Source organism: Cupressus sempervirens, chromosome 10 (assembly GCF_028749045.1).
Source record: "Cupressus sempervirens isolate cs-2001-9-10 chromosome 10, ASM2874904v1, whole genome shotgun sequence".
Taxonomy (NCBI): Eukaryota; Viridiplantae; Streptophyta; class Pinopsida; order Cupressales; family Cupressaceae; genus Cupressus; species Cupressus sempervirens.
The window spans coordinates 26,017,085-26,089,173 of record NC_143127.1 but is presented as its reverse complement, the minus strand read 5'-3'; the positions used below and the strand labels follow the sequence as shown (position 1 = coordinate 26,089,173).

The window sequence follows — 72,089 nt, the reverse complement described above, 5'->3', positions numbered from 1 at the left end:
AGATTTTTCTTCATTGAAGTAGTCAAAGGTACCACACATCTTCATGGGAGATGATAATAAAATGGAAGTTGAAGGAAAATGGCATGTGGAAATGGACAATGGGGAATTCAAATATGTTCTCTTCATTCCAAACCTTAGCTCTAATCTCCTCTCAGTTTACCAAATCACTCACCTTGGAGATGGTCACAAAGTTGAGTTCCTTCCAGATTCAGTGATGGTGTGCAGTCTTAGAGATGATTCATTGGTTATAGTGGGGAAATTCAATCATGACAAGAGGCTTTATTCATTCTCCCACTTTGTGCCTAAGTCTCCTTCTCAAGCCTTGTTGACTCACTCACATTCACAAATCAAACTATGGCATGAGCAGTTTGGTCATCTTGACTTTTGTCATCTTCAGTAACTTTTCTCAAAACACATGGTCAAAGGTCTACCTAACATCAACTTTTTTAAGGGAGAGTGTTCATCATGTTCAGTGGATATGCATCTCAAGGAGAAGTATGATAAAAGGAAGTCTTCACAATCACCAGTTGTTCTCTAGTTGGTTCACATGGTTTTAGCAGGACCTTTTTCAATGACTTCAATCAGCCAAGGCCGCTACATCTTTACATTTGTTGATGAATTTTCATGATTCACATAGGTCTACTTCCTTCATCATAAGAGTGAAGTGGTTCATAAGCTCCAAACCTTCAAGACTCATGTTGAACACAAATCAAGGAAAGAAATCAAGGTTCTACGGGTGGACAATGAGAATAGATATGTGGATAGAAAACTTAGAGGCTTTTGCAAACATGAGGGAATTGATCTTTAGAATCCACCAGCATTTAGTCTACACAAGACAGATGTTGCAGCTATGAGGATTAGGACTCTCAAATCCATGGCAAGTTGCATGATCAAAGACAAGTCTCTTGATCCAACACTTGAAGTTGAAGCCATTAGTAGAGCTACTCACATACTTAACAGGTCTCCTCATAATGCCTTAGATGGTAAGACTCCTTTTGAGGTATGGTGTGGCAGAAAACTAGTTGTGAGTTGCTTCTGAGTCTTTGGTTGTCCAGCATGGGTAAACCTATCTTCCAGGGGTTACAAGGCACCGTCACCTAGGCCTTGTACTTTCATAGGATATGAAGACAATGTTAAAGGTTATATACTGATGGATCCAAAGACTCATGAGATTTTTGTGGATAAGGATGTTCACTTTGAGGAAATTTCACCCATCTTATCCTCCAATCCTCTCCATACTTCATACACAGTGGAAACTAATAGTGACACCAGTGATAGTGCTTCAACAGATTCAATCATGTGGGGTTCTATCGACAGTTGTAGTGAGAGGTCACATCATCAGTCTAGTCCACATACTTATATTGCCAAGGTAAAAGGTCTAGCACAATAGGGTACATGTTGTCTTCCAACTCTAGCTTCAGTTGATGACTACATGGCAAACATTACAATTTTTTTCATGGAGCCACAAACCACAAACTTGGGAGAGAGCCTTGAGGACTTATATCTTTGATGAAGATGAAGATGATCCTTCTACACTTATTGAAAGGGCTCACTCTGACCCTCATGTCCATTCTCTACATAATCAATCTTCACAGGTTGGCATGATTGCGGATCCTTATGAACGACAGCTGTTGGAGATCTCTTTATCAATTGAGGAGACAAATGGTTCATTGGAACAGGTTCAACAGACATCCTTGCTAGATCTGCATTCATTCTTTTTAGCATAGTTGGAAGGGGCGACCATCAATATCAGCACAAGGATACTTGAGCAGGTTTCAGGACTAGCATACATCTTCAAGATTGTACCTTTGCCTTTGTTTCTTCCAAAAGGGAGGAACGTCATTCTACACTCTTGGACCAGCTTCTTCCTTGAAGCAGCTTTCACTGACATGCATTCTTCATTTTTTTTTTTTTTTTTTTGGGGGGGGGACTACCTTGTCTCTCTTCCTCTTCTTTCTTATGGGGGGGACTTTTCTTGTTCTTCTCCATCTTCACTATTGTATATATTGGATGTATGTTGTAATCGGTTGGTTTTGATTACTCCATTCATCCATGCATCCCTTTTCATCTCTCTTTTTGGGGGAGGGTTTTTCCCATGAGGTTTTTCCTCTTTTTCCACTTTATGAGAGATTGTATTTTCATTATGTACATGGGTACCTAACATGGCTTAGTAGCCGGGACCCATCTTGCATTTCATCCTAGTTTTCGAACGATTAAGCATTCCCCTAAGTTGCACTTAAGGGGGGGTGTTGGTGTAAATACATATTTACTATTTACACTTACTTAAGTTTACTTAGGTTAATGCATTATTTTATTATTTTATTTTGTGAGACACTTAGAAGTTTGTGCACCTTTTTGAGTTGTCATGTTGACAACACAGAAATACACAACTCTATTTCAGTACATGGTGTCTTCAACACTATAGTTTGCATCATTTGCTAAGTTGTCATGTTGACAACATATTTATCTGCACTCCCTTTTTAGCACATGTTGTATACAACATAGATTTGTGTGTTACACCTTTGTAGGCTTATCCTCTCATCATTGCACTTACTTCTGTGCTTAATGGAGGATAACCCATATCTAGTGGACTTGTGCGTGGTTGTATGACTTATCATGTAGCTTATTTTGAGGCATTCTAGATGTATCTCAGAGGCCTTTATATACAGGCACTCCTAGTGTACTCTTAACGCATGTTGTATGAATATATTGTCATTTTGATCATACTCTCTCTTTCTAGTCTACAATTGTGCTTGTGTTTGAGTTCTTAGTTCCTAGGTGAATTTTTCCCTAAGGAAAATTATTAGAGCAAGAATCTGGAAAGTAAGTTTACTGGTAAATTGAGATAGTATTTAAATTTTTGGTAGATATGCATTTAATGTGCAGTGTGATTTGAAATGATTTAAGAATTGCAAGAAAGATTGTGTGTACCATTTGTTCATGCAAAGTGTCTTGGGAAAATTGAAGAGTAATTTGACAGTGAATTGAAGTGCGAAGAGAAGTCTGTGAAGCACAAAGTTGTAGAATCCATAAACGTGATTTTTAAGGTATTTTCTAGGGCTAAAGCAGAGTATTTTTAGTGAATATAGTAGAATTGCAATGGCCAATCAAACCGTCTATGATGTGAGTGACATAACATGATATGTATTCAAGAAGCATTCGTTTGTATCACTTTTGGATGACCCATTAGGTGCATTTTTGTAAGTTCTAAAGAATTTTCTTCATGTTGAGGTTATCAAAAGTTATATCCACTATAAGATTGAGAGAATAAGAGATGAAGATATTCACAAAAATTTGGGAACCATGTGTAACAATGACCTATCCTTGAAATCTGAGTATGCGCACCTAAGAGAGTTGAATCTAGTGAAGTATATATTTTATACAGAATTCAATAATCACAATTGGACCCAAATAATTTTGAGTAGGTTACACAATGATTTGTTATGGCTAGGTGATACACAGATAATTATTGACAATGACCTAATTCATAAGATCACAAGATTGAGTAATGAGGGATGTAACCCTGTCGATGAGAAGACTGTAAGAAAGATGGTTGAAACAAGCCTAAATACTAGGTTTGGTGGAAGAAACATGAAGGAAGACTCCATTCAAGATAAAGGAGTAAAGCTTTTAAGAAGATATTAGGGTACAATTTCAACCATGGATCAAGGGTTAAATCCATACTAGCTATATTTTTACATTCGACTTATGTGATGGTAGTTCAAGGGAGAAGAGTTAATCCATGTGAGATTATCAAACTACAATTGTTGGACAATATTGTCAAAGTGAAGAAAATAAAGAGCGTAGTGTTTAGATGTGAGTCCCTACTGACTAATTTGTTTTTCTATGCTACAAGGAAGTTTCTTGGAGTAACAAATTGGGATAGAAATGAGTGTGCAATGAAGATGGTGACTCAATGCTACAAATCAAAGTTGGAGAATGTCAAAGATGATGACATTAACATAATGATGAAAAGTTTCCAGTTAGAGATGAAATAGAGGTATAGGATACCTCCCTCTATGGTAGAGAAATATAAGGATGAGATATGCTTCATGGTGGAGACAAATAAGACCTATATGGAAGTTGTGGTACCAAGGGTTAAGTTCATTGAACCCATGGGATATGAGATGAGTGTTGAGCTCATAGAAGGGTATGCGCAGATTATACACCAATCTAAGAAGGGCACGGAGTGCCCTAGATGGGTAACATTTGAGGAGAAAATGAGAATGGTTCACTCTGAACTACACAGCAAGGAAAGAAATAAGAAAGTGGAAAGGGTGATAGATTCCATTCCAAGGAATCTAGCATGACCAGAGAGGAATTTAATGAGGTCAAAAGCATTGTGATAGAAATGAGAGCAAGCAGACAGTCTAAAGTGTTAGTAGCAACTCCAATTGTTGTAGTAGGACATTCAGAAGGTGTGACAATAGCACAACCTTGTGCTTAGGCCCCTATTGCACCATATGCAATAGTTGCATAAGTGAAACTTGCGAGAACAAGAAATAATCAGCCAAGGAAGTAGTAGGAGGTGGAAGCACCTGCAGAGCAAAGGAAATATGAGAGATTGGTAAAGGTGAAGTAAGAACATGCACCTTCACCAAAGAAAAGGATCAAGCAAACCACTAGTGAACAAGGCAAGAGAATGAAAGTGATGCAAGTTAGTGAATGTGACAGTTCTAAGGATGAAGCTAGAGATAGACCAGTAATGCATGATGCGCAAGAAGGCAAAAATGTAGCTAGAAAGAAGGCATCTAAACCAAAGGTAGAGAACCTAAACATGCAAATCATCAATGATGACAATTTTTTACAGTTAAATAAGTATTATAATTTGTATAGTAATATGGATAGAAGGCAGTTAGAAAATGCCATTGTAAGGAACATGATTTTGAGGAATAAGAAGTTTGAGAACATTCAGAATAAGATACCTAAAGACCTATATAATAGGCTAACAAACAGGAAGAAGAGAGTATTCAAAGAAGATATAAATTTAAGGATCACTATGATAAATAAACTCTATGAAGTTGACTCTGAGGAGAACTCAAATAGAATTTTGAAGGGTATTGAGCCCTTGCTAAGGAGAAAAAGAAGAGCAATTCTTCTGATGGGAGGGAATTATGAGGATGTCAAGGAGACAAAAGAGGCAATTGTCAAATTCATGACTGTAGTGCCTAAGATGAGTGCATAATCAAAGCTTGATAGCCCAATGTATGTGGAAGCACACACACCATCCAGTGATGACAAAGAAGCAGAAGAGCAATAGCGGGCACTCTCACCACCACATATTGTTATGGGTATTCAATCCATGAAAGTGGATAGTACATACATAATTGTAGATACAAAAGAGAATCCTTTTGCAAGATATGGAACAAATATTGTTGGCAATATCAACAATATAAAAGCTTACACTAGCTATGATGAAGATGAAGAAGAAAAGAAGAAAGAGAAATAGAGGTTAGAAGAGAAGAAGAGGAAGAGAAGAAAGCTAAGGAAGAGAAAAAGAAGGCAGAACTAAAAGTAGTTACACCTATTCGTACAGTAACTCCAATCATGGCAGCAGCAGTAGTAGTATCAGTGTCATCAAATGATAATGATGATTAGAAAAATTTAATGAGGTCTTTGAGCAAGTTGTTTGAAAAGAATAAATCTATAAAATCTTTGGAGAAGGCAGTGACAAAAATTTTAGCCAATCCAAACTTGCAGGTAAAGACCAAGGAATTGGTGAAGATCTTTGATGAAGATTCCAAAACTCTTGTAGAAGTTGCTTCAACACAAGCACTAGAAAATCATGATGCATCATTGTTTGATACAGCATGCACCAATATGAGAAATGACTTGAAAGCACTTGATGGAAGCATAAAGGAGCTAAGAAAACACATTGATGAAGAGAAGAGATTTTATGGATAGTGTGTGTTGTCATACAAATACTTGAATTACTTTGAGAGTCAAATTAAGGGTAAGATGAGTGAACTTGAATCACTCATTACGAAGTTACTCCTCCCAAAGACCAGCATTGAAGATTGCAGAACAGAAGTAGAGAAGATCCACAGTGTGATCAGAGGCTTGGAATCTAATAAGGACAAGGCAGCAAAGAGATTCTCTAGTCTTAGAGAAATTTTTTCAACTATCATACAAGTACTTTGCAGAGGCAACTGAAGGAATGTCTTGCAGCTAAGACTTTTTATGACAAGTTTGCATATACTAACTTGAGCGCAACTGAAGTGTCATCCTATGCACTATGTGCATTAATCATTATTTTTAATTCAGTAAAGAAAAATTGGAAGAAGGAAGTAGATGGGCTAAAACTTGTTTATGCATAATTTTTTTCCAGGTTGACAAGATGATCAGTAGTAGATCACCCAACTTTGAGAATACAATTTTTCACACCTTTTCCATTGATGTCAAAGGGGGAGTAATATGTAGAAGGAAAATGGTATGTATTGTATATCTAAGGGGGAATACACTTATTTACTTATGTATCAATGTAAAGGAGATATAAGGAATATAATGATCGATCAAAATATGAATAAAATTGTTATGTTTTGAAGGCAATTTTGTATAGTTACTTTTATTTGTTCTTTATTATGTATGACACCATTTTGGGACTTACTGAATTTTCCCAAATGTTGCCATCAATGCCAAAGGGGGACATTGTTGGAAATATGGACAGATAGATGTATTTAGTGTTGTCATTTACGTCAACATATATTCAGCATTTTATTTATGCATTTAGAGATAGAAAATTGTCTAAGTGTTAAACATTTTGCAGTAGCATAGAGAGAAGATGTAATGTGTGTGGATGACTCATTGAGAGTTAGTTCATGTGTAGTTGAGAAAAGTTCTATGATAGTGTCATGATGATGTATACCAGTGCGCAAGTGTGTATGAATAGTATGATGCGAGATATGATTGAAATACTAGTATGGGTATTTAACAAAGTAGAACAAAGCATAGTAGAGAATTGGATTGTACGACTTGAGGAATTATTTGGGTAAAAAAATAATTACTATGTCATAATGAGTCGATTATGTCGATATTATTCCATAAGTTATTTCATATTATGCCAAGCGTGTGAAAGCATAAAGGTTGACTAGGCAGTGAATTTTGAATATCTAATGTATGATCAGAGCAAGTGTGAAATACAGAAGACATAAAGTATTGTATGTATATCTATTCCTGTGAAGAACTAAATTGTACAATTGCATGTTAGGGCAGTGGGCTCTTCTTGCATACATTGTATTTGATCCACAAAATCCTAACAAGGTTGAAGCAACTCCTAATAGGCTTTAGGCTTCTAACAAGGCCTAATCCTCTAACAAGGACTTGAGACACTATATGTACTTCATAGACTCCTAACAAAGTCAATATCCTTAATAAGGTCTTATTTTTTAGTGAATCATCTTGGGGGTATCATCCCCACCATGGTTTTCCCTTGGCCAAGGTTTCCCTAGTTAACAAATAATGGTGTTATGAGTTCTCTATGTGCATGGTTATATTTACTATTCAGCATTGTTAGTTTACTTTCATATACAAGTTATAAAGTAATTAACAATATTCAGTTGTAGAAAAAAATTTGTAGAATATTGATTCACCCACCCCCCCGCCCCTTCAGTATTATCTATTTCTAACACCTGATGACATGGATTCTTCAGTTAAAAGGATTGTAGTCTTGTTTAGATACAGTGCTGCCAGTTTTATAGAGGCCTTTTAAGGTCATGCAATACAAGAACAAAATGGATGGGGCAATGGGGTTGATTTCTTTATAGGTATCCAACAATCTATAGTTTCATCTTGATGGGCACAATACCCCTCTAGCTATGGGGACTAATCTTGACAGCTTGTTTGCTATAGTGAATGAGTATAGTGCACTTAGATTGAGGCAAATCTTAGCTTTGTTGTACCAGATTCATTTCCTTCCATTGAGGACTTCTTGATGAAGTTCAAACAACAGAGATTTTTATTGCAGGGTTGTGGGAAAACCAAGACTAACACTAAGTGTTACTTGATTCTTTCTAAGCTTCATGGACACTTTCAAATTTTTGCTTCTACCTTCCATTCAGCCATGGATGCTTTAGGTACTAGATTTACCATGCCATTCTTTGAGTTTTTTTGTGATTGTTTGACTCGAGAGCATGCTAAGCTCTCTCAGTTGGATTCTCTGATAGGCTTATAGAGTTATGCATCAGTAGCTCAAACATCTTCTGGAAAGAAGGAGAAGAAATATAAGTCACATCCTATAGTTTCATATTGATTCTAACCCTCACATCACATCAAGACCACATCCTCCTAAGGTGGATAAACCAAATCTAAATAGATCAGAATGTGCTTATTGTAATAAGCTCAATCATGATGATTCACATTGCTATGAGAAGAAGTTAGATAGCTATACCAAACAGGTTTCATATTTGACAACTATCCTTCAAAAGAGTAACATTGATATTCCTTCTACTTCTCACAAATCTTCTTCATCATCATCATTTCAATTAGATGGTAAAGACATAGGAAAGGGTCATGCACTATGTGCAACTACTACACATTCTTCTAGATGGTTACTGGATTCAAGAGCTTCACACCATATAGAATCTTCTCAAGATTTGTTCTCTTCTTTTGAGGCTTCTCCTACTCCACACATTTTGATGGGGAACAACATTGTTACGACTATATGGGGAAAATATTCTATTGACATTGATGATGGTACATTTCATGATGTACTATGTGGTCCATCTTTGTCCTCTAACCTTCTTTCTATTTATCAGATTACACACAATGGGACAAGGAAGACAGTTGAGTTTGCACAAGATTCAGTGCACATTAGAAATAGTGAGATGGGTAAAATTGTTGCTACAGGGATTGTTGATCATTATTCTAGCTTATATTCTTTCTCTCATTTTGTTCTACCATCTCCACTATCAAAAACTCACTCTCCTTCTTCACGAGATACTACTGAGGTGAAGTCAGGTCACTTGAACTTAAGTGTTGTTCTTGAGACCAGTATTGTGACTTCTATACCTACACCTCCTATTCAAATTCCATGTATTGCACAGGATTACTCTTTAGCATTACCTACCATTGCAGCTCTAGTCATCAAGCCACATAGTGTAGTTGTTGAGGATATATCAGAGGACACACATCTCTCAAATGACAAATTCATAACACATGTTATTTCACTTCCATTGGAGATTCCATTTCAAGATTCTCATGCATTCTCCTTTGAGCATCAGCTAGGACTTCTAGCTTCACCTTACATTTACGGGGTCCATCCTCCTTGTCCAATAAATTTATTTGTTTTAGATTGGAGCCACATTGATCTGTTCATCAACGCAAAAGTTCTACCATTCTGGGGGGTTATGGAATCTCAAGCCTCTATCATGGGGGGTTTCATGTACTTATGGGTTTGAGAGAGTCTCTTGAGACATATCATTTGTACTTTTTCTTTCTATCTATTTTTTGAGTAGGGTTTTTCCCACGTGTTTTTCCCTATTTCTCTATTTCATAAAAATTTAGTTGTGATTGGGTACCTCATTAGGCCTTGTTGTCAAGACCCAAGTTTGGTTTTTCATGCATTATTTCCAACTATATTGTTACTCATCTTAAGGGGGGATGTTAGAATAAAAAGTTAATTTCATTTCATTTATTAAATTACCTTTACTCCCTTCTTTAGATTTCACTTTATGCACATGCATTTCTATTTAATAATTAAAATTTTAATTATTAAATGGCATTTGCCTCTTAGTGTTTTCCTTTTTAGGTTTAACAATCTCCTTCTATAAGGATTGATCAATTGTAAAAAGAAAAAAAATTTCAATCTAACAAATATAATTTTCCATATTTCAAAGAAAAACCCTTGGCTCCTTTTTGTCTTCTCTTCTCTGTGATAGGGTCTTGCATGCAAGTGTTCTTTGGGTTTTGTGGATTTGTATTGCTCAAATCCTTCAAAAGTTATTGATAGATTTGAATGCTATTCAGTTATAATATATTTACTTATATTATTATATTTATTATTTGACTTATATAGTACAATTTATATTCATTGTCTATATCTCATTATAATTACAATTATATTTTTAATATTTAATCTTATTATTATTATTTATTTTTATAATATTAATTTTCCTAATATTTATTGTTAAAAATTTACTAAAAATGAGAGCATGAAAAGTCCACCCCTATCCTCAAGAAATTAATGTAAGTCTAATAGATTCATAGCTTGGATTCATTCTCTTTCTTGCATATGTGCTCAATAGTTTGCAAAAGTCCACAAGATAATATATGATGACTTTGTTGAAAACAATTGGTTAATTGTGTATTGTCTTTGATGTTACACAAAGTGTCATATCATTGTCAGTCAATGTATGTCGAGCTCGCTCGGGCAATGAAGACAGTTTCTTGTGCCTATCGAGCATTCCAGAATTTGCCAAGTTTAGAAGATGGTATCTACCAAGTTCACTCGGGCGACAAAGTGAAGTTCGCAGAAGTTGAGTGTTAACTGAGCTCACTCATTTAATGAAGAAAAATTTGGATGGAACCAGTGTTAACCGAGCTCACTCAGTTACCAAAGGAACTTTGTGAATATGTAGTGTTAACCGAGTTCACTAGGTTAACATGGGAAAATCTTTTCTTAGTTAGTGTCTACTGAGCAAGGTCGGTTAAAAAATGATTTTCTTGTTTTGGCATATTGAGTTCAATTGGTTTATTAGTTGGTTTTAGCCAACTGAGGAGATGAATATTAAGTATTCTAACTTGTGTTCAAGCTGACTTGACAATTTGTATGATATAAATATAAGGTCAAGTTGAGGATTGAATGTGTGCAAGTAATAGAATATTTGAAGATGCTTAGAGGAAGTGAATCAGAAGGATAAGCAGAATATCCTTGTTAAGCTGCAAAGATACATTCAATCAGAACGGATCAAGTATACAAGCTAGAATTGAGATTTGTAATCAAAAGGTCAATTGCATTAGAAATCAGGTTATTTCATTGTTGCACTCTAACTATTGTAGCAGTGATCTAAATCTCTTAACAGAGTTGGCTTAACAGCTATTTGTAAATCCTCTAACAAGGTGACATTTCTAGATTGAAGTGTCTAAAGACCTCTAACAAGGCCACTCCTAATAGGGTGATTAAATCCTCTAATAGGGTCACACCTAGTAGTGTGTTTTGTAACCTTGAACGGTGTTGGCTCCTAACAGGGCTCACTCCAGAAGAGTGAAAATTAGTAACTAGCTACAATTGGTGGTTTTTCCCAAATTGGGTTTCTACGTTAAATTTTGGTGTCACTTGTGTTCATGCTATTTCTTTTTTGTGTATGCAACTAAGTTAAATAAGGTTAATCATTGATAATATCTTAAGATTTGCATTTGTTGAGTTACTTTTGCTATTTCAGTGTTTGTCGAGTTACAACATTTACTAGTGTAAATCGAGTGCCTGTGTATATATCGATCATCAGTATTTTTAGTGAAGTTTATGTTATGTACAGACATCCAAGGTATCTAGGATTTATTTTAGTGGTAATTGATTTACCCCTCCCCTCTCAGTTACTCCTCTTATATTTCCAAAAGGCTTATACAAGAGCATATAAATGAAGACATGGAGTATAAACGAAGTAGGAACAATAATGCATGAAGACACAATGCAAACACAGTATAGACACACAAATGCATGAAGACACAAAGAAGACATTATTCAAACACATTAATGTATGAAGACATGATGCAAACATAGAGTACACATGTTAAAACATTTTTAGATTACTTTCACATTTTGAAATAAGCAAAGGTTCAAGGAAAATTTTTACCAACTTTGACTCTAAATGTCGTGCTCCTTCCACCTATTTGGAAATCAAAAGTTCTTGAAGATATGCCTTTTAGCAACTTTTCCTTAGCCAGTACCATGATAGGGTTCCCTGACACTTCTCCTTTAATTGTAGACTTTTTCTCATATGCATATTTTTGTAGTGGATGGTAGATTAAGTGTTGCTCAAGTTTGGAAATGATCGACTTGGGGATACCTTATATTTTCATCCATAATTGAGACTCTTTTGCCCCAATGTGATCGAGTGATGCCTTCCCTTGCATATAATTCCTGCCCACTTAGTTTCTGCTTAATGTTGTAGTGGAAGGTAGATTTACCGCCACTAGATTTTGGACACATTCTATATTGGGATTCTCTTTTCCCAAAGTGAGTAATTTATTGCTCCCTGTGTATGCACTCCATACCCACTCAACACATTCTTAATTATGTAGTGATGGTAGATCATTGTTGCTTGAGTTTGGACACAATCTACTTGGGGCTCCCTCAGATCTTTATCGATATTAGAATTCTCTTACCTTAAAGAGAGTGATTTACTCTTCCCCTTGTGCACAAAGGATTATGAGTAATTTCCTCCTCTAAGACTTTAACTAACATTCTTTATAATTCCAAATTTGAATATGAGTTTGTTTCTTAAGGTTGCAGCTTATAACATGCCTTTCCTTTTTTTCCCTAATTCTTCTCTTCTTTATTTTTTATTCACTTGGGATCTTCCTTTAATTTGATCCTGAAAATAATGATTATACCTTAGCATAAGAATCTCAATACATAATATGAAAAAGAATTTTATAAAATTCTTCTTAAAATTCTAAAATAAATCAAAAGATAAACTTATCTTGATTCAAATCCACAATATTTAATGATTATGTCTTTCTTCTATGGATATGTCTTGTGTGATTTCATCAACATATTAGCTGCTATGAATTTCTTTCACATATTATAGTTATTTCCTTTCACTAATATTTACCTAATATTCTTCTCTTTCGACACCTTTGCTTCATAGTATTTCCATATATTTGATTAAATAAAAATACTATTGTTCAAGATGAATGGATATCATGTATATCCTTAATTGATAATCTGATGGTGTATTTTCCCTTTGAATTGTCTATATTACATATCTAGAAATGGATCAAGAATGGGGTATTGTATAGATTCTTTTTGTTACCTCTTTTGTATATATTATTGTATTTTATAACACAATTAGTTCTATCATATAAAATCTATAATGTTCCTTCGCAGTCATATTAATAAAGTTCTTTTTTCAACTTTATTTAACTTTCATCGTGTAAATCCTTTTCCTTCCAAGTGAACTATTATGTATAGTCTACTCTTCCTTCCCTTCTATGACTATATAGTTGAACCACTTATTTTCAAGTCCAATGTTAAGTTATTGTTTGGCTCCTAACAATATGTTGAGTTAGATATAATTTCTAAATTGGGTGCTGCTTTTCTATTTATTAAGTTCAATGGCTTTCTTGTGATATTATTGAGTTTAATTAATATCAATATATATTATGATATATAAGCTAATTTAGTTAATATAATAAGATGTATTCAAATTAGTTAAAGACAATTTAGTTTCAAATCCATAATTCTTAGTGTTGATTATGATAAGGCATGTGTCGATAATACTTCTCTTGTTAAGAAAAAACATTTGGCATTAAACACGAGTCATTCATTCCTTATAAACCTAAGTAATACATTGGAAAGGAAACATAAAATTAATGTTCAATGTGCTCTTAATGTTGGTCTCTTGCAAATTTTGATTTATTTTTTTGAAATGATATACAGACTTGAATATCGAGTGAGATCCCAATGATAGGAGATGTATATGGATAATTTTTTTCTTTGTTGGATTGTGTACAACCTCATGAAATAGTAAAAGACAACAATCTACTTTTTTTGGTTTGGCCATGCCAAATATAATTAGTGTTGAAGCTTGTGTGCATCAAGTGTGCCTTTGAGGTGTTTGTTCCTACCATACCTTAGATTTCAGCTAGTATTAATTTGTTGGTGGTAGTGTTTCTTGTGAGTGTAATGAGGCTAGTGTTGTCATTGCAGCAACTATTGGCCCTGATCCTTTGGTTTCTGTCAATCCTACCTTGGGGACTTCTCTTGGCTCTCAAGGTGTGGGCATGTCTTCACTAAACTCGATTTTGTCTTAGGTTGAGGTTGTGATGGTGGAAGAGGGGTAGATTACTGTGAAAGGGGAAAAAATCTAAATCTCAACACTCTTTTCGATATGACACTGTGATCCCATATGGAGAAGAAGAAAGATAACAATTTATGTGTCAGTTGTGGGTTGGGACTAGATTTTTCCATCCTTTCCTGCAATCCTTTGGTTGCATTTGATCTTTCTAGTGTTCTTTCTATTGTTATGTATCTTTTGTCTTTAGTTTTGGGAGCTTGTTTGGCTTTAAATTTCTCTCAGTTTTGTCTTTTGTAAGGGATGTTATGCCTTTTCTATTGTTCCTAGCAACATGCTGGTTTTGTCATGTAGTGTTTTTCCCAAGTTCTAAGAGTGTGTTGTTAAAACTCTCATTTTGGTCTATAACCCATTCTTTATTGAGGGCTTTTATCTTTTATCTTTAGAAGACCATCTTGTAAAGGGTTTCATGTCCCTTCGAAACCTTTTTTTTGTAACCAAAAATAATATGCTTCTCTTGGCTCCACTAAAGTTGAATATAAAGGTTGTACAGAGAAAATTGAAGATCAAGTTACAAATATTCTCTCCAAAACCCTTTGTAAAAAAAATTTACTCATTGTAAATTATCATACAAGCTCTTTGTCCTCTTTGAGTTTTTACAACTCATATTCTTGATTCCAAATATGTGTAATAGTAGACCTTCTCCTTATGAGAATTATGACACTTTGAATACACATGGGATGTAAATGACATTCATAAACTTGATAGTTATATTTACAACTCACTCTAGCCTCTATATTTGAGGCATCTCTGTTGTTTCTTCTTATGGAAGTATTTCTATCCTAAACTTGCTCTCTTTTTCTCATTGTATTTTCTTTAGGCTTAATTCCTTCTACGTAATATTAAAGTGTTTCTCCTTTGTGTTCTCCTTGTGAGTCTTGTTTCTCTTTCGTCTTGGTGTTTTTGTTCTTGGTTTTGGCTTCCCAACTCTATGGTGTTATCCACCTTCTCAAACAATTTTCCCTTACTAGTTTTTTTAAGAAAATTATGTTATTTTCCTTTTACACCCCTCAATCTTACTATTATGCCCCTTTCATCTTAAAAGTGATTTATTTTATTATTTTCTTTAAAAAATAGTGTCACAATACCTTCTCAAAAAAGGTAAAATGAAGACCTTTAAAATTACATCATTTCATAAGTTAATTATTAAAAAAATGAATTAATTATTTATTTGTTTAATCAATAATTTTCTATTGTTTAGTCTTAAATGTGTAGTCGCAATATCTAGAAACATGGGTATGGCCACTAATAATGAGGTAGAAATCGAGGTGCTAGCAACATTGTCAAAACTATTTATTTCTAGAGGATGGGAACACATTTACATTGAAGAGCACTCTATGATATATAGAAATGCTTAAACAAGAAATATGTTAACTAAAAATTTGATAGAAAATGGTGGTGAAATCTTTATAGAATCTTCTGGACTAATTGATTCATCACATTTATCAAGAGGCAAATAGAAGTGAGGACGTGTTGGAAAACCTTGGAGCATGTGAGAAGGAAAAAGCTATCATTGTTTCAAATCATGCAAGATGGAAAAATCTAATTAAGATTGTGAAGGAAGAGGCAGTTGTTAGTGGATGTGGGACATATTGATTTGAATGGGGAACTACACAATGCTGGGAAACATCAAACACATGGCTACCCATCCCACAGGAATCAATCCTAAAGGATAGGGTGGATCAATCTATACATCAATGTGTTTGAGGCATTAAGAATATATAAAGAAGGGTTTCGTAAAAGAGACATGATTGTGTTACCAATGTATGCCAACATCTATTATGATAGTTTCTCTTCTTTACAAATTGAATATTTTAAGTGGATGCTGCCCACGATAGAAGTATGCACCTTTCAAAAAAATGTTCAAACTAAAATAAACATTTACTCCCTCACTCACATTTCAAAAAAATAAATAAATATAACATACTTATAGACATAAATCTTGGTATGTGGAAGATGGCAGTGCCCATTACCGTTATCCAAACCCTTCAAGAAACTTCCTCCATTGATCTTTCCAACTAATTTTTAACTATTCATCTCACCCCCTTCAAATATATAAATAACTTATTAGCACTCTGTGATTGCAATAATATCTTGCTTGTTTGAACAGCACCATCCAATCATCCTCCAAACATAATCAAGGACTAGTTTAATTTTTGTTATATTTTAGAGGTGGCAATTACACGTAGAATGAAGCTTTGAATTTCATAATTTAAATCTTCTATCTATGTTCAGTTTTTAATTATTGACAAATTAATATCTTGATTCATGAGAAAATATCTCCTCTATTCATTCTAAATTCAAAACATCATCAAGTAGGAGGCATCTAACAATATTTTGTTAGTTGATGAACATGCACTTTGTATGGGGGAGAGGCATCAATTTTAATGCACAATTATAGCTATACATATATATAAATCTCTATATGTATGAGGAGAGTTTTGAATTGGTATCAAATGGCCACTAGTATTAGATGTAAAAGGATAATCATAAAAACATACTATATTATACCTAAAAGGCATGGAGCTTATGAACTAGCACTTGCACCTTTGAAGGGTGCAAGAATTACACTAACAGTGTTGTATATATTAAATAATCTCAGTTTATTGTTGATGTAGAAGGTTTTCTCATAATACTTTTTGTGATACACTACAATATTCGATGGTAATTTCATCTTTATTATTTTATACATGTGAAATAATTAACTTTTTTTTTTGTTTGTGTCATTGGATTCAAGCAATATTCCTTTATTTTTCGTATAAATGTATATGGATTATTTTGTAGTTTGGAGTACTCGTTGAAATTAAACGTGAGTTGAATATAGAGACCATCTAGAGATTTTATTCTAGACACACCTGTAAATGTTAGTCCTTTCCTCTCTATTTCACCAATGTTGATTGTTTCCCCCTATCTATCTCCTTATCCCTACCTTTTTATCTATCTTACTCACGTGCATATATCTAGAAACTTCTTCTCCTTACCTTTCACCTCTCTCTATTTTTATCGCATTGTCCCGCCCACCCCACCTCTCTCTCTCTATGCTATTATCTATCTATCTCCCCATATACATTCATAGTTCTATCTCTTCATCTCCCCTTCTCCTCTCTCTTCCTCCTATTTCTTCCTTTTTGGCTCTCCCTTAATGAGTATCCCCCACTTTTATATTTGATTCTAATCCATTTATCCACACTCTCTTTGTATCACTTCTTATCTAGATATTTGCATCTCTCTCTCTCTCTCTCTCTCTCTCTCTCTCTCTCTCTCTCTCTCTCTCTCTCTCTCTCTCTCTCTAATCATCACATTTAAACATCGCTCTTAAGGTCATGGTGCGACTATGGGTTTTTGTCAAAAAATCATTTTTCATGTTTTATTTAGAAAGTTTAGTAAAATACCAATACTTGATTAATTAGAATAAATAATACAATATGCAAATTATGTAGTGTTGAAGGAAGTACCTTCCATGCACATAGAACTAAGTGTGAAATTCCTAATTTATTCATGAGAAGTTTCAAGTAATCTCTAAAACATAATATAAAGTTAGAAACAATTTTATAATTATCAATAAAATTCAAAATTATTATCATAGAAACAAAAGAATACATCACTCAAAAAAAAAAAAAATTACCTTCTAATTTTTCATAAATTCGTTCTTCACAAATTTAAAATTATATTATTGACTGCAAAAATGAATTCTTAAGAGTAGTCTTATGATTCAAATTATTGAAAATTTTCACTAAAATTCACTTTACATGTAGTGTTGTTTTTAATATTTGCCATAGGCTAAATACTACTACAATTTTTTTGGCTATTTGGAGCAAATGTGAATATGTATCTTTGTAGGATAGAAATGATAGTTGAAAGTCACATTTATAAACTTTTAAAAAGAAAAATTCTTGATTGCTATTGAGGAATAACCTTAGAACAGTAGGGCTATGGAGACTCAAAGTGTATTGTTGTGGTTCACATAGAATTATAGGGCCAAGACCATGTGACTAAATTTTACCCAGAGTAGTTGTGTCATCACTAGTGAAAACAATAAGTAACTTGGTTTGAATCATGACCCAACTCTTAACTGACCACTTTAGGATCCTAGCCCATTTATCGAGGATCAAGAGCTAGAACCAAAAGCAAAGGTGATGTGTAAGGTGTCTTCCCAAATTACATTAGCATCTAGAATTTTATCCTATCTAATGTTATAATCATTCTAAGGATTTTTCATGGAGAATGGAATGAAGAATTTTTCAAGGTGTGATTACTAATGCTACTATCCCCTTTCCAAGAATAAAATCAATCTGTGCTTCTCATATGATACTTGGAATTAGGTTTGTCAATTTTAGAAAAATTATTAGTAAGAAGTTTTTAAAATGGTTAAAAAGAGATATAGGAGTAAACTCTATCAAGCTAGATGGAGTCCACTTATTAGGTATGAGGGAAATATAGGTGATGTCGAGCTCTTTTACTATTGTCCTATTTCTACATGATTCCTATAAGGGTACCTACATGCCTTTACCAATTTAAAATATAAATTTCAACCATTATATGGTAAAAATATGGTGAAAGGTCCCATTTGTATAGTTGATCTTCACAGATATTCAAAGTGCTCAAAACTACATCTTTTAAAAAATCAATAGATTACCATATATTTTGCCCAACAAAATGAGACACAATTATTAACACTTCCAATGTGTTTGCTTCATTAATCTTATCATTTTAAAAGTTGGGCACCTAAAACTGATTTAATGTTTCAATTAATGATTTCCTACCCATTGCACTATATCATTGATTTTCATATTACAATAACACTTTTTTTCTCTTTCACACCATCCTCAGCACACCACCAATTTTGATGTGATTATATTTCCCATAATTCTCATAAAACAAGAACATAACATATCAAGAATAATAGCTTCTATTCAATTTTATTAAATAGATAAGAGTTAATCACGTTATCCATTATGTTTCTAAGATTTTACTAATGGATAAACACTTTCGACAACAATATTTTACTTCTAGCATTTTTCATGCCAACGTTGCGCAACCAGGATTTGATGTCCTTAATCACGATTTTTGCTCTTGTCAATCAGAATACTCCACAAATTCTACACAGTTGTTGGCTCCGATGTCACATTGGCATTTGCCCTAGAATTTGTACGCAAGTCCATTGAAAAAAGACTGCTTTTTTTTCTGCCACATCAGATGAAAGCTGACAATAGACCTGAACATGCATACTTTTTTGATATTCTAGAATCTCTGATCATAGATTATCATATATTTATATATGAAACAACACTAATTTCTAAAATGACTAAGTAACTGATTGTCACATTTTTTTATAAAACACTTACATTTACTTAAAGAATTCATTCTTTTGTTGATAGAATATCAGATTATAGATTAGGACATGGTGCTAGAATAGTCATGTCATATCATGTATTTGTCTACAATACAATAGGAAATAAAAGAAATGACTTGAAATGTAAACTTTTCCTCGTATTCCTTTTAAGTCTAAGTCATGAATTAATGTGATATATTCATATATAATTCATGTACTACTGGTGAAGTTCTATGGTGTGCAAGATTTGAATCCTTTTTATATTATATAATGTAGTGGTCGAAAATCAGTTTGGTCTTTCTGTTCTACAAATCTGTCCAATCATTTCTACGAAACAAAATGTGGTGCTTCAAAAATCATTTTGCTAGACGGTCACTTGTATAACAAAGTCTATGCTTGGGATTGCGGTCCTTGCACACAGGAGAAAAATGGTGAAGTTAGTGATTGTGTTCTTGCAGACGAAAATAAGAAATCATTTTTGTCTTTTAAGACTTTGATTTAACGATTGAAAGAGGAGATCTGTATTTTTTTTTTTTTTTTTTCTTTTTTTTGATGGAGGGTTCAAACTTGCGAGGCAGTCCAGCGAGGCACAAAGCCTGCAAGCTACCAACCAGCGAAGGCCACCATTAACAATTTTAGGTACCCGATACGGGCCCACACGTGCTTGAATACTAAACACCTCTTCGGCTAAGAGCCAAGGACTGAGGAGCATCCACGCTGCCTAATTCGCTCGGGGCACGATCTCGGCCTCATCCCTTATGATGTCTATGGGCCTTGCACTCAGCAAGACTTGATCCTTGGTGGACTCTTTGTGAGCCATTCAACTTCACCAGTAGACCAAGAGCCTGTTGACTTTTATTTTTCTTTTACTGCTCTCCATAAAATGCAAGCAATTTATTTCTATAGCAAGCAAAGTTGCAATATTTTTAATTAAATATATTTAAAACTTTAAATTGTATTCAAATATTATTATTAAAAAGTGTTGAATACTATGATCTTATTATGTTATTTTGGATGTAAATGAAAAAATATATATTTTATTATATGGTGTGAGGTATTGCTAATTTTATTTATTTGTAGACCCTCTTAAAGAAAAGAAAACTTGCCTCAAGTCAAACTCTTTTTGTGCTCATCTCTGTTCCAAGTAAAGAACAGGTTCGAATTGGCTATGGTTTTCAATGTTCAACTATGAAACGAGAGAAATTGGCTATGGTTTTATTTAAACGAGAAACCCAAAAAGTGCGTATATCACTGTCATCGACAATCTGAGAGCTTTCATCGGTTTGAAGAAAAATAGGATGAGAGTCACCTGAGCTCAAAGTCTTATTTTAAACGTTGCTATAATGATGACACCATATACATGATGAGTCGCCTCATCACTATTTGGTGTGGGAACTGAAACAAAGTTGATCAGACAGAAGCTTTAATGGCCGAGCTATAACCGGTTTGCTCGTCATTGTACTTAGCCCACAGCATGACTCCTCCATACTTAGAGGACGCCTTTATCTGGGGCAGTACGGTAGAGGTGAGTGTCTCTACGGGAATGAACCCACTTCCAGCTGCTGCAGAGGAAGCGGGAAGCCCCAGGAAGAAACTCGTCGCTTGAACAGTCATCACAGAACTCGTCCATGTGTTCCACGCATTCACCAGACCAGTAGCGTCCGCGTTGGCATACTCGCATTGGTCGTTGTTATAGAACTGGATCCACACATAGTCGAACAGCCCGGTCTGCAAGGCCACGTCCAGATGCTACAAATTTAACATTTGACGGCATCGGACTGCCGATAAATCCTAACATTCCCATGGGCATCTTCCAAGGAGTGAAGCCTATCGGCTTAAAAATGTCTCCAATATAGAACAGATGCTCAAAAGGCAAAATATAGCATATGAAATGATTTTATAGAACAGATGCTCAACTAAATTCCAACCTGAAAAGAACTACTAGCTTCAAAGATCTCAAACCATAATTTTTTTGTGCACGAGGCAAACACTAGGCACTGCCACGGCCTTCTGCAACAACTAATAAGACAACCATTGGAGATGATAATGTCTTAGAAGGAATGTTGTCTTTTGAGAAATAATAGGATTTATCTAACGTTCATGTTCTAATATTTTCGCCATGTCCTCACATGATTGTGTACAATTTAGTGGGACAAAATCAATTTCACAATCATCTCCCATGTTTGGTCAATGTTGTTCCTTCAAAATCACCCAAAAATGTTGTGTATTTGTAATTGAACATTAATAGAGATAGTCAGAGATTTTATGTATAAATGTTTTGAGCCCAATTATGATACTCATTGTGTTGTCCTGACTTGATAATGTTGGATTTACTCGCTTTCCATGATTGGTTTATGCACATCAATGGCTGTTGCTCGCCGATTCTGAGAATTTATGCATCCAAATTGAAATATGGTGTGTAAAAGTTGCTAGGAGCTACTGTGTGTTATACAGTAATTAAGCATTTCCACGTGGCATCTGATCAGTGTGAAATATTTTACAGCAACCTCAGTACATCAATGTCACTTCTCCAATATAATGCAAAAGAAATCAACCTTGTCTACTTGACACATCACCATACAAATGGTAAGTGCAACTGTGCACGCCAACACAAGAACACGTGGGTTTTTGCATTAGCTATGGCAAGAGAGTGAGTTTGTCAAAATGGACCTGCATTGAACCACTTCCATAATAAATACAATTTTAATATTTGCATAAACAACTTGAATGCCAATAAAGAAATCATCCAGAAGAGAAGCATTCTAGTTGAAATGGATGTAACACAACTAGATCAAAACATATTCACTACATTGCCAAGCTGCCACGGTGAAGCATGGTCGGAAAATTACAGTTGTCCTGTACTGTTCCCAAATGAGGCCATGCCCTTTCAACAATTGGCATATCCTTCCAACTCATCTTAATTTATCTCACTTAATAATCGTTGGTGTCTGACAGATTCTTAGACTCTATGCCATTAAAAACAAAGCGAAAAAAACATATTCTGAGATTATGAAACGTTTTCTGAGCCGTTAAACTGAGCCGTTAAACTGAGCCGTTAAAAAGGAAAGGTTTTTTCATATCCTATTGATCTTGTTTAATATTTAGCGGCTGATAGAAATGGAAATGAGGTCCTCTGTTGTTTTTGTACTTGTGAATTGTACAACTGAATTGTTTGTTTTTAATTTTTTGTGGCAACCTCAAGCCACTCTTGATACTAGGGGAATTGGTCTCATTAAACCTATCCATCAAAATGCAAGCAATCAAACCAAGCATTTTATAGAGGGCTTTCAAATGCACCCCTACAATAATGATCACCACAAAAAATGGATATCGCCTTTCTAGCTCTAGGAAGTGATTATAGCATCCCTTAAATATTTTTGACAAAAAGAATTTAGCTGCCCAATAAAATTTCCCACACCATTCTTTAGAAAACATGCAAAGAATAATGTAAAATTCTGTCTATTAACAATACTCTTGGTTTCCTTAGCTATATGCTAACCTTATTTACACGTGTCATGGACTTTGCAATTGCAATGCTAAAAGAAAAGTTCATAACTTGATTATGATTAGACATCTATTCATTCTCAAAAATACTCAATAAACCCAAGCTGGTGTTTAATCAGAGTCCAATGAAAAATTCAATGAGAAATATTCAACTGTCTCGTTCTCAGATGTTAAAGCCAAAATTGTTATTAATCTGGCAGTTCCTTTTATGGTCTAAATTGGTTTATATTTTAATTTGGGAATGTACATGGACAAAGTGAAAGGTACATTTTGAATTGCACTCTGGCAGCATCTTCTATATAATTGGCAGCATAGCTAAAGTTAAAAGGAAAAAATATCTAGCAAATGGCAAAATGGCCATACAAGCCAGAATACTCGATTGCACTAAAAAGTTAAATGCGAGTGTGCCCTATTTGTAATGATGTGAAACCAATTTAAGCAAGTGTATTCTATTTGCTTATCAGAAAACATGATCCCTGTGGAGGTTCAAATTGCTAATTAAGAGCAATCACTTCTCTTGGATTCTATGATCACAAGTAATATTTGCCTTTTTGATCCACTTTTCTCAATCCAAAGGAGTCCATACGTGGGATGATGTAAAGATATGCATCTTTGATTAAATTGAACATAACTACTGAGTTCCATCCATTGTTGCCCTTGTGATTCCAGATTTGACCCATAAAATTTAAGCAGTATGAACCCTACACTGTGGCCATGGCCATCACTGTTCAATTCGCTGGTCTAAAATGAAGACGATATCCTGTTAAATATGTACTGCGACATGTTTTACCAGTACAATCCATTGAAGAATGACCATCAGTGTTCCTAGTCAAAAAAATTCATCAATTACAACATATTTATAGATTCTAAATGACATAGCTACTCATTAGTCTCTCCGATTCGTTTTGTTTCAAAAGTGAATGCACAACTACACACACAGGCTTGCCATTTAAATGGGCAGAATCATTCTTATACACTGTGGTATGATAACATATTGTCATCAATGTGCCACTTCGTTTGGCTAAAATGATTTATCATACATGTAGCTCAAAGCAACACAAAAGTTTTCAACAGCAGACAGGCACATATAGTAATGTGCTTAACTAATGGTCTGAAGCAGCAACTGGACCATGAGAGTCACTTGAAATGCAGGACACCAGGACCATTTCTAGAGTTATATCTGCTCTTGAATGCATAGGAAAAAGGAACATTCGTGATACTTAAAAACTTTACAAAGCCACTATATAGCTTACAAAATAGCAGAATAGTGCCTGATTACTTTTTCCAAATATGTAACTCCAGGGCTGCTGCCCAGGCCAACCTCCTCACATATGATATTTGAAATTCACATTATAAGAAAATTATATGCCTCCACAGCCGATTAATAATGCTATCACAAGTTGAAGATATCTGCAGAGACAACAAAAAGATAAAATGACCGTTAGATACATTTTCTGCCCATCAATAGTTATTTTAAGCAGATATCTAAAACTTATTAATATGGCTCACATTTACATATTGTACATGGAATACCCATAGGTTCTGATGATTTGTGCACAATCTCCTTCCAGTTTACCAGATGGTAAACATTTTAGAGATGGATGAATGTCAATCAGAACCTCTTGGAGAGTCCTTCCCACTTTTTGTCAATAAATCATAGTTAATAGATGCCAGCTGTGACAAGTTCTGCACAATGGGTATTTATAATGGTATTAGTACGTCAGAAAAAATGGCAAGTAAAATGTTTCTAGAAACCTGTCTTCAAATTATACATATAAAGATGTAATTTCTGTTGATGACGTTTAAGCATGCTTTCTTCTAAAAACACATTTCAGCCAATAAATCTACATAAACTGAATAGATAAATAAAACATTGTTAAACCTTGAATGAGAAATTGCTGAAGGAGTACTTCACAGATGTACTGTCAAATTTAGCTAAGCCTCCACATTCATCTGTCTGTTTACAGGAAATAAGAATCTTCAGATAAAACTCTAAATCCACCTGAAGTATAATGTAAGACCCAAAGCAGACCCTTCGTTATAAACAAGTTGAAATTCAATATGGCCTACCACTTCATCAGGCCCATTGATTAAAGAACTACTGCTCCCACTGCTACTCCCACAGTCACTGATATCTTCAAAATCATTAGCTGAATAAACATCCCCTTCTGATGCATTCCACATATATCGAGAAGTGAAATAACTTGTGTCAAGTGCCCCATCTGCGGTTGGAACAAAAGCTGCCTGAAAGAAAGATACCCAGTTTGCATAAGCTTGCTATGTTGAAAGAAAATTCTGAATAAAAACAACAACATTCAGTTGTCTAAGTAGCTTCTATAAGCAATCACCTTCTGCCTCTGTAGTGTGTCCCAGTTAATATTCTTAAAAAATGAATGCCTTTTCACCTGCAGAGATCCAGTGGTTACTAAGAAATTCATTTTATGGCCAGCCAGAGATTTGCTTACCAAAATGAAACAGTAAAGATGGAAAATATGAGAAAATATGAGAAAACAAACATAGAAATTTAAGAAAATATCGCATCATGCTAATCTCAACTTAAAGATCGACAATAACGCATTTCTACATGTATAAAGTTAGTTCTAGAGCCCCCACACCTAAAAAGGTAGGAGTGGAAAAGATTTACTCAGGCCATGGGAATTCATTATACCAGCACAAGTAGTAATTCATATCAAAACATTTAAGTTTATTAGAATGCATTCTTTTAAATTTGGGAATGTTTTGAGGCTCATTATCACTAAAATAATAAAATTGTAGAACTGTTTCAATGTTAGATTCCAGAGTTACTCTGACAAGTTCAGTTCCAGAGCTCTATGTATTCCAGATTTACTTCTAAAGATATATTCACAGTTGCAAGACTTTTGTGCTTGAACTGTATCTTGGACTGTATCACATCTAGGAGTATGCTCCATCAGATTTAGATAGTTCAGAGAGTTCCAGGCACAGAAATCACCCCCAGAACTCACTCAATGAAACTGCCAGTTTGGTTACAAGACAGTTTCAAACTGCCTGTTCCCCATAGAACCTAGTTTTGGGTGGTTTAATCCCGAGAGATGAAAGTGAACTCAAAACAAAAGGGTGAGTGTATCTCTTCAAATTCAATGCAAGAAGCCTTCTGTAGAGTGAATCGATACTTCCAGCATTCTATAAGAAGACGCTGACAGCCGAAAACAAAATGGGAGAGAAAAATTGAATGGTTGTATCTCAAAGAAGAAAAACAAGCTTAAGTAGTGAAGAAGGCTTTGGAGAGGTTCTAATTACATCTTTACTTCTTTAATTTGAGTAACGTTCTAGTTTGAGATCAATTGACTTTACTTGGTTACCAGATTGGGATTTTCAACCTTCATAGGGTTTTCCCAGGATAGATCTTGTGTTCGCATTGCACTGCCTCATTTCAACACCTTATTTCTTTGTTTAATAGCTATTTTATTCCTCCCTGTTTTACTGTCATTAGGGGATCCAAATAGCACAGTAGAATCAAATTCATAGCTTCTAACCTATGCATATTACTGGCTGGAATTGGAATCAAAATTGGCATCACGGATATTATATGCTGGAATGGCAAATTTTGGGGGATCGCTAGCTATTTCTGGATAAATCCATAAAAACATACATACATAAAAGCTATGTTGCCAAACCAGACTTGAGTACAGGTGCATGGGTAAAGTATACCCATAAAGTAAATAAAAATACAAAGTTACAGCTTAAAAAACGAATTAATTGCAAAACATCTAAGTTGTCGGTTTGGATACCTGTGCGGATGCAGGTTCAAGATTCAGGTTCGAAATTTGTCCAAAGTTTTTTGGGGGTGGGTTTGGATTTGTTTTGGGTTCATTTGTACAAAAACAAGTTTTTTGAAAAATATGTATGTGTTTGTATATATATGCAACAACAAGTCCATACATCACTATGCTAATAGTGAAGTAACATAGCAAAATAAATCACCATATCTATGTTTCAGTTCAATAGGATATTAATTGCATCATTTAACCATACATACAACATGATACACTTGCTTGGTCACATGCATGGAACAAATTTCAATATCAAGGGGACAATTTGAGATTCAAAGGAATTGTCAAAAGATAAGTGCAGTTATCTGAATTTTTTATTTGTTTTGGTTAGAGGATGTCTAACTAGGCTAGATCAAAAGTTGAGATTCAAATTTTACGTCCTAGATTCAAAGATATCACATCTTTTTTTAAACAATTCCATTATAATCGTCAATTTGAATGTCACCTATTGTCAATTTGGATTTCCTCTATAAACAAAATTTCATTTTCATTCACAAATACATAAATGACATATAAACCATTTTTTTTGGTCTTTTTAGTGGTCACTTTAGGGTCGTGAGGATCGAATAGAGCAAATGAGGCAAAACAAAACACTTTCAAAAAGTTTTAAAAAAACGTTTTGAGACCAAATTCAGCCAGGTTTGGCCACTGGACAGCAAATTTTTCAAAATTTGCTGTAAATTCTGCTCAGGTTCCTGTGACAAAATTTGCTGTAAATTCTGCTCAGGTTCCTGTGACAGAATTTGCAGCAAATTCGTAGCTCTATAAGAATTTGGGAAGAATTAGACAAGGACCAGACTTTGCACAGGATTGAACCAGACTTTGAGGGTTGCTGGAGAGAATCTGGTAACTTAGCAAAACATCATAACAATCTGTTGGTGTAAGTATTTACTGATTACACTTTGCTTAAGTTACTTAACATAATGCATTTTCATATTAGCTGTCATTGAGACACCTAGGAGTTTGTATTCTATTTGAGCACATGGTGTAAAAGAAATCCACTTGCACATAGTTGTTGTTGTTAGAATATATTATTCACTAATATAACTAAGATGGGGGGTGATTCAGTTATCCAACTAATATCACAATTATCAACCTTATTAAAGTTTAACCATATGAGCAATATAATCAGAAACCACAACAGGATACTCATACACAATAACATCAGATATGTTAACTAGGGAAACCCTTGATCAGAGGGAAAACCCCGGTGGGGATGGTACCCACAAGATGATGTACTAATATAAATGTTCCTTCTTAGAGGATGGACCCTGTTAGGAGTCTATGAGTACATTCAGTACATATGAGTCCCTATTAGGAGACTTTGAATCCCTGTTAGGAGATTCCAACCCTATTAGGAGTTGTGGAAGACAGCTGGACCCACTGCCCAAAGCTTCAAGGATAAGACCAATGAACCTGCTGTCGAAATGATCTTTGTATTATTCCTTGCAAAATAATAGAAATGAAATGTACTTCCTTCCTCTATCTCTGTCTTGTCAACCGGACTTTTGCTCCTTCAGATCTTGTAACTAGATCATAAATTTCGCATCCAATAATCCCTTGGATCGTTTACTCGCATTTACCAAACACTGCTCCTTTTCGCTCTTAGCACTCTATGCAATGATCATCACATCTTACAAACAAAGAAAACATCTTTCCTTTATACCATATCTTCAAAATAATTCCTTGGGTTAGCCTTGAGACTTTCCCAATTAATTATAATAAGATAATTAATTATAGTTACAATAGCACTGTCGGCTCATAGCCTATACAAAACTTCACATGTGCGATACTAGGGCTTGCACACTTGTTGACGTCACCAACAGAATGTCCTCTGTCACTGCCTGACTGCACATCTTCTCATTACATCTCAAATGTAAGATAGCAAACAAACATCAGGAACTGCTTTCCAAATGCTCTGTCTCTGAACTGCTCTCTGTAAATCAGCTACAACTTCCGTACGTCTTTAACTTAGACTCTACGAATTGAACCACATCATCAAGACACTAGGTTGAACATGTCCATGATCGTGCATCACCAAATAATCAAACCATTGTCTGTACGACTAAGATCTCTATCTGCTACTCAGCCAATCTTTACAGAAACCATACCATGTCGACGTCAATGACAAACACAATCATGATTGCAACATGTCAATACTCTCCAATGCTTAGGATACTCCCTCAAAGTAGTATCATCAGCATTCATGCTAACAGTTGTCTCACACCTCATTGTTTGCTAAGTTTCTGATTCGAGTTCGAGACAGATTTGGCTTCGAGGTTCCGATTTGTGGGTTTTGGCAATTTTTTTCCCATTTGGGTTCGTGAGTGTATACATATATACACACAAGAGAAACATGCATAGTTGCAAAACAAGGTAATTTCACAGTATGAATAATTGTTGCTTGATCATTGATCAATGCTAAATGTTAATGATAAACATTAAATACTCAATCATTAATCTATCTTCACGATTGTAAACCAAATGTCAATAATAATCATTAATACTCGCCCACTAATATAAATACACACAAGAGAAACGTGCATAGTTGCAAAACAAAGTCATTTCACAGTATGAATAATTATTGCTTGATCATTGATTAATGTCAAATGTCAACAATAAGCACTAAATAGTAAATACTCACTCATTACTCTATCTTCATGATTGTAAAGAAAATCATATACTGAATTACTAAATTGCAAAACATAAACTAGTTCATCAAATAATAAAGTTTGAAAAATAATGATAGATGACAAGTGTTTAGTAGTTTATCAATGATCATAGTATCAAATGCCCTTCGAGGGTCAAATGGATCATAAAAGAATGAGGGATGTATGGCTTCATCCCCAGTTGCAACTATATCTAGAGCCTCATCATTGGAACCCAAACTGGTTCCACTAGTCCCAAATGTTGCCATATCATCATCCTCCTCCTCAACATGAGAGATTAGATGAGTGAGATGTTCTTTATTAGGTTCCTTTTAGAGTGTTATTTTATTTCACATTTTGGACCCTACTGCCCTGGGCCCCACCATTTTGATGTGGGTTCATTGTGGGTTCGCTCTAGCAAGGACTCAGGCGAGCCCAAAATCTAAAATAAGGACCCTACCCGAAACCGCAGCAAACCCAAATGCGAATCCGGACCACCACCGACCCAAACCTGAATCCAAGCAGTAAGGGACGAATCTGGCTTCTTAGATTGTTTGCGAGCTCCACCTTTGTGCCCTTATCACATTATCATCCTCTCATTGTTGCACATACTTTATTGCACAATGGAGGATGATCCACCTTTGGTGTACATACACCTTGCATAGTTGATAGCTCATCTCTAGCATCACTCCTAGTTATCATGTATTCCCTATATATTCATGCACATCTATGATGTATTCATCCATTATCATTTGATCATCATTGTCTATCTTGTTTGTGCTATCTCTTGAGCTTCAACATCTTGGCATTGCATTCATTGCCTTAGGCAAATTCTTACATGGTATCAGAGGCAAATGAGCGTTCATTTAAATAGCCAATGGAGAGTTTTGCTTGCTTCAACCTTTTAAGAGTCACAATTCAAATCCAAGATCAGCATTCTTGTTAGAGCTTTTTGAGCAAAGTCGGACCTCAACATTGCATTTGGGTGGCCATTCTGGTGATTTTTGGCTATAAATTTGCCGACCTTGGGCAAAAGTCAAATTTAAGGCAAAAATTTTGAAAATCAGACCTCCAAGGCCCAATCTGCAATTTCATAATGGTTCTTGGCATTTGCTCATTTCAGATCTGAATTTGTTTCATTTCTGTCATTTTAATTTTAAGACCTGCATTATTCTGTTTCAGATTTGGATCTGGTTTTTTTGCTCAAAAATTTGACTGTATCAGAGGTTGTTAAGGGTCTTGCAGGCAGATCAGGCAATCAACCCCTGATCCACCCCAATCCAGATTTTGAATCGAATCTAATCAGGCGAGTCACATATCCGGGCAGATTGCACAGACAAGCTGAATCAGCGAGTTGGACAGATCGAACTGAGGTCCGCACCAAACAGAGATTGAGCAACAGATAGGGTGGGCGGTTGGGGGGGGGTTCTTGTGTGCGTGTGCTCTTTCATCTTTGAGTCATGGGTTATGTTACATGTTCACTTTTAACTCCAAATAACTATGCTACATGGAAAGACAATGTATGGAGCATGTTAATGGTAAATGGATTAGACAATTACGTGGATGGTTCAATTAAAGAAACTTTTGAGGATGATATTGTTACTCACACAAAATGGGTTAAATATAGTAATATAATTCTATGGCAATAGGTCTCTTGAGAACACATGTTCATAAAGATGTCTTATATTACATTAAACACTTGAAAATTGCAAAGGAAGTTTGGGATAAACTTGCAGATTTGTACGGAAATGTATGAAATTGATAGTTTTAAACACAAAAATCATGATGTTTTGCAATAACTTGAGAGAATTCTGTCAAAAAATTACCTTACAACCACATTTAAAACATGTGAAATTGCAATCTCATATATATTACAACCACACTAAAAACAAATTCTGTACCAGCATACCCGTATCCCATAACTGTAACCATGAACCCAAACCAGAACCAGCAACTTAGGCATCAACACAATCAAAGCCTAACAAGTATAATCCTATTTAAAGTCATTGCAGAAGTTTCCCATGCATCTTTAAACATGAGTAGAATTGATCAAAAGCAACATACTCCTTTCACTTAATCAAAAATATTAGAAATCTTCTTTGTCAAGGCCCTACACAATGCGACAATTAGTAAACAGTGATTACTCTACTCAAAAAATCAAATCAAAATCTATGATTTACCTCTGCTGCTCCTTTAGCTCCAAGTCTTTGATTTGGATCCTCAGTAAGAAGTCTAGCAAAATAAGGAAAGGCATTCAGTAATTATAAATGTCATGAAAAAATGACACTCGCATGTAAGCAGATCTACTTGTGCCAAGGATGAAAAGTTAAAAAACTCTACCAAATTAATCAACGGCAGAAAGTTGATACTTAAGAGCTGACACTTAAGTGAACCAATGTTAGTATACAGTTGCAAAAGACAAACCTCCATTCCTCTCTCATTATTGACTATGCAGACAAACAAACTACTCTGAAGAATTTAAGCCTAGGTCTACATGACAAATTTCCATGAATCCAACACCATAAAAACAGCACTAATCGCAGAGGTGAATAACAACAATTTCAGTGGTCGAGCTAAGAAGAGATACCGATTACTTTATGACAAGGAAGAGAAATGGCCATTAAACAAATTTTAAAGTATCAAGGATTTCTCTAAATCAGATTCTCCTCCCCATATTGGACTTACTTATCGATCAAGTCTTCTGCTTCATATGACATCTCCTCAGGGACATTTGGCCAAGGTATTTTACGATTCAAAATATTATCAAATATAGTCTGGCAAACAGCAACACAACAGAGTTAGCATAGAAAATACGTGTGCTAGTAAATGTACATAAGGGGCATAAGTAAATATTAAAATCTCCCAGACACTGTTGATAAAATAATAAAATATTTCCAGTAAAATCTAGGACTGTATATGTGAAATCCTTCAGAATAAAGATCATTTAAAGCATGATATAGTAGAAAAAAACACAGTGACCTGCCAAATGTATCCATGTATTTATGCTGGAGTGTTAAAAATCTGATGCAGCCAAATATTTTAATTCTATTTAATGGTGCATTGGGTCCAATTTTCAGCAATTGGACCTAGCAGACCTTGTTAAATAAACCCACATCTTATCTGTGAGGCATTAACATGCAAATATGGTACCTGAGGGTGTTCTGCATTAAAAGGGGGAATCCCTGTAAGCAATTCAAAAAGAATGACTCCAACAGACCACCAATCTGCAGTTTCAGCTGCATATATTGGAAGAAGGAAAATGTTTTAGTAAAGTAGCTGCCTTAGATACAAACAAGGAACAGAAACAAAACTCATATTTTTTCCATCATATTAAATTAGGTAACGGACCATGCCCAGTTCCCAGGAGGATTTCTGGTGCCAGGTAATCGGGGGTTCCAACAGCTGAACGATTTTGACGCCTTTCTCTTTGGTGAGATTGCTCTGTGACAGAATGTTGTTCATCTTCACCTAGAAGCATGGTACCACTCACTGCTGGCCCAGACAAGTCATCAGTGCTATTTATAAGACCAACTTTTGAGAGTCCAAAATCTGTCAACTGCAAGGAAAAAAGCAAATATGACATAATGGTCAGAAAAATAAATGCTCTAATGTTGCAAAAGCAACCTCCTCCCTCTCCAGAAAAAAAGATTCCAAGTCATTCAGCCAACTCCCCCGTTCCTTGGATATCAAATGAACTAAGCAAACAAAAATGCCTCAACTGGAAAACCATACAGGAAAATTAGAGTAGACAATGCTCAAAGGAACAAACACACTCAATCCCACAGGAAATTCTCCATTATGTTGGAAACAGAGAGCTCCTGCACAATTGCAATCGGCTCCTGTGGCAAAGGATTAAGATAGGTTGGGCTTGGTGATGGCATTTGCAGCATTTCTATGCTGTGATAAGTAACTGCATCTTCATGTTTTTCTTGTTTGATTTATATGACTATTATCTTCAGGTAGACAGTTTTTTATACCAGATAAAAATTTAAAAACCATCATACAGGAACCTGCACTTTCATCATTGAGAGAGACCACTGAAAAATAATTATCCAGCAAATACAATGAATACTAGGTGGGATTCAACAGCTATGAGATAATCAGTACCATCAAATGGGAAAGAATCGACTATTATTAACATTATTGATGACACATTTACAAGGATATTTTCACAAACATTTTAAACGTCTGAACCATGATTTCATTTACATCCCTGTTTAACCTTTTATATCACTGGATATTAGAGGAATATATCATCATCTAGAAATTTTATGTAAGTTGTTTCCTGCAGGAATTGTGGTAGATGTGAGGACTGTACATACATTATCTTCCAGTTGCAAAGCAGGTAAAAGCCTTGGTGACAAAAAAGGCAAATTTATTGAATTAAATCCAATATATTCACCATCCACCAACTTTCCAACTTAGGCTCAAAATTAGTACAATGCGATATGCTGAGCCCTGTTGTAGTGCCGACCCGTAGTTTTCTTTTATGTTCTTCTTGCCAAACTCTTGTAGGCCAATTTTCATGTTTATGTTAGTTTCAGAGATACTTGATTTACAGTCATATAACATTACTTCATGACTTGATTATATATCCAGATTGATTACATAATTTATACAGTTCATGTGATATTTGATGATAATGATTACTTTTGTAAAGATGATATGTAAATTAATCTTAGTTAGTAAATGCAATTGCTTTCATGATGATGAGTTATTTATATTGAATTCTAATGCTAATTATACTCATGATTTATTTAGGGTACTTATCCCATGCTTGCATGTGTATGGTGTGCATGTTTGTTTTGCATTTTTGTTTGATGTGCCTAATATGGTTTAGGAAGGAAGTCATAGTCACCTGCTAGTTAGGATCTACACAATGCACCACTCTCTGCCATTCTCTATTTAGTTTATATATATGTGTGTGTGTGCACACGCATATGTACATACTTGTCTTTTATGCAGTTGTAGGTACCGGGCATTGACTTCCTTGAATTGTCATGATGAGCGTGCCTTATCGCAAGAACTTAGTGGTAAGAATGGGGAGATAGTGTTCAAGTCCAATACTAGCCTAATTAGTAAATTACTTGTCCTAAAGATATGTATTTGATTGCCTAACCTTTTTAAACCCATGAGTTTATCTTTGCATGTGTAATTTGATTTTGGTTTCTAGACAGTTTTGCTCATGTTGTTTTTATGTGATTTTTGCTATATGATTCACTTGGTAAACTATTTAACTATGATGCTTGAATTAATCTTATGATATTTGAATTATTAAATATTATTTGATTTAAAAAGAAATAAAATAAAATATAATGATATTTAATTAATTACAAATTAATTGAATATGTGTTTTAATTTAAGAGACTTGATTTAAAATCTAATTTGGATGATTGAATTAAAAGAATTGAGATATTAAAGATTAAATATTAAGTTATTGTAATTATCTAATTAATAATGATTAAATTAGAGTTACATTTAAACAATGAGCTTAAATTATTATTAATTCAAATAATAAATTATGCTTTTAAAAGTGTTTGCACTAATTAATAAAGTGGTAAAAAAATATTTTAATTATAGAAGGCTTTAAGTGTGCAAGAACGGATTAAATGATTAATGGATTTTAGTGACTTTTTAGAAATGAGTGAAACAAAACTCTAGATAGGGTTGGGCTCTTTATTAGAGGGTTTGTAGTTCATTTTTGCACACATGGGTTTGGATTACCAAGGGTTTCCCCATTGTCTCAAATTTCAGCAGTTGATAAGAGGTAGGGTTTGAAACCTATGATTGAAAATTCATTTGAAAATATCTGTACTCTTCATGTCTTCTTGAGTGTTTGCAATTTCGTTGTTTGACTTATTGTATCAACTTTGAGATTGACAAAGCCAGGAAACGGTAAAAAGTTATAGAAAATTGTCAAGAGTGAATTCTTTTAGAAACCCTTTTTATTGGAAAATTTCAACAATAGAAAACTTGAGTAAAAACAACAAATTAAATGGCCAGGATTGATCAAAAGAAACTATAGAGTTGGAATCCACAAATTTGTTTGTTCTTCCCTCAGTTCGAAAATTGCATTTTTCTTTATTCAATCAACAAGTTTTTAATAGAAAATAAAAATTATGTTGCTATGAATTGTCCTATCAGACTACACAGTAAATAATGATGAAAAAAATGGTTCAGTAACAACATTGTAACATATTAGGTTGATTTCTCTTGGGTTCCCTAGCAGGGCGTTACACCTGCATGCATAGTCTAATGGTTGCATTTTGAAGATAAGTTATGTGAGAATCACTCCTTTTGTTAATAAATGCTGACAGCATTTTTTTAGGAATTATCCATATGCTATATTTTTATCCAGGTGATTTGTGAAGCAGAACACCGCACTTGAAATTGCTAACTGATTTTTTTAACATTTTGGTCCTTTTGTGATAAACTATCTAGGCCGCAAAGGGAAAAGGAAAAAAAAGGTAATTCTCAAGGCCCCAACACATCACACAGATACGATCAGTATACAGCTGATTGAACTTTCCAGCAAGCACATACTCCCATCTCCCTTCCTTCCCTGCCGCCCTCCTACTGTATTCAACTCATATTCCCAAAATTGACATGATGGATCTTCACCATTTGGTCCCACTCAAAGTATGCCCTGATATTGCATGTTGCATGTTTAAAGCGGCATTATGAATCATCCATACCAGTGCATTAGAAATATTACATGCTGCATGTCATGTTGAATACATGAAAACTAATGCAATGTCAGATAAAAAGGAAGAATCTAAATGTCATGAGTCAGGCAGATAACCTATCAAAATAGTCAGTAATATTCAGATGTGTTATAAGAGGGGTAATAAATAGTCTAGAAAATAAGATGATCTCGTAGATAATTGCATCAGATATCTATGATCACACTGTCCATATATACAAGCATAACAACGATTATGAAACACACAAGAAAATTAAAAACCAGTTACAACAACAATCCAAATGTTAACCAGTGAATCTTCTAGAAAGTAAGAAAGGCATTGCTAGCTCGTAACAAAATTATTAATCGAAGATTCTGTGAAAAAAGAGGCGACTAATTTTGGATTTCTAAAAGTAGAGATGAATCAGGATTACAATTGTTGCTAATTCAGATTAGTAAGATACTGAAGTAAAGATGTAATCCCATCTGTCAGTGTGGTTTCCAGAATGTAAGCATTTCATTATGTTCAATTTGGAATTAGTGTACAGTGACATCTGCTAAAAACATTACAGGTACGTAAATTAGTTATTCATGAATCATTAAAATTATCAGCATCCATATTTGAAGAATTAAAAAAGATAGATAATTAAATAACAACGAATATAAACCCCAAAATGTTAATAACTAAATGTTTTTATACATATACTTGAAAGAAATTCATAACTGCAACAAAAAACATAAAGAATGAAAGTTTAACATGCCTTTATGTGCCCATCATGGGCTATCAGCAAGTTATCTGGCTTCAGATCTCTATGCACAATGTGCAATGAGTGCAAGTACTCCAAAGCTAGAACCTACAGGAGCATAACAGAAATTCATTAATCACCATAGGCAACATAGGATAAAGAGCAAACAATATCTACAATCACAATAAATGAAATATGAGATGCTTACAACTTCAGCTATATAAATGCGTGCCATGTCCTCTTCTAGGCAGCCTAAATTTCTCAGCAAAGAATAAAGGTCTCCTCCATTTAAGTACTCCATTACGAGATACAAGTTTTCTCGACATGTGAATGAATAGAAAAAGCGGACCTAATACAAATCAAAATGCAAATGGCAACTATTGTAAATAATCTATAATACATTTTAAATTAGAATGAGATTCCATCTGCATAAATACAGTGTCAGGTACAATAATGAGGGTGATACCCACCACAAATGGATTCCGAACAGATATTAGAATGTCACGCTCAGCTAAAATACTTTCCACCGCATTCTTCCGAATCATGTCTGCCTTTCTGAGAACCTATAAAATTGCTCAAATCAAGAAATCAATATTCTACACCATAAACAAGAATACAAATTCAATTAATCATCCCCAAAAACATATATTACTAGTTCAAAGAACTCCAAAAAAAAAAAAAAAAAATTTGAAAAGACATCTAGCATTTGACTTTCCAGTAGATGAAAAGAAATTCTCAAATTTTACTAGGCAAATACAAATACCATTCCAAAGAATTAAGGATCAACAAACTGGAGCACGATAGCAGCCATTTGACATTGCTCAATCAAATGCTAGTTTCATTTATTTTTTAACTGCAACGTGAATGAGGTGATTCTTTTGGTTCTAAAATTCTTAAATCCAAAGTTTCTAAACTACTAACAAAGCATAATGCCATGAACTAGTATTAGCCATTAGTTTTTGGGTTAGCATTAGGATTAGTGGTGGTTTTTAGGTCAATCCAGTCAAACGATAAACACATTATCTTAGTCCTTTGCATTACATTGCATGCATGGTTTGAATTATAATTTTAAAATTATTTATAATGTTTATTGCATTCCAACTATGAAGAATGATAGCATAAGTGAGGATACTTGAATCCAGTTATGTACTTCAGGCTAAGAGGGGGACCATGACAACCAGAGCCAAACCGCCAGTTCCATGGCAAGCGCTATTGCAAAAATGAATTGCCCCTCCAGAATACTGTCAACTTTTGGTAAGAGTCCCTTCAATCCTAAGTCTCCCCTGAAACAATTTGCAAAAACACTATAAAGCAAGCATGGAACATCTAAGAGCAAAAGGTTGCAGAAATGCCAATTCTGTAACCTTGAATTTGAATGCAGCATTACCAAAGTTAATGTCCTCTTCCTTCATATTTGAGAAAAAGGTACAGATGTACGTGAGGTGTGGCGAAAAAAGTTGAAATTCAAAGCTGAGACTTGTAGGCTACGGCATGTTGTGGTGAAGACAATGCAATTGTACCATCATATACTTCTTTGTCTCATAAGTTGAGGGGTCACAAAAGCCAGCTACACAGTTCTACTTCTGCTTCGAATACAAAAGTTGCACATACGTCATTGTCTTCTATTTCATGTGCCCGTGCAACAGAGGCTAGGACACACAGGTTGACATGATGAATAATTCAATGTGTAGATGATTCCATTGGGAAATTCTTCTTCTGTCAATGGCATTCCATTCCATGTGGCTTGATCTCCTCATTATAAGGAAGTGATAGTGATGGTTGAAAGGGCAAGACTGTCATTTGTGCCCCCAAGGAAGACAAAATTGAGGACCAAATTCTTGGATAAGAACTATTCCTAGATAAATGTGTTAATGGAGAAAAAGAAGGAATGTTGGCTGGCAAGTACATAAAATTTAGTCATGGATGGGTGGACAGAGATTGGGGATCACCCACTCATCAATATCATGGTAGCATGTTCAAAGAGTACATATTTTTATTAGACAAATGTTTTCTTAGGGCATTGCATAGATGTTAATTTTCAATGTCAGGTCCTTCAAGATGACATTTAGGAGGTTGGAACACAAAATGTGGTCTAAGAAGTGCCAAATTCAACCCATGTGTGCAAAGCTACATGAGAATTAATTGAAGCATATATCGACATAGCAGGTGGATTTCTTGGTGTGTACATGTGATGAATAATGCACTATAGCAGGTGGATTTCTTCGTGTGCGCATGCAATGAATAATGCACTCAAAGACATGGGAAAGGTTGATAAGGCCAATGCATTGGTCGACGACACTTGAGATGTGATGTTTGTCTACAACCACCATGCTTGACATGCATTCTCCATGACCACCTCTAAGAAGGAACTCTTGCATGGTCGAAGAACTCTAACATCAAGACAGCTCAAGTTATTGGAGTCTGTAATGGACTTCTCTCAAATTAAACTCCGGCATCTCCTTGCAATTAAATGCTGTCCTATTTGTTCTAGGAAGCAAGTCAAATCTTGCATCCATCTCAACCTTGGAAGATGAAGGATACCTATTACATCTGCAGCTGGCCACGTTCTTGCATGGCCGAAGAACTCTAACACCAAGACAGCTAAAGTTATTGGAGTTCGTTATGGACATCTTTAGACTTTGCACTATTCCTACTCAAGCCTTAGTTCATGATTCACCAAGCACTTGTGAGATTTGGCATAGAAGATCGGGTCACCTCCACTACTGTGCACTACCTACTATGGATAAAATAGTTACTGGTCTATCAAAACTCAACTATGAGCATGAAGGAAGTTGCAAAGATTGTGCATTAGGTAAGAACACTAAAAGTGCATTTCATAGATGTAAAATAATGTTATAGCCATTGTAATGGTTAGTTAGATACTCTTGATATCATGATCTTGTGAATTGGAAGTTATGATTTACCAAATTGATTCATTGGGAAATGACTTGTTAGTTGATTTTTGTTATTTTTGGCAAAATGAATACATATATTTTAATATGAAGATTTGTGGTGGATAGTCGTTGTGATAGTTACCAATTATTTTGTTTTATTGATATTTCATTTAAATGGAGGAACACATTATTATTGTGGAAAATGCATTTTGGTTGCAGAAGCAAAAGAAGGGGGTGAAGCATTGCTAAACAAGATTCAAGGAGTGGGGCACCAATTTAGTCCATCTTCACACTATCAGGCATGGGCTCTAACTACCTTGATAAAGGATTTCTAGGCAACAATGTCTACCTTGGACAATCATGAGCTACTTGGTTTACTTTATAACAAGAGAAATTATTATCTTTAATATCATGAAAGAACTATTACCTCTTTTTCATTTCTGAGACTATGGTTGTGTTCAACATTTTAGATCTCACATATATATATATATATGATGCCACCATGATGCTCTAATAACGTCTATGAATTGCACATACATGTATATATAATTGTATGTGTAAGTATCTAGAGACAATATAATGATAAAACGGAAGTATTTGTACTCTCAAATTACATATGCATATAGATATATGTGTATGTAGGTACCATCCTAGAGAAAATATCAAATGCATGATGACATAATATTTTTTATATATATAAACATTATATTGTGTAAAGATTATGGAGAACAATATATATTTCTTTATGTTCCAACATGAGCATTGCCACCCTTAGCGGCACAATATTTTTTAAAATTTGAATTCATAATATTCTTGAACTGCAAGTCGAGCTCATTCTTGTAACCACAACAGGGGGACTATACTTTCATCCCCACAGTAGAGAGAACTCTCTCTCTCCCTCATGTGTTCTTTCTCTCCATTCATACGATTCTCTTTTCCTTTTCTTGTAGAAAGAACTCTCTCTCCCTCATGCATTCTTTGTCTCCATTCATACAATTCTCTTTTACTTTTCTTGTTCTAGGCTTACTTTAGAAGCATATCACTGAGACAATAATGCAATACTAAGCCACTTGTGTGGAGCCATATCTTGCATATTGTTTGTTACCGCACCAGCACCTAGTCTTATTTTCTTTTGTATCCAGGTCATGTATTTTCCTCATATTATTCACATTATGAGTGATGCATTTTCGATTCAAGAAAGCTTCATTTTTTTCAAATGCAGTGTTAACATTGAGCACAATTAGCATTTGAGAGGCTTCGGCCTGCCCCCTATTTCACATTCGTATTTGATCAGTTATTTTTCATAAGAATCAACTGCTATAAATTTGGGAAAGGAATGCCTAGCCAATGGAATCCTATAATGCTCTATGTTGTGCAAATCTACCTTAAAATAACTTTTGTTTTCTTTGCAACTTGATATGTACTAGTTGTGAATGATTTCATAATAGTTTCACAAACATCTTATGATTTAAAGGTATCCCATCATTATCAGCAGTCTCCTAGGAAGCACCCAAGGCCGTTAGAGCCAAGTAAAATTGGGTGAAGAGGAAAGGAATCATGCTAGAGAAAAGAAAAGAAAACTATTAATCAATGTCTTAAATATTTGATCTATTAAAGAAAGAGAACTGCATAAGTCTAAGTCAGCTCATGATTGTCCAAGATGTAATTGGTTGTCAAGTTGAGCGATGGTGATCGGGTTGTCTAGTACTCACCTACATCCTTGGCCAAGGTAGTATAGAGGCATGATTGCCATAAATGATCACTAGAGGTCGAGAGTGCTAGCTGACAGAGGAAAGGTTGACAGAGGAATCCCTCAACCTTATCTATTGCTTAGTCGACACTCCAACACCAGTATGCTCAAGATGGCAGGACTATGGTGCCCTAGTATATCCCAAGGTAAGAAGGGTCTTTCTCGTAAGACATTGTGGGGATATGTTAAGGTCCGCAATTGGGAGGTTAAGCCTATGCCAATGCTTCTCCTCTTTGCTAGATGTCAAGGCTTGAACAACACACCGTCAATTAATTTAGTTAACTCAGTATGTATCCCAAATCTTTTACTTGTATGTACCTCTATATTACTTGAAATGTATAGTTGTAGATGTGGTTGAATTGATTTGTATCTTTTAAATTGAAATCGTAGAAATCAATTAAGTTAATTTAGTTGTCTTCCATATGAAATGGATATACTTGTTGTTTAATTTTGGATTATAGTTATAATGTATTGTTTCTCAACTGCTTCATGGCATTCCGTTATGATATTCACTTATAATCATAGTATATATACTTTATTTCCAGCTTAGTAAAAATGGTATGTTAAAAGGAACTTGCAAAGGTTGTGCATTAGGTAAGAACACTAAAGGTGCATTTCATAGATGTAAAAATAGATCCAAATGTATCTTACAGCTCATGCATTCAAATTTATGTGGTCCTATATCTACCGCCTCCTTGAGCAATATCTTGTGTAGCAAAAAGGAAAAATAGAACTATTGTTGAAGCAACAAAAGTCGTGATCCATGACCAAAATCTTTGAACTTCTTTCTAGGTTGAGGCTTCTAGGATTGTTATCTATGTTCAAAATAGATGCCTTCGTCGAAATTTGGAGAACAAGACACACAAAGAGAAATTCACAAGGAAGAATTTGAATGTAAGTCATTTAAGGATCTTTGGTTGTCCAGTATACGTACATAACCCAAAGACGAAGGAATTAAGCTAGAACCTTCAAGCAATAAGGGAATATATGTAGGCTATATTGAAACATCAAAAACTAATAGAATCTACACTCCATAATAGAAAATGATTGAACTAAGTAGGGATGTAATATTTGAAAGCGATATTTCATTTAGAAAATCCAAGGGTACCTCTGAGATGGATAGTGAAGATCAAGAACCTCCACAAAAATAGGGAAGAAGACCATACTCCTAAGATTCAAAGGGAGACGTGTGAACCTAAAGAAGAGGATGAACCCTTGGATCCTATTGATGGTCTAGAGATGTTGTTGTAAACCGAAAATGACCTCTTTGCGCAAGGAAAATAATGCAAGAGGCTGAAATTTTTGCAGCTCCTAGAAGGACATTTAGGGGAAGTAAGAAACCACACAAGTTTTCTTGTTATGTTGCAATAATGAGTCAAATTATTAACTGAGAACCTACCTATGTTGAGGAAGCCACTAGTCAACAAGTCTAGAAGGATGACATGACTGAAGAGTATCAATCATTTCTAAAGAATAATATTTGGTACATTGTACCTAGACCAGAAGGCAAATCCATTGTTTCTTCTAAATAACTCTTTAAGATCAAACATATTGTTGATGGAAGTATTGAGAAATACAAGGCTAAGTTTCTAGCTAGAGCATTCTCTCAAAGGATGCAATTGGTTACGAGGAAACCTTTGCTCATGTTGCTCAATATGCTTTAGTCAGAACCATCATCACTATTGCAACATCTAAAGGATAGAATATTCATCAAATGAATGTATAGACGACTTTTCTTGGTATAATCACAGAGGAAGTACACATCAAACAACCTAAAACATTTGTTGTACATTGGAATGAAACTCGTGTTTGCAAGTTAAATAAGGCATTGTATGGCCTTTAGCAAGCTCCATGTCCTTAGTGAGAAAGGATTGATCGCTACCTAGTGAGCTTGGGTTTCTCTTAGAATAATGCAAATTCAAACTTGTACTTCAAGGTAATTATGAGGATGCATTAATTTTAGTACTTTGTTTTGATGACTTACTATCACTGGAGAAGATCATCTTATTATCAAATGTAAGGAGTTAGCCTCTTGAATTCGAGATCAAAGATCTTGGTTTATTGTACTACTTCCTTGGGTTAGAAGTTCAGAAGAAATCTGATGAGATCATCCTAAGTCAAGGGAAGTATACCTTTGACATTCTAAAGAGATTTGGTATGATGGATTGTAAATCGTTGTCCATTCCCATGGAAACAAATTTGCAAAGTTAAGAGAGGTTGAAGCTGATTCAGATTTGGCAAATTCTACACTATACAAGCACATGATTGTGTCCTTGATGTACCTAGTCAATACTAGACTAGATATTTGTTATGCAATAAGTGCACTTAGCCAGTTCATGTGTAAACCAAAGCAAATACGTCTAATTCTAGTAAAACACATTCTCAAATACTTGTGAGACACAATTAGATATGACCTAAGATATTCTTCTGGCATAAACTTGAAGCTGCATGGATACACTAATTTTGATTGGGCGGGATTTGTTATTGATCAAAAAAGCACCTTTGCTTGTTTCAGTTTAGGTTCTACTATGATTTGTAGATGTGGCAAGAAACAGTCTTCAGTAACACAAAGCTCCATAGAAGTCTAATATATTGCCACATGTGTGGGAGCACGACAAGCAGTGTGGCTTTGGAAGCTCCTTGCAAGATTGTTTGGACAATCCCTAGAAGCCACAATAACTTATTGTGATAATCAATGATGTATAAGGCTCTTTGTCAATCCTATGTTTCATGACAGAACAAAGCATGTGCAGATCAAGTATCGCTATGTTAGAGACATGGTGGAAAGGAATGTCATTCAATTCAAACACATTAGTACTGAAGAACAAACAGCGGACATTCTCGCCAAGCCTCCCTCCAAAATTAAATTTGTGTACTTTCAAGATAAGCTTGGTCTGGTAGAGAATGAAGCCCTTGCTGAAATCGAGTCTCAGCATCATTGATTTATTTGTATTTGACAATTTGTATACATACACACACATTGAAGAGAAACTTAAGGGATAAGCCCTTATCACCACCTTTTGATATGGCTCATGGTGGATGTCATGTGTGTGACGCATGACAACACCACGTGAGAGAGTCTGTGGTGATTTTCTTGTATTTGTGTGGTTGCCCTCTGGATGAACCATGATAACTATTATTGTGAGATGGCGATCTCAGAATGATAAAACACTTGGGCATCTTACCATCTTTGTGAAATGACAATCTCACAATAATGGTGAAGAGCTCAGGATTATACTGAGAGGGGGGATGAATCAGTATAATAACAATTTTGTGAGTTTAAAACTTTTATCCAAATAATAACTTCAAATATTGAAATAACTGAATTATGCACATGAACACAATGACACAAGATTTACGTGGAAACCCAATTCGGGAAAAACCATGCTAATAATTATAAGCTTGATCTTTTACCATGATTTGTAGGCTTCGGCCTACTAGTAGCACCAACCCCCACTGCTGTCTTCATGAGCACCAACCCACTAAGCACAAGCTTTTGTTCCATCCTAGCAATGCTGCTTGCTTCAACAAATGATAGACAATTTAATCAATTCTTTATTCTCTTCTTTATATTTCTCTTTACTTGATTTGTATCTACACACGCTTCTTTTACCAGCTTATATATCTTATTTATATCTCTGCACAAATCCTCTTTTGCATCTGCTTATATTTTACTTTTATATCTGCACATATATCTCCTTTATATATGCATTAATCCTGCGCTTTTAATCTGCGTATATATATCTATATATATATAAATCAGATTTTTAATATATATCTATATATAAAATCAGATTTTTAATCTGATTATATATATCCTTCCTTTTTATTCTTCACACACTTCCTTTCACTCGCATATAATCTCCACTCTAAAGCTCATATTCTTAATCTATTCCTCACTTCTCATATCACACATCTTTTTCTTTCTTCTAAATGTGATCTTTTCAATTCTCCATGATACTTTTTCACATTCTTCTCACCTCTATATATATATATATATATATATATATATATATATATATATTCCATGCAATATAAGGCGTGACTTCTCAAAATTAAAAGCCATGTCTTTTGATAACTAAATTGAAGGTTAATTCATGTTTTCCGTCATGATAACTTAGTGTTTGATGTAATTCTCATTTGCATATTTCGACCTTATATTACTGCAACTTCCCAACCTTTGACATTATCATGAATTGATTATTTCTTTATCTTTCCTTATACTTGGAAGTCAATTTATTTTATTCATTTGATTGATTTGTTTGCCCTTCTATTGACAACACACACATCGGCTGAATACATACTTTGTTACACTTTATTTTTCCTTATACATTGTTTGACGGTTCCCTGACGGAGTCCATATCAGGTTCGTAATTTTGTTTTACTCACTTTACTGCCCCACACCAATGACATTCCAAACTCTATCAGGCTTCTATTCTGTCCACTCATATTGAGACTAATTGCATATCTTTCTATCTATCAATAATTTCTGGTGAATATTACACTAATCTTCTGATAAAAGTATTGTCCTCTATATTCGTTGACTTCTCACATGTGGTGGTATCGCCAGTTCTGCTGTTTTGAACAACTCTTGTCTTTCGCGTGTTGTTCCACAATGAATCGTTGTTTTTGCCTGTTCATTTATTTCTGCATTTCATTGACTTATCGGGTATTTTAGAGATTCATATCTGTATTAGAGTCTCCTGATAAAGCAGCTAATAACGTGCCATGTGTTGTTGATCACTTATTGTTTTACAGAAATTTCATCACTGCCTCAATTACAAGTTACTGTTTCTGCTGTGTGATTATGATTGCTGTACATAGATATTCCCTGTCTTATAATTGTGGTTTGATCTTTTCCTTCACATATTAACGAGCGAAATGTAGAATAGCTGCTTTGGATATATTTTGATATATCAGTCGAATGGAAACTTTCACAGATATCTTTAGCTTTTCCTAAAGACTCTATGATATCAAGCTTTGACGGTTGTGATAAGAACTCAGCTTTAGAGTGATACTTGATGCCTCTGATGAAATATTCACAAGAGCATTTTGCTTCCTGATTCAACGGCTCTGCTTAAACTATAATTGCTTAAACTTCCATCCAAAATATTGATAAAATATTCTCCTTCCAAAATGTTTCAGAACAACTCCACTAGTGATGATGGAATAATAGTTTTTGATGATTGTTGAAATGCTGTGCAGATTTTGATTATCAGATATTGAGACTTGCTCTCAAGTAACACGTGTTCTTTTTCATTTCCCATATATCTGGCTTGTTAACTCTAGTTTATAATTTTGTTTGCTGCAGCCTTTGTCTTTTTCTGATTTCTCTTCATATCTGCTAATGACTATTACAGTTTTAGACAAGGAAGTCATTGTTTATATAATCTTTACGAAGTATTGATATATATTATAAAACTGATATGTATTATTAATTGATAAACAGTGTTCCATCTCATTTGATTATTCCAACTATCTTGACATAAAGCCTTTGTTGATTTAGCAATGTTTAAATCTTTAATTAAAACATATCTTCTTTCTTGTTACCAATTCCAATGTTTACACTCATATTTTCTTTTATCAACCTTAGGGTCCGTTTGGTTCATGGAATTTAAAAAACCCGGATTTGTACAAACCTTGGTTTAGCCAAATCAAGGTTTTGTATATCTTCATTCCGATTTTTGAGATTTTCCTGAAACCGTTTGTTTCACTCGGAAGATGCGTGTGAAGACACACTTTTATGCGTAAGCTTGGAGTTGAAGACAAATTTCAAAAAATATTCCAATCTATTGTTTTTACACTCCTTAAAAAACAAAACCAGGTTTTGATTTTCAATTCCTACTTTTTTTAGGAAGTCGGAAAACCTGGTTTTGAGACAAAATTGGAAGTCTCGTATGCTAATTCCATTTTGCAAATTTTGAAACAAACACACAAATTTTCAAATCCGGATTTTGAAAAAGCCAATTCCTATCATCTTCCAGGAACCAAACGGACCCTTATAGACATGTCTTTCAAATATCGTCCCTTTGACACTGATGATTCTTATAGCTTAGTTCATACTTAATTATTTATGGATATAAGAAGATATTTATGGACAACCATAATAGTGGATATCACATAAGGAGATATTTATTGAGAACCATAATGGTGGATCTAACGGAAGGAGATATTTATTAATAATTCATAATGGTTGATAATACAAGATGTAATATCTTCATCAAATATGGATGTAACCATTGTAACATAACCTAAAACGGGTCCCTCCCTAGCTAAGAGGGAGTGTTGAAGTTAGCTTTGGCAGGCTAAAGAATCCAGAATCACTATAGTGTCTCAAGTTATGCTTCGCATCACTTGAGACATTAATTATATAATTATTATTATTTATTTTCATGACTAATCAACATCCTTCTCCATCGATGAAGTATTCAATAACCAGCAATTATGATTGTCGTGTCCTACTCTATCTATTGACTAGAAGCCAAGAGGAGCACAATTAACATAATTAAGGAAACAATGTAACTCAGAGCATTGTTTAATTGTGTATTCCTTGTTGCCGTCTCCGAGAGTCATCGACTCCGGATTCTATAGACACAATGCCATAATAGAGAAATTCACTCAATGCACAATAAAGGACCAATTCATAAAAATTGATCGGTAATATCAAGATTAGTAACCAAGCTAGTTGGTGTTAATAAACAAGACAACAGCAATGAGATTAATCAATATAATAAGGTGTGATTAGTATTATACTATTATCCAAAGGGTGTTATTATCAAATGTGAATGGCTTATATGATCAGGTATTTAAGAGGTCTTCAATATGATTTACAATATACCAGTCAAAAAGACACATTTGGAGATTGATCAATACATTGCAGTCTATATCTGCAGACGTCTCACAAATACGCAGCGACTTATCCATCAGCAATTTCTTACAAATAACAGAGATTAAAAACATTAAGTTTGATACCACTGCACAGGTATACTTGTGTTAATTATATAAAATCTAAAATTGCCATTAGTCTGGTCCGAAATTTAACAGTACATACATAGTGCATTGTCTCATTGACTGCCAGACACTTTTGTACAATGAGAACCCAATAGTGATATACACTATTTTGAAAAATATTTATAAAAAGATTTATAAGAATTATAAATGAAACTTTGGCAAAATTAGTAAAACACTAAAATAATATTAAAAATTGAAGCGAACATCAACTATTTAACATTGAATAAGGTAAATTTCAAATTTCAAATTTATGTTATATATAATTTTTTATAATGATGATTACAATGAATACATGTTCAAAATAACAATATGGAGTAAAGTGAGGCCTCTAATCATCTCCACATGGTCAAGCTCCTCCAACCAATGGGATGGAAAGCCAAAGGAGCCAAAACAAATTGATGAAGATTCTACGCTTACACAGGCAAGGCTGGTTATAATTAGGTTGGAGGAGCTTGACCATGTGGAGATGATTAGAGGCCTCACTTTACTCCATATTGTTATTTTGAACATGTATTCATTGTAATCATCATTATAGAAAATTATATATAACATAAATTTGAAATTTGAAATTTACTTTATTCAATGTTAAATAGTTGATGTTCACTTCAATTTTTAATATTATTTTAGTGTTTTACTAATTTTGCCAAAGTTTCATTTATAATTCTTATAAATCTTTTTATAAATATTTTTCAAAATAGTGTATATAAACATCACCCCTTTTGTCGCTCTGATAATCATCCCCAAATCTAGGCCCTTACTCCCCTATCCCCACGTAACCCCATTGGGAACTTCATGGAACCATGATTTACCTAGATATGTTAATTTATTTGTTTTTTATTTGTTCCAATCCTGGAACCAATTAGAATGGAACATCAACTGAAACATCCCTTCCCTTGGACAAAGAAAGGGCAGATAACTTGTATATATTGCAAAACAAGAATGTTTGAAAGAAAGCATTAACCAATTGAAATATCACTTCACTCAAATATCATATTAAGACACCCCAATTAACTGTTTTCATAAAGTATACAGCCAATTAGAGACCTTTGAACAACAAAAAGAACTAAAACAGAGGTTTTTGGAGATTCTTTTTCTTTGATGCCTCCATTTCCCAAACCTTTGAGCAATAATGCCACTAGTTGTAGTGGTAATGCTAGTGCTATTGTTCAACCCATAAATTATGGAACTAGATTAGATTCACAAATTATATCACGAACTACTCCAAGTGACCAGAGCATCACTTAGCGAGGATGGATTGGAACAAGGAGAGAGATGATGTCGCAAGAAGCATAATTGATGATTTATGGTTTTATTGCAGCCGTCCATTTCACGTTGCCAAATAACTAATAGTATTTTTTCAAAGAAAAGTATTTTATTCCTTTGTAGCTTGAATTTTTTAATTTAAGGATTTGAATTTAATAGAATCTAAATTTAAATTTTGACTTGTATAATTCTTATTTTGTTTATTTTATTTTATTGGAAAAATATGTTAAACACCATTAGTATTTGTAAGCCAACGTTTAATGATGTTAATGATGAAGGGTTAAAAGGCTTCACTTTGAGCCAAGGCAGTTGATATAAATAACATAATTAATTAATAGCATGAGATATTCAATAAGGGTTGCACCGTCATGGCCGATGGTTGAATATATAGATGGAATAAAACATCGATAACTTTCTTTGTTTCTTACTCAAATGATTGTACTTCCACAAACTGATTAAAACATTGATTAAGATTTTTAATTTATACTTTAATAAGTAACACTAACACTTCAAACTTCATTGTTTCTTTCTCAAGTGGTGTAGTTTTTATATAATCCATCGATCCTTATGGAACACAAATAGTGTTGAATTCCTTAGTGAGATTTTAAGAGGGAATCCTAAGAGGATGAGAAAAAGGGTGTAAATATGTTAGAGCACCTCGTAAAAATATTGTGGGCCTGACCATGTTTAAAGTATAAAGAAAATAATTGCACATATAGATATGGATATAGATATAGATAATATAACTATGCTTTGATCGTCAACCTAATGAGGAATAGTACAAACCAGGAGTTCGCTCCACCTAAAATAATCGTCTTTGTACTAGAACTTATGACATTGTAATCTTTACTTTGTTGGGATGCATCAGATATGTTACAATGTACAGCAATCCTTGCTTATATAAGCAGGTGATAAGGTAAGACTAAACTACAAATTGCAAAATGAGATGCCCAATGCATAATAATAAATGCCTATGATCTAAAAGAAAATAATGAGAAATGGCACCCTTATAAGAGAACTTCTAGAATACCACCTAGAATAACTAACATGATCCTATAAACAATATTACTAAAAGGTTACAAAAACTAACTTTATGGTATCTAACTTACAATGACTAATGTCTAAGTAAACTTAATGTGTGAAATATATCCCCTTTAATAGGATAGGAAGTGACATTTACTCCAACAAACTTCAATCAAAGGATGCTTTGAAGCACATATGTCAGACAGACCCAAAGACCAAAGGAATTCATATGTCATATTCACCGACCCTTATCAGTCTCCCATCATAAAGGGGGTGGGGCTAGGGGTTTGGATATCCAAGTGTCAATGAATTTATTTCTTCAACTAGATCAACTGAAACCCTTCGACTATTATTGCTTTTTGATCTAGAAGGGGCTATGGAATTCAATCTAATGCATACGAATGCTTGTTCTGACATTATTTCCTTGCCCTATCCAATATTTACACTTAGGCAGCTGAGAACTTGGTATCCTATCTTTCATTCGGAAAGAAGAGTGTAGAGGTGGGTTGACCAAGTGAATAACTAGCTTCTCTAGTAATTGGTTTTCTGGCTAAGAAAAACATCTATCTTTTGACCAAGGAGATTCTAGAGGTTATATCATATTTAATATTCCTATTCCCAGTTTATTTTTATTTGTATTTCCATTCTATTTGTTTATTCCATAAATCCACAAAGTTCCTGACCAGGAGAAGCAAGGATGTGGGAACGAGTTTTAGGGACAAAGGGACCAAGGGCATAAATTTGGGGATAGCAGCAAGGTGCCAGTAGAGGGGCCAGCACTAATATACAAGTTGAGATGGATTGAAATTTTCAATGCAAAATCTACAATATAACATCTATGTGAGTCCCCCCACAAAGTTAAAGGTTGAAATCAGTATGGAATGGCACGTGCCATATAGCAATTGACCTGGGTGGTGGGTGGTGGCACTGGAGGGGACATTCACCCCAAGTCTTGTGAACATTATTGTACAAGGAATGCGGAATTTTTGGGGGTGATGTATCCCCATCAAACACTGGTTTATTTTTGTTCACATTTATTTATATTATTGTTTGACAAATAAATGCAATTCGCAAATCTTTAAGTTGTTCTATTTCAAGTTGCTAATGACGAGAAGCCCACAATGGGCTATATATGTGGGCATGGAAAGGGCCAAACAAGTCATTCGATCCACTTATACAATGAGTGAAGATAATTATTGTTCCATATAAGACAGCAATAATCAATGATGGCACCCTCAACTTCACAAGCCCCTGCATATAGCTACTTATTTCTTGAATCCAACATTCCAATTTTAAGATCACAATTGTCACTTTTATATATTCTTTTTTGAAAATAACACAATAAAGAACACATAATTAAAATCTTTGAAATTAACAACAATTCTTCCCAATTATATTAGCTAACATACTTGTTCTAAATTTTACCTTGCCAAGTGAACATTGTGACTTCGGTTCAAACTAGCTTTCAACATCTACTAAAACTTGCACTGCAGATTTGTTAATGTTTTAGTATTTTGGATTTTATGGATTGTAAAAATTCATATTACCTTTATGATGCAGCATCCACATCAATTTGAATAAAAACCTCTTCAATCTCTTTGAAAATTGAGATAAATGATTCCTAACTTAACAATCTAGTAGACTTTTCCTATGCTCCACAGGAACACATCCCTTGTGAAAGTCCACCTGCACCCATCCTGAGAATGGTATGGCAACATGGAGACGGGAATTTGTTGTCCCCAAAGGTATCCCACTTTCACCAAATCAAGTAGCATCCCTGAAACGCCAGTTTGAGAGCAGCAAGGCATGGGAGTGCGGCCAGAAGTCTTCAAGTACCAATCCCAAGGACTTATGGTCATTCCCCAAGGCTTAAGCCATTTTTGGAATGTCAATGTTAAAAAAAAGGCATTTTTAAATTTAAAAAAAAAAGTTAGCCGGTCCACAAGGCCACCCAAACCACATTTAACAATACCAAAACCTAAACTAAGCATAAAATAACCAAAAAGAAGAAATAAACACATTCACAAAGAAGGGCAACAAAAGGAGCAGTTGGTCAAGGAGTGAACAATAGTTGAAAGAGGAGGTTAGGGTGTCAAATCTACTTGATGTAGACTCTTAGGCCTACCATCTACTAATTACAGACAATTATTTATTACTGAGGGATTCTATGTTTACTGTTTAGTAGTTTGGTTATACTATTTACATTTTAAAATTTTATGTCATTTGTTAGTTGAAATTTGAAACGTCTGGGCATTTTTCTATGGTAATTTTGCATATCAATTCAAATGTGAAATCTGAATTCAAATCTAATGCTGTGTATTAAGCTTCTAAAATGTCTATGATGAATGCTTCATCAATCTTATGATATGCATATTTAAAATTTCTCATCCCCTACAGTCGCCCAAAAATTGGCCCTAAACTGTACCCGTACCAGAAACATGTCCCCGTCTCCAAAACTCCATGGAGAATAGTAATTTTCTGAAAGAAGAATAAAATTCAAACATTGGTGCATTGCTAATTTTGAAATGATGCAACTGTTTTAGTCAAACGAGGTATAGTTCATGCTTACCTTTTTACCAGAAATAAATCATAAAGTAAAATGAAACTAAACCACTGATAAATGCATGTGGGTGCTACCTTTATTGCAAAGAGATCGCCAGTAGTTCTCTTTTTGGCCAGAAACACTCGTCCAAATGCCCCTCGACTTATAGGCTTCAAAATCTCAAAATCATCTATTGAAGTTCTGTCTTTAGAAGCATAATGGATAGGACTAGCTCGCAAACTTCGAACCATGTCATCCTCCATTGGACCTTCTTCATCTAAAATGCTACCGGACGTTTCCAGCTTTTCCTCTTCTGATTCCATTAGTTCACAGACATGCAAGTACTTCTCACTGTTTTCAAACCAGGCCATAGAGAATTGTTAATCTGTTTTACAATAATCATAAAATAATGCATGCATAATGCCATGTTGAAATTGTTTGTTATAGCTCAGAGCATCAGAGCATTCTATAAACATACAATGGAACAGTCAAGATAATTGTTTTTGCACAACTTAAGCAAAGCAACGTATATATCATTGTAGAAACTCTAATATGTACCCTAATGTTCACAAGAACATATATTCACTAATTGGCAGTAAATGAAATATGTCTCTGAAGAAATTCTAGAATGTTTCCTAAGTTTCAAATATCATATATTCATGCCATATTAAAATTCCAAAAAAAATATACCATAACAAGTGATACATTTTCATTTTCTGTGAACAAGAGGAATGACAAAAGCCATAATAAAATCACTATATTCTATTCAATTTTTGTATCCCTAATTTCCTTCAATGTTAATTTAGTACTTTAACACTTACCGAAGCAGCTTTTCTATACGCTTCCCAAAAGTATCTACTGCAAGAGCTTCAGCCTTGCTTTGCTGAAGAACATCACGGAGATCCTCTAAACAAGAAACTAAATACTCTAATTCTCCTCCTTCATTGGCTTGTGCATTGGCTACACAGCGAGCGATATCAATGAGTTCATTTATCTGCATCACAAATTACACAACATAAGCCCATAAAATTTTAAAAAGAAAGAAGCATCAATTCTAAAAATATCCAAAAATGGATTCAACTAACACATAATAGAGATATTTAAAATTTTCAAATTCACTTCATTGCCCATCTTTCAGAATTCATTTCTTCTTCTAGTTTCAAAATAGTACAGTTCTTTTGTTAAACCTAATTCTAAAAAAATGGCATTGTCTTTAGAAAACTAGCACACTGGAATTTTCTGAATCAAAACAAAAACTAAGAATTAAAAAATACAATGTTAAATTGAGTATCACATTATCGTTAATTGCATTTCAACTAATAGCTACACTCGCAAAGAAATTAAGAATGCTTGGGATTGTAGAAATCCAAATGATAAAAAGACATGTTTCAGAAAATACTTCAAAATACAAGTTTCAACCACAGATGAAACACTCGCCGATCACTCATGAGTTTTAATGCTCAGTCAGTATTTACCACATTTACTCAGGAAAAACATTGCAGACGTTTATCCTGAAAACTCATCAAGTTTTTGTAAAAATTTGGCAAGTCCAAGTTAAAAACTCGGCCATGGACATATATGTCACCCAGCAACAAAATAAAGTATAACAGTCGGAAAGTTTGGGAATGCGGAAAATGGAGAAATGGAAACTCTTTCTTGAATATGTCTGTCAAAAACATCTATGGGATGGTTAAGGAAAATGATGATGGTCATAAACGGATCAATGGTGTGGTCGGACATATGTCACCCAGCGACAAAATAAAGTATAACAGTCAGAAAGTTTGGGAATGCGGAAAATGGAGAAATGGGAACTCTTTCTTGAATATGTCTGTCAAAAACATATATGGTATTGTTAAGGAAAATAATGATGGTCATAAACAGATCAATGGTGTGGTCCGACACTAACTGATCTACATCCTGCCACAGAGCCTAGGGAAACTTTTTTCATTGGTTGCTTTTGCTTAAGAAGATTGATGTGGCCAATGTTTTATCTGACTGTCGTATTCTTGGCATACTTGTCCCATTTGCTTGTTGCCTGATACTGGAGAGCATCTGTTTTTTGAGTGTAAATTTGCCTTGACAAAAATGGGTTTTTCTTGGCCAGAGATTCTTGATGGATATGTTGATAAGTTTGATCCTAATCTGAATACTTTCTGGTCTGTTTTCACTAGTAAAGTTTTATGACTTTTTGTGAAAGAAGAGGAATGAGTAAGTCTTTCGGGGCAAACAAAGGCACCTTACTGAGTTTAATAGTAAACTCACCTTTTTATCTATAATGCTGCAGGTCTCTGCTGTGATTGATGTCCCCAAAGAAAGATTCATGATGCCGCTCTATGAAGGTGCAGTGATAGTGTACAAGTCAGAAGTATTGTCTGCCCATTTCCCCAGGCTAGAGATATGCTGAATAAAGAGGAACTCGAGAAGTTGAATCAGATTCTTATGAAAAAGGGAATCTCTAAAGAGCAAGCGGTGGCTATCAACAAAGCCACCAGACAGAGCATTATGGCAGCTAGGGATGTAATTAAAGAGCCTAACATTGAACCCCCCTTACGGGGCCATTGAATGTGGCAAAGCGCGATGCAGCAATAATATTATAGGGTCATGGGAATAGGATGACTCTTAAGTTATTGTATTCTTCGCTTTGTGATGCTCAGTTTTTGATATCTTGTATAAGCTATTGGACACTATCTCCAATACATATATATAAAGCAAAAAAACCATTCATTGTCTCTGGTTTTGGTTGCTGCTCAAGAGACAAAGCAGCCTCCCAAGCTTGTATAAGATCATTTGCAAGTATTTTAATTGATTTGAAGCGGATTTGGAGAACAATTGAAGTTGATTTTAAAGCAAAAACTTTTTAGGGATTTTCCAGATAGGTTCTCTGGATTTATTCTTTCTTTTTTTGAATCATTTTATCTCCTTTTGTTGCATTGAGGTTTACAGAAATGCAATAATGGCATTTACAAAGTACTTTAAATTGCTTTAGAGTCTAGTGGACAAGATTTAACACCATGTTTTGACAATTTTAACAGATTTTTCACTATTTTCTCAAGAATCTTATTTTTTACAAAGACACTTTGCTATTTTGATTTGCTTCAGACTATCAACCTACCAGCCATCACCATTCCACACGAGAATGTCATTTTGTACCCAATTTGCATTTAAATTTATCTAGACTCAACTTGTTTATTTTGTTTACTCATTTACTCTCATCGGATGCATGTCATGAATTTTACAAATAAATGCATCTCTAGTTAAATTTTCGCAAATCTTTAAGTTGCTGAGTTTTTTAATTTGGCCAGTTTTTCAACTATGGTTTCTACACGAGTAGCTGAGTCATATAAGCGCACGTCTCAAATTGTGTTAACGGTTAACCTTCCAAAGTTTGAGTCCATCCATCCAACCAAAAACACATTATTGTGGACACAAGAAAAATGGATGCATTTCAGACCTATACATGTATGGATATAAGCTAGTTTTTTTAAATACATGACAATTTGCATAATTCTTAATGGTTAATATACTTTTTCATACTCATTAAAAAGTTTGAAGCTGGAGATTTGATTATATGCACTGCATATATTTTGTAAAGTAACACCGTAATTCAGGAAGACCGCACAAAAGAAAATTATGTTCATGTTAATGTAGAGCCTAAAAGCTGAGTTTCATCATTCAGATTCTTGTTATTCTATATCATTATTTAAATAATACTCATGGAAGGGATACTAAAGAAGAAACTAGAGAGAAATAAAAATTAATATTGATATTCATAAATTATATTGTTATTCTACATTATAGTTTAGGGTAGAATTGATGTTGTAAGCATCACCCAAGTATATGCTCTGATTATCAGGAGCTTAAATGTCCTTATGAGAATTATACCTAGGAGGCTGACTGTAAATTGCATCTTTCAAATGAACGGATATATGTTGTTTCTATAGGGAAAAGCATGATTAAATGGTGGCTTATTGCATTGAAGTTGGCAATGACTTTATATTCACTTAGTTCCACAATGCCTTATGAAGGATAAACAAATAAATGGTGCCCGTCTTGATATTTGCTTGACAACGATCTTAATTCTTTCTAGAACTATTGAGATCATGACTACTAATGTTGCATGCTTAATGTTTAAGCGTAAGCAAAACCTGGATTATGCTTTTGCATTTTTCATTCCAATAAATCCCCTATCCTGAGGGATAAAAATGATTGTTACTCAAAAAGAGTACAGCCAAAAGCAAACATGAAACCAAACAATATAAAAAACGAAAATTACAAAGAAAGGTCTAAAGAGTTGCAAATTAAAGTTGCAGGGGTCCATCTCTATTGATATTGATGCATATTCAAATCTCCATATTTAAGTAAGGCGAACAAAAGCTTGGGAAATGCCATGGCAGAGATCCATGACTCTCCAAATCGTGCAGGTAGTTCGAATCATCAAGTCAAGCAAGACCTTGCTGAGTTTTTATGACTCAGCCTGGGTCATTGAATTATATTTAATTTCATGACCCAGGCTGAGTCATAAAAACTCAGCAAGGTCTGCTTAATTCCATGACCTAGGATGAGTCATAAAAACTCAGCAAGGTCTGCTTAATTCCATGACCTAGGATGAGTCATAAAAACTCAGCAAGATCTGCTCAAGTTGATGACTCGAACTACCCGCACGATTTGTGGAGTCATGGATAACATTCCATGACCCGGGCTGAGTCATAAAAACTCAGCAAGATCTGCTCGACTTGATGACTCAAACTATCCGCACGATTCGGAGAGTCATGGATCTCTGCCATGACATTTCCCAAGCTTTTGTTCGCCTTACTTAAATGTGGAGATTTGAATATGCAGCAATATCAATAGAAATGGACCCCTATAACTTTAATTTGCAGCTCTTTAGACCTTTCTTTGTAATTTTTGTTTTTTGTTTTATATATATATATATATATATATATATATATATATATATATATATATATATATATATATATATATATATATATATATATATATATATATATATATATATATATATATATATATATATAAGTTCAAGGATTTTATCATTTTTCTGAGTCATGTTGTTGCCAAAATATAGCCTAGTCACAAGTCAAGTTGGCCTTGCCGAATCTGAGAAAAGTTCGAGACTGGGAACTCTATGTCATGGAGGTTGCTCAGTATTATTAATATATGGGTGTGGATGTCATGCAAAGTAATGAGACTCAAACCCGGCCCCGACTCAGCAAGGGTAACTCAACTCAGGACCATGCTCTGACTCGGCAATGACTCGGCCAAGGGACAAAATCCTTGAAATTTAGAGATTTTTTAGGATTTAAAGAACATTGCATGCACCCATTATTGAATAAAGCTTAAAGATGCAATAACATCATGAAATAGAAGGTAATTTGATCACATACATATAACAGAAGGAATAGCAAACATGATTGGAGTAATTTATAAATGATGCAACTATCTAGGAGGCATAACTCTTTAAACTTGATAAATACCCTATGTGGTATAATTTCCTACTTACTAAATTTCATAGTTTAGTCAACAAAAATTTGTGTCAATGTGGGATCCAATTGTAATCAAAGAAGCATACATGAATGTAATAAACATGATGTGCATAGGCTCGGCATTAATTGTATATTCCAAAAATAGCTCCACTAGTTCTAGGGCAAACTTTTCCAACTGGTAATGGCAATGGTCTAAAATGTTGGATGTCCATTAGGCCATGTATACAAAATTTTATTTTACATACTCTGTGTTCTTGAGCAATATGTTTGATAAAAGCTTGAGAACCAATTAAAGGTTGCAACCCATGCTGTCCAAATTCCAACCAATAAAAGGCTTAAAAAATATCCTTATGACTACATTCCATTGAGTAATCCAAGCTCAAAACTGAAAATAAGATTCTTATACTTGGCCTTACCACACCAAATGAGACCCATTGAATGTATCCAATTTAGATGACCCTAATATCCAACATCTCATGAAACTTTTGTTTCATCTTGTTTACAAAATGGATTTTATTTTGCATGGATGCTGTTTCATTGGATGGGTACCAACTCGATCCATTGTTCAGGAGTTCATACTAGCTCAAGGAGTAAGTGGACACCCAAACCATTATCTGTAACCATTCTTCTTAAACTTTATGAATATTGTGATCTTCATGGCCTTCATATCATGTCTACTTTCTTCATGAGGAGGTTGTTTACCACTCCCATACATTGTACCCTCTCTCAACATTAATCACTACCTCACAAATCCTTAGGAAAAAATGTTTCCGAATGGTTGCAAAAAAAAAAAAAAAATTTGAAGTTCGGACTTGCCTAGTCACGGCCGGGTCACAATGCGAGTCAAGAGAGTCGGGTGAGTCAGCCCCGATGACCCGCCTAATCAGGGTCACAAGTCATTTTGACCCTGCCAAGGTAACTCAACTAACCGACTTGGATGACTCGCCTGACTTGCGGTGAGTCTCGTTACTCTGATGTCATGTCCCAACTATGACATGACCATATTAGCTATGAAAATTGTCGTATTCCATAAGACTCCACAGTTTCCAACTGAACCTCTTAACTACAAATGCCCTCCAGATATGCAAGGGGTGCTTATTATAAAGTTTAAGTGATCGCAGTAATTATCTGTGGTCCAAATACCTAAGGCAGCAATGATCGCAGAAACTAACCGTGGTCTAAATAACTAAGGGAGCAATGAGTAGTTAAAGGTTCTGATAAACATGGCAATTAGATAAACTGATGATTAAATATGAAGTAACGATAATAATAAAGGGAATGCAAGATACTAGGAGAGTCGTGTTTATCATTATTGACAGCTGTAAAATGATAAACAAACAATCTACTTATCATGACAAACCCCTTGGAGTAATAAAAAACAGACATTAGTTAAGAAATAGCAATCATACAATGAAGAAATCATACTAAACATAAACAATAGTAAAAGTGTGATATTATGACAAGGATACAAGAGACCGCCTCTCTTGGGAAAGATACCCACCTTTGATAGATATATAGAAAAGTTGACATCCAATGGGGGGAAAGGATAGAAAGAGAGCAAAAGAGTGAATACAAAAAAAACTATCCAAAGTGATCTCAAGAACATAGAATAGAAGCCGCAGAAAACAAGTATTCAGTTAAGGGAATCAAATGGAAGAATAAACAAATATTGAATCACAACAAGAACATAAATCCTTCAATAAATCAAATCTCCAGTACGGACAGAAAACTGTTAATAAACATTAAAAAGATAGATTGCCGCAAGGGATTGGGAAAGAGTCTACAATTAAGGAACAACTGCTAAGGAAAACCTTTTGCAGTGATGGATAAGTTATAACAGTTATGAGCACACCTGAGTGCACTGTGAGAGGGAGAACCACTAAGGGCACACTATTACACCTTTCCATCTCCTATGTCGGAAGATTATTGGTTTATCATAGTTAACTTCAACCATAGAAGAATGGAAGAGGACCTTATGGAGGGATAACCCCTGTCTTATGAAACCCTATCATGTCTCCTTACTCCACAACTTCTAGAATTGGAATTCATAAATAATATAAGTATTGCAGAATGATGAAAATATATTCTCTTTATTCTAACCTTTGATTATTTACGAATAATGCTTACATTATGCTAACATGCATGTCAGCATTGTGTTCATGTGGAGGATGAAGGATTCAAGTCACGGATTGCATTAAAAACAAAATTTATTTGGTAAACCCAAACCTTAAACTGTTGCAATTGTGATTTAAGGCAACTTCTAGGGAATATTGGGATTGGGTATAATGATTAAGCAGAGTTTGTGACAAAAGTTCCATCTGTCAGTATAGTGGTTGCAATTTCAACTACGCAATATTGTAGGGAGGCCCACAGTCTCACCTCAACACACCAATAGGAGATAAAAAAATCTCAATGTCAGATCCTAAGCAAAAGCAAATAAAAAGCTGAAATACGTATAACAGGAGAAAAAACATCATGATCTTATTCAATCCAATTATTAGATTGGGCAATGTAACAACATTTAATAGGTAATAGGCCTAAATCAATATCGATGAAAAAATTGCTAGAAAACATGGGAAATAATGCAACCAGGATACAATGTGCATGTGCAAAAGGAGAGAAACCCAGAATATCATTTATCAGTAAGAAAGAAATAGATAAAAAAATATACATGTTTTGTTTATAACTGAATATGGAAAAGGAGAAGAAAATTACAATATATCATACCATTGAGGCATTGTATCCAAATCCAGTTCAAAACAATTATTGATTCTGAGCCTGGTCAAAAACTAAAACTGCTAGGTTTCATCATTTAAATAGTCCTTTTGATATTTTATAGATAACAGTCCCAATAGATACCTCTCTAATACTATAAAAAAAATGTGAAACGGAATATTTGATCTTGCATAAAATTACGTTGAATGACTAATATTAGTTATAGCTTAACACATAATATTAAACATTTGCTCTAATTACTAATTCTTTTACTTCTATATAAATTGAATAGTAACATTAGCTTTATCTAAATATTTAGTTTGAATATCTTAGGTCTAGCTTTATTTCCAAATATTAAAGATCAAATTAATAATGTGTGACTTCTAGATATTAAAACTTTTTCTACCTAAGGTTTAATATAAAAAAACCTAATGATTACAATCTCACATAATCAAACCTAGTAAATGTGATAACTGGAACCTTCATGGTTTTAGTCAGCACTTCAATACTCTATTGGCAATTGAAGCATTCCCTGGGAGGCACCCAATTGCTTAAACAATCACTCTTCCCAATCCATCAACTAGGAACTACTTCCTTTCAGTCAAGGGTTCCTGCGTAGATATAAACTAACACTAGATCAGGGGTTACCATTCCTCTAAGAACCATACAAATCTTAACATTATTTTGCCTTTACTCCTTGTCAAGGTTTCCACCTAGTGTAGGAACACAAAAAGATCCTTTATTCTTGTCAGCATTCCACCTCCACGAGAAACTATCTACCTTTTCCTTCATTGGGGTTTCAAGCTTTGCAATGCCTTAGTCCATCATCACCTAGCTAATCTGGTCTTGTCTTTTTGAGATAACCTCGCTACTTCAATCTTTTTTCCTTACAGCAAATAGAATAAAAGCATTTAGTGGGCAACTTTTTAAGTCGTCTCGCTTAGATATTGGTAGCCATGATCTAGTCATTTATTAGTGTTATCGACAATTTCCAGTACCATGGTCTCGTCGATATAAGTATGATATATTTTCCACAGCAAGTCAAATTGTGATATTGCTATCAAGATTTAACTGTGTAGTTTTTGAGTCAAACTCATTGACACATGTTTCATGAGTAGTGATTCACACGAATCCATCTCTCATAAGAATAAATGGAACACTTAGAACTCATTGGATCTAGGGAAGTCTTGCTACTTCACCTCTATGAGCATCACCTAGATCCAATGAGTGCTAAGTGTTCCATTTATTCTCATGAGAGATGGATTCGTGTGAATCACTATTCATGAAACATGGGTCAATGAGTTTGACACAAAAACTACAGAGTTAAATCCTGATAGCAATATCACAATTATAAGTATTTAGAATCCCACATGTATGAATTGGAATCCTTACAAGTTCAATGAGCTCCGAATACCTAAATTATTGTCACAGCACCTTGTATACCCTACTTCTCACCTTGCAACAGTCAAATCATGAAAAACATTGAAGGCTAAATTATGAGCTAACCCTACCCCAATTTGTTTCAAGTGTTCTTATGCCTTTTCAACATCTGATGTTGGCATAAAAAAAAAATTAATGAGTTTGGTGAGTTCAGATGATTGTGGCCTTGAAGCTCTTTGGGACAAGCATAGGATTGATGCTCATAAATGCTGGTACTTCTACGGAGAATCATACCAGCACTTGCAACATGTTGCCATCAAAATTTTATCACAAGTTCTTAACTCTTAAGATTCTTGTTAATGATATTTTTAAAAAGTATCCATAACTCTTAACTCTCTACTTTCAAAATTGAAAATCTTGAAATTAATTGAGTTTGGCAAGAACAGATGATTGTGGCCTTGAAGCTCTTTGGGACAAGCATAGGATTGATGCTCATAAATGCTGGTGCTTCCATGGAGGTTTGTACAAGCACCTGCAACATGTTGCCATCAAGATTTTATCGCAAGTTCTTAACTCTTATGATTCTTGTTGATGAATTTATATTTTAAAAAATTATCCATAACTCTTATCTCTCTACTTTCAAAATTAAAAATCTTGATAGGCGGCCAGTTCACTTAAGGGGGATTGGAGAATATGCTCCTTCATCCACTCAATCAAATGCAGTAGACTACACACCAAGAAGGTGGTGGACTTGGTCTTTGTGCATTCGAGCTTGCCACTCCTCACAAAGAAAATACTTACAAAGATGGGCAGACAAAGGAAAAGAATATTGATTCAGAGCATTCCGAGTTGGATGATTCAGTTTCCCATTTTGCTGCACTTGGAGTTGATGATGAGCATAAGTTACATAGTGATCATAAGGTCATGAATGCTAGTATTGCTGCTGATGTTTGTGCCACTGCTAGTGGCACTATTTGAGCTTCTTCTAATTTACCACAGCATATGGAGGATGCCGATATTTTATGACACATATGACATTTGATCAGTGATGGCTAATTATTAACAGTTGACATTATTAATTTTGAAGTAAAACATTGATATGGTGGTTCATTTAGCTATGTTATTTGACTAATAGCATAATGATTGTATTATGAACTTAATTACTGCTGCATATCTGTATATAATTTTATTTTTATTTTTATATGATTTTGTACGGACTAACCCAAAGCCCCAAAAATAAAAATAAATGACTGAACCCACGAATCTGAACCCTGAACCTGATCTCAAAGCAGAACAAGCAATTATTATCAGCAAACCCAAATATTATATGATATTATCCCATAAGAGTATCTCTTTCTATACACTTCCCTTTTAGAATATTCTGAAAAAGTAATACTTATATCCACTACAGGATTCCCCCTGATATAATTTGCTATAAAAATTTACTGGCTTAAAGCTTGTACACATTCTATTTTCCTATATTGTCTGGTGACTGTTTTAAGCAAGGTCGGTCTTATTCATCTTCTCAAAATATATAAGTGAGTCACACAATAGAAAGAATTACAAAAAACACTATATATAAAGTGAGTTGCTAAATTTATATTGCAAAATGCAAAATCATGACAAACCCACAATGTCAGTAGATTACCTGGCGAGGATCTTCATATTCGCAAAAGCTTGTCCTCTCTGAAAGCAGGATGTCAATTTGACAGGTTCTTGGAGTAGTAAGGGGAGACCGTGGTGTCATGCTCCCTGCAGATGATGTTGTCATTCCTTGCTCAGATTTTGGCCCAAACCGAGTCTTGCATGACATTGTTATATTGCCCTTCAATTCATCCATACCATAGGTTTCTGGAAGATAGTCTAGCATGTCTTCAGAACCTCTACGAGAGGATTCACTGAGCTTGGGAGAAGGCTCTTCAGATTCTTCGGTTACACTCATATTGCATGCTTTTCCAACATCAGGACTTCCCCCTGTTGTCTGTGAGCTTTTAGGAGTGTAGGCCTCCATTATCTTCTCAAGAGTGTCTGCAATCCTTCTCAGCCTTTCATCTACATTCAAACCCTTTAAGTCACATCTATCTGCTATTGTACAAAGGCGTGAGTGCTCTTCCAAGTGAGATGTGGGCACTTCTTCCTCACAGATTCGACATATCATTGCATAGGTCCCATCTGTGATATTTTGCTGATCTCCCCAGTAACCCCAGGAAATCCTATGTTGATGCTTAGAAGATGTAGTAGATTGAATACAATTTTCCTTGATATTAGGTAGTTCTGGAGCTTTGGCACCTGCCTGATTGCTATCCACCAAAGTTTTCTGCTTGTTTGATGTCTTAATAGAATCAAATTTAAACTCAGTAGATAACTCTTTCACAGCAGTACTTTTCTTCTGATTTTTATCACCTGCAGAGGGAAGCTTCTTCCAAGAGGCAATGCGATCCCTCGTTCCAGTAGAAGCATCAGGTTTTGTCGCCTCTGCACGGATATTCAAAGATGGTACAGCTTTTTCTCTACCTTCCCAATTATAAGGTTTTTGTTCTTCACTGAAAAAACGTGGAGTACGAGTTGATTTCAGTTCCTTTCCAGTAGTGGAAATTTTTTCTTTCTCCTGATAAGGTGTCCCTGAACTTGGCACATGAAATCTTGGAATGTTCCCCTCTTCATCCAAACCTTGCTCCTTGTGAAATTGCAATAACCGTGTGCAACGCGTAAGGATAAAAAGCATGCGCGTATGGAGTTGCTTTAGCACACCCATAGGAAGTTCTTGACGCCTATCATCTAAATCCTGCACAATACCTTCACATTGCAACCAAAACTCCCCTGCTGACATCATTGCACACTGCCGAGCCAAAACCAGGAGATCTTCCAGGCTCTCTTGCCATTCTGGATGAACTTCTGCGTTCTTATCAAGTATTTCTACCAAGTCTCCTGCAAATATTTCCAAGTCAGAATCTACTTCACCCTTTGCCCTGTCAAATCTGGCTCGTATATCTGTCAAGACTTCCTGCAGAAATCAAAGAAAAAGATTATTCAGAGAAACATATAACATTCTATCTATTTGGGAAGCCAACTTTCAAATTGTTAATATTTTCTGGATAGATTGTATGTCCTCTCCAAATCAACAATGAGGAAGTATGAAACTTAAATCATCTCACGCTAAACATATTTTAAAAATGAATACAAAATGGATAAGATTAGTGACCTGTAGATTATTAAAATTGCGTGGTTTCCAAAATGGGAAAGGTCGAACCCCTCTAGGATCTAATTCATGGGAGAAACTCTTTACATCATTGGGAAATTTCTTCTTCCAAGGACCTCCTGTAACACGAAGTAGGGCTTGGAAGCGAGGAGATTCTGATTCTTTTCCAGTAGTGCATGTGGCCTAAAACATGGTTTCAAACAGTTAACATATAAATCTGTCCCATGAAAGTTCTCAAATAGTACTTACAATTTCAAAAACAGGATAAGTCTGCTCTGTATTAGAGATGCAATACCAAATTGTTACCTCTGTTTCTTGAATATGTGGACCTGAGCTCCCGCTGCGTCCTGGTGCATCCCATGCAGAGGCTTTTGTTCCTGCGCAATGGCCCTTCAAGAATTAATTGCTTGTAAAAATTGGGAAAACTCACTTTTGGCTTGACCTATATACTGAACCTTTGTGTTTCATAATTCATGAAAAGCATGTAGGACTTGCATGGTTGGTCTCTATTCAACAGTAACATTTTGAACAGAAAAAAATATTATCTAAGGGTAAGAAAAATCAAAGCTGACTAACAAAAAAGCAGCAACTGGACAAAAGACAGATTTGGTACATTCAGTCTACATTGTTCATTCAGGTGATTCGAAGAAGCACATGTCATGTTAAAAAATTATCTAGCTGGACACTCAGCATATCACTTTACAAACTTTACGATCAATAAGGTTGAAAACAGAGGAAATTAAACTTTCCATTGAAAAGCTCTAGGATTTCAGAAATATAAAGAGGAACTGCAGGATGAGAAACTACAACAATTTGCATCTTTCAAAAATTAACAGGACTGAATTTTGCACACAAGGCATATCTAACTCTGTTACAAATTAAGTGCAATGTCTATCTGGATTACAAATCCATAAGTAGTTTGTAGTTATTAATTCCAACTGACTATACACCATATAGAGACTCACTTAATCAAAGCCAGTGGATTAGCTCTACACACTCATATTGCAAGAGTGTGATTTCAAGATTCTAAGCTTTTCCCTGCTTGCATTAAATTCATTAAATCAATCCATAATACAGGATAAACATGAAAAGACCCACAGAAGATAGGGAAATGATTCTATGCAACTTTGTGAAATCTCATTTACCTAATAGTCGATGGCATTTTTAGATAACTTGACTACTGGTAAAAATAATATACCCTTACCATATTGTAGACGACTGCCAGATGGAAGCTGAAAGTCTTTATGCACAACTGGGCTGTCATCTCTGGATCGACCACCTGTCGAGAAGCTGTCAAAGTTGCTGTCTATATCAACCCAACTGCCAAGTGATATGTTGTCCTGTGAAACTCCACTTTGGGATTCTTTCCTTGAGCTTGCAGCATGAGATCCCCTGTCATCATTTATAATTACAGAACCTGAACCCATTGGGCTGCTATGACAAGGACTCAAGTTTTGCAAAGATTTGCCACCATTTGATGTCAAATTGCAACAATTTTCAGTTCTTGACAACTTACTAGCACCCAAAGTTGAGCTTTTGGTTGGTACCCCATCCTGCAAACTCGGTACAAATCTCCTTAAATGGTCAAAATTATTAACATAGCCTCTACCACCAAAATTCTCCTGAGGCAAAGGACCGGATCTAGTCTTAATCCGATTAAGACCAAGCGAAGATGCCAAAATGGGGGACCCTGCACCTGAAGATCTATCAATGCCTGACTTATCACCAACTGTCTCTTTTGGTGATTGCCCAGGGCTCTTTTCCTGAGCTTGGTCTACAGTCGCAACTTTTTTGAGCTTTGTCGCATCCTGCTTACCATGAGTCCCATGTTTGACACCATCATCATCCACGGCATCTTTCAATTTATTGCCTGCAACCTTTCCTAAAAGGTCCTTTTTCTTCCACTTGCTATCCTTCCCAGCAACTCCTGCTCCATTAATTTCCTTCTTACTTTCTTCCTTGACAGCTGCCCCTTTCTTTTTCCCGTTTTTACTGTTGCTACCCACAGTGCTACTACTATTCCCAATGCCATTTGACCATGCACTGTTGACCTGGCTGCAGTTTTGGCCATCACCTCCTTCGGGCTTGGACTGTTTCTGACTACAGAAAAACTTACCCTTAAACACCATCTTCAAATTCAAAGCAAACAATCCCTCTACGCCAAAATTCCAAGCAATTGAATAAGAAAATTCAGCATTGACAGCTTAAAAAGTGCAAGCAAAGCCGAATAATCGAAACCCTCGGCGGCATATGCAAACAAAATCTTCCACGACGAGAATCCATTTGAAATGCCTGAATGGCGACATTACAACACGAACTCAATGCAGATTTGTTCATCTGTCGAATGTCTACAAAAGCCTGACCCCAATGTCGTAAAATATTTGCAACCTTCCAAACTTTAAAGCAAACCCTTGTAATAAAGTCAAGTATTCAATACGCTATCCCAATGATTATCACAATATTGAACGCCCTCCGTGCAATAACATTGTCTCGTAATTCCACATACCACTGCCCCCCAATGCCCCCAGAAACTTTGCCCAAAATTTGAACTTCTCCAAACAAAAACCCTAACCTCGGAGACCAATATCGATAATAACAACAACAATGCTATCAAAATGCAAAACACCCCAAGCCTAAGCCCACTTTCCAGTGCCAGTGCCCCCGCCGAGCTAATTTTTTACCAGAAAAATAACGGTGACTCATGAATAAAAACCTCAAAGAAGAAGAAAAACCAGAACATAAACGAAACAAAAATACCTGCGGCGCAAGATCTAAGGGGCGAGGAGAATACACAATGTATAAATGTTTACTATCTCTGGTGGATCTCGAAGCTGCAGCAGCCCCAAAATGATAAGGGAAGGATCAGATCAGATCCGATAAAAATGGTCAGCGTCTGCAGGTTAGGCGTTTGGCGCAACCGACCCAGAAAAGGGGAAACAGATGGAAAAGAATTCTATAAATTGCCTGCGTATTTTATGTTATTTTTTTCAGCTTGCATTCGTTTTATTCCCACCTCCTCTTTCTTCTTCTTAATCTTACCTAACAATGGCAAAATTTTACCATTCCAAAGATTGGCTGCCAAATAATCTCCGGATATTCTGTGTCTATTGCTCTATTCTCGCTGCCAATCCGAGCCTTCCACCTGGCTTTACTGCATTTATCTTTGACGTGCCGCGTTCGAAACCCACTAGCCTCTCTACCCGTCGGAATATAACATTTATAATCTGGATATAATAATTAATCTTTCATCGTTAAAATAAAGGCGCGGCAGCTCTTTCATGTTGGCATGTGGGCTAGCGGTGGTCTAATTGAAGTGTGGGCGATTACGCGGTGGTGGGTTGACTCACCTCACCTTCTCTTTTTACACTACTTATGAATGAATGAAGGTGTTTTAATAAAGTCAATCATCTTATGGGACTCTCTTTGTGTTATAAGTTAGCTTGTATGTTATGGATTTACTTCGAACAATAAGTTGTTTTGTGTGGTCTTACCTCCTAAAAAGGTGACGTTAGTGGTCCTCCTAAAAAGGTGACGTTAGTGGTCCTCCTTCAAATTGTTCTCATATTGTTCCCTCGTGTTTCCTCATATCCTAGTAGACAGCACACTCAAAAAAATTGTCATTTTGTTTTGATGCACTCTTTATTGTAGTAGATGTACTTTATTTCTTCACAATCCTCCTTGGGCAATGTCCACCTACTCAACTCACACCGGAGATGATGGGATCCCCTTCTTAACTACGCCACTAGCAACCTATTTTTACCTTTCATGTCTACTCGTAGGTAATCTTTAATCTCATGCCACTATGTGGGGTTGAACTCTTCAACATATTAGGCATTTTTCTTCTCCATTTGTTTCCTCCACATGGAAGCTTTAAATTAAACTAAATTCTAGATAGCGTCATTTTGAAGAATATTTGAAAAGGATTTAGAGCTTAGATTGATTAAATTAGTAGAAAATGATGAACCATTTTTTTTTAGCATTAATAACATAAAACTAATGAATTATAAAATGTTCAAGATTAAACAATGGGCAAATTTTAGATATTATAATGGTTTGAAATCAATTTTATCATTGTAAAGGTGGGTGTGGGGCTATGTTTTCGTGATGGTGCTTTTAAGATGGTTAGCATTTTATCGATTCCACTTTGATTGAGCATAGCACAGGAGTTGTATTCTTATAAGTGAGACTGGAGATGAACATAGATAAAAGATTGTACACAGTAAGACAAAAAAATTGTTAGAAAGCAAGAAGTGGTGAATCTACATAACTAATTTATATATGAAAATGTATGCTAACATTGTATACATGTATGCAGAAACTAATATACATTTAAATTGAACATATAGAAAACTCTTATATTTACATGTTGAATTAAAAGTATTTAATAGTAAATGTATTACAAGTGATATCTTATTACAATTGTTAAGTAGAAAGAATGTAGCTCTTTGACATAAATAATATTTAAATTAAATCAGTTCACAAGTAATTATTCATATAATGTATCCTTCAGGTTGGGGATGTAACTCGTAAGTAAGAGCTTGAGGTCTACTCTTCTCACAACCTGTGCAGTATTGGAGGACATGGTGTGTATGTTACATCGAATAAAACTATTGTGTACGTCACATCAAATAAAACAATTGAAGTAAAAGTTGAAGTAGATTTTTCCCTTTTTCCCTTTTAAGTTTAAATAATTTGCTATATTTTGTTAAATTATTATTGAAAATAAAATAACTTTTCAATATAATATAAGATAAATAGTGTCTAAAATAAAATAACTCTTGGATAAATGATGTATCTGTAACTTTTAATATCTGTTACTTCTATTTATTTGTATTTATTTATATGTATATTAATTTGAGATAACTAAAGAACTATCCATAATTATGTATAAATTAATCCACCACAATCCTTTTAAGAGATAAACAAAAAAAATAGCTTCTCTACCAAAGAATTGGACCAACAAATGGCCTTCCACATTTGATCATTATTTCTTTACAAACGACTTCAGTAGGTTGAACCATGTATCAATCATTTTTCTTTGAATTGTTGATCATGTTAATCCTCAAGCTAGCGAATTTGGGCTTAAACATGTATAATCATGATAAATGTGGGGAGGCAATGACCCGCACAAATGCTTATTCATCAGGGCATAAACATTGTGTCAAGTGTGAGGCTAGGGTTCCTTTCAATGCTAGTTTTTATATGAACATTTTTGTTATTTTTTATACTTTTGTTCAATCCTTAGATATAAAAATGGAATAAAAGTGACTAAGAAAGAATGACACCTAGCAAAACCTATTGCGATTTGCAAACTTTGTACTCGTATCCAAATTTGTGGGAGTTGTGTGTATGGATCTCTACTCAACTAAAGAAGCATGTAGAAGCTAAAAATAAATATGTTTTCCCATGGTCAAGGTTTTCTCAGTTTAGAATTGACTTTGTAAGAGACGAGTAATTTACTTTGTAGGCACATATATAGAGTTTTCAAGGCAATTTTCTTTATATCAATGACTCCCTACCTTTGATCCCCACCTAGATTCATTTTTTCAACATTCTTATGTGTGAGATTAATTATCAATACATTTTTTGATAGCTGAATTTCCTAAGGCTATTGGAAGTAGAATTGAAAATTGTCACCACAAATTATCAAAGGTAACTTCTAGATATTCTTGATCCATGTATCCCCTCATTTGTGTGAAAATGTACATTGCTAGATATCTACAACAAAAATGTGTTTGGTTGTGAGAGATCAGAGATGGAGACAATGGGTGGACTAAATGATAAAATCACTTTCATGTAGAGTATTACTAGTATATTAATCACCACATCCCAATGTCCCAAAAAAGTAGAGTAAAAGGATATATTTAGATGTAAAACATAATGAGATATGATAAATACAAACATCATGTATTCAATAAAGGTATAGATAAAATGGTTTAAATGGTGTTAGTATAGCAAATGATAGTTTAATTAATTATGTCATCTATAGACATCAACTAAATTAGGAGGAGTGGTAAAACTCTAATAAATCAAATGAGTACATGAGAACATGAGTAACTAAATTTCACAAGA

The 72,089-nt window shown here is 34.7% G+C and overlaps 2 protein-coding genes across 2 annotated transcripts; both read right to left on the bottom strand.

Moving 5' to 3' along the window:
• Window positions 1-20,754: 20,754 nt before the first annotated feature.
• Window positions 20,755-22,260, bottom strand: LOC149532393 (acidic endochitinase-like). The gene is made up of 2 exons (XM_089805708.1): window positions 22,159-22,260; window positions 20,755-21,093 (listed from the first exon to the last, which is right to left on the bottom strand). Exons 1-2 carry the CDS (start codon window positions 22,258-22,260, stop codon window positions 20,755-20,757), a joined length of 441 nt encoding a protein of 146 aa, XP_089661834.1.
• Window positions 22,261-23,670: 1,410 nt separating this feature from the next.
• LOC149532392 (Protein kinase superfamily protein) lies at window positions 23,671-69,077 on the bottom strand. The gene is made up of 18 exons (XM_089807256.1): window positions 67,222-69,077; window positions 66,324-66,394; window positions 66,021-66,200; window positions 64,467-65,822; window positions 54,041-54,213; window positions 53,315-53,570; window positions 37,207-37,299; window positions 36,945-37,085; window positions 36,752-36,844; window positions 32,657-32,864; window positions 32,459-32,544; window positions 31,994-32,082; window positions 31,489-31,540; window positions 25,197-25,253; window positions 24,919-25,092; window positions 24,731-24,805; window positions 24,358-24,534; window positions 23,671-24,258 (listed from the first exon to the last, which is right to left on the bottom strand). Exons 1-17 carry the CDS (start codon window positions 68,144-68,146, stop codon window positions 24,457-24,459), a joined length of 4,107 nt encoding a protein of 1,368 aa, XP_089663382.1. The 5' UTR covers window positions 68,147-69,077; the 3' UTR covers window positions 23,671-24,258; window positions 24,358-24,456.
• Window positions 69,078-72,089: the final 3,012 nt, after the last annotated feature.

Excerpts from the sequence above, each read along its gene's own strand:
- LOC149532393 (XM_089805708.1), bottom strand. The coding sequence starts at position 22,260 with ATGAGTTGGAAGGATATGCCAATTGTTGAAAGGGCATGGCCTCATTTG. Across the intron at positions 21,094-22,158 it reads TGCTTCACCGTGGCAGCTTG|CATCTGGACGTGGCCTTGCA; the intron begins GCAATGTAGTGA and ends TTAAATTTGTAG.
- LOC149532392 (XM_089807256.1), bottom strand. The coding sequence starts at position 68,146 with ATGGTGTTTAAGGGTAAGTTTTTCTGTAGTCAGAAACAGTCCAAGCCC. Across the intron at positions 37,300-53,314 it reads GCGATCTCTTTGCAATAAAG|GTTCTCAGAAAGGCAGACAT; the intron begins GTAGCACCCACA and ends GCAATTTTATAG. Across the intron at positions 25,093-25,196 it reads ACACACTACAGAGGCAGAAG|GCAGCTTTTGTTCCAACCGC; the intron begins GTGATTGCTTAT and ends TCTTTCTTTCAG.